At 34.2% G+C, this 72089-nt stretch overlaps 2 protein-coding genes across 2 annotated transcripts; one reads left to right on the plus strand and one right to left on the minus strand.

Moving 5' to 3' along the window:
- Positions 1 to 25525: 25525 nt before the first annotated feature.
- LOC136201121 (large ribosomal subunit protein eL21z/eL21y-like) lies at positions 25526 to 27304 on the plus strand. The gene is made up of 2 exons (XM_065991704.1): positions 25526 to 25819; positions 26852 to 27304. The coding sequence occupies exons 1-2, from the start codon at positions 25583 to 25585 to the stop codon at positions 27107 to 27109; spliced, it is 495 nt and encodes a 164-aa protein (XP_065847776.1). The 5' UTR covers positions 25526 to 25582; the 3' UTR covers positions 27110 to 27304.
- Positions 27305 to 28450: 1146 nt separating this feature from the next.
- Positions 28451 to 37073, minus strand: LOC136200710 (protein ALTERED PHOSPHATE STARVATION RESPONSE 1-like). Its single transcript, XM_065991133.1, has 4 exons — positions 36091 to 37073; positions 34048 to 34217; positions 31728 to 31951; positions 28451 to 29281 (listed from the first exon to the last, which is right to left on the minus strand). The coding sequence occupies exons 1-4, from the start codon at positions 36935 to 36937 to the stop codon at positions 28600 to 28602; spliced, it is 1923 nt and encodes a 640-aa protein (XP_065847205.1). The 5' UTR covers positions 36938 to 37073; the 3' UTR covers positions 28451 to 28599.
- Between the last annotated feature and the right edge of the window lie 35016 nt (positions 37074 to 72089).

The raw sequence follows: 72089 nt of genomic DNA on the forward strand, positions 1-72089 counted from the left end.
GTAGGCTTAGAAGAAGCCGAACCTGGATAAATCTGCTGAGTGAAGTATTTCTTACCTTTAACTCCTTATTTATATTGCTTGCTTTAAATAATCAAAACTGACTAAGTAAAGAGGTCAAATTGAGTTGTGCGCGTTGAACGTCTGAGCTCAGGAATAGACTCTAAGTGTTATCTCCTGACTCAAGCTAAGAAACTGACCTAGTCACCTGTTGACTAAGCCAGTATCTTGCTATTTACTCAGCGCCGCTGTTCAAACCTTTTTCTTGAGAAAAAGAAGTCTGCCCTAATTGAAGGAAAAAGTTTAACCCCTTGGAACTATACTTGCAACCTTACAGGGGACCAACAAAAACAACTTTAAACTTTGTATAAATTATAACGATGAAATAAATGACGGAACCTCTAATTTTTAGGCTTTGAACTGTAGTCAATCCTCCTACGGTCGGGTTAGATCGCTACCTTAACCAAATTAAAACTCTTTCGAGATAGTAACTTGTCTAAGTGTTCAACAAAGTTTCCTTGTAAAGATTTTGAATTAAACTACGTTTTAATGAAAACACCAGCAATCCACTTCGGATCCTTTACCAAAGTGCTGCATAAAAATCTATCGAATAGAACGGACTTTATTAGATGAAATGTAAATTGATACAAGTTTATAGAGAACAAGGAGCATGAAAACATTCGACGACGTGCAAGTGAACGGGTTGTCAATCCTTTCCTTGGGTTTCGTTAGAGTTTGTCAGGCTCAGGGGCGGATTCTCTACTCAATCTTCTCGCTGAATCTTCGGAATAGAGACTGGTCTATCTACTACCAAAATGTAAACTAAATATGAACAATGTCTAAACGCTACTGTGTTTGTTATTATCGAATAAACAATGTGTGTACATCATATTACTTTTTACAGAAATGAAATCTAAATTCTGAATCACTTGACTCGGAATTTCTGCATAAGTTCTATACTAATCTCTTTCTTCTATATATTTTCAACTCTCCATCAACTCTTTATTTATAGACGCTGAAGAGTCGTGGTTGAAGTGTCGTGTCCATTGTGAAGGATCGTATCCGTTGTGAAAGGACGTCTTTATCCACCCGAACGAACGCGTTTCTTGGAATTTAACATGTGTTCATTGTACTTGGCAGAATTTCTGCACTTACCGAGAATGGCAATTCTCGGCCGAGAATGGGGGAGCATTTATTTGGTCTTCGGACGAAGGGAAGGAGCTTCTGAAGAACGCGTGTCGCGACCGAGAATTGTGGATTCTCAGTCGCGACTTTCATAAAATTCTCTACCGAGAATTTGTTTCCTCAACCGAGAATTTGACATTTCTTCTGTTTCTGACCTCGTCTTTGTCCTCGTTTTGGTGTAATTTGATCTTCGTCGTTTTTAACTCCTTTTGTAAGGTTTTTATTCTGTTTTTGAGCTCTTTTCATTCCTATTTGGATTTTACCAAATATTTACGTACCTTGCAAGAAAGAAACATATTCGAGAGTAAAAGCATTCTAAACAGGTATAAATAGCATAAATTCGTAGCAATATTGATGTAATTACTAATGATATTTTAGGTATATTTTGGGCTTAACAATCGTTTTTCACGAATATGGGGTAATGCTTAAATTAGGCTAGAATAATTGGACGAGCAAACTCATGTTGTTCTAACCTAATGGGTAATATGGTTGGGATTGATAGACGACACATATCAGTTACTAATGTGGTTAGTAACCCAACAACCTAGAAGTCACATGCTTGATGTGATTGATTACATGAATCTACCTAATGAATGAAACTAGCTTGTTGAGCAAACTCAAGGTGAAATTTCAGGAATTAGGATTCTAGCTCACTAAGGGATTTGTGAATATCCTTCGGATTAATATAGAGGGTTATTAATTTGGTAAAATATTGGGAGAAATTTAAAAACATAAAAGTCCAACGTATTTAAATTGTAAATGAATTAAACAAATGAATAACATCCGTCACTTTTCTCACTCTCAGGTTATTAACAAATCGTACTCTAAAAACAATCATGTCGAAAACCGATCTAAGAAATATCCTTACCGATAACAAGTTGAATGGTTCAAACTTCGCCGACTGGTTTCGTAACCTCAAAATTGTTTTAAAGTTCAAAAAGATAGGGTATGTACCGGATACATCGATACCCGCTCTTCCGGCCGATGATGCACCCATTGAAGAGATTGATGCCTATCAGAAGCATAAATCCGATGATGAACACATCGGGTGCATCATACTTGCATCGATGACACCAGATCTGCAAAGGCAACATGAGGAGATTGATGCCTATTCTATTGTCATGCACTTAAAAGAGTTGTTCGGGAAACAGACTCGTTGTGAACGTTTTGAGATATCAAAAATGTTGTTTCGCTGCAGGATGCAAGTGGGCACATCTGTTATGACACATTGTGTCAAGATGATTGGCTATATCACCAGACTTTCTAGTAGTGGCTTCGCGATGGATCATGAACTAAGTGTCGACTTACTTCTTACATCCCTCCCAGAAAGTTATTCGCAGTTCATCATGAACTACCAGATGAATGACTTACATACCTCTCTTGAAGAGCTTGCCAATATGCTCAAGACTGTTGAGCCCAACCTGAAGAAAGATAAGGTGGTACCTGCTCTTGTGATTGAGGGATCAAAGAAGAGGAAGGGGAATTTTCCCAATCTGAAATACCCCAAGAAGAACAAGGGAGGCAAGCCAGCCCAGGCCAAAGGAAAGCAAGTCAAGAAGCCCAAAGGGGAATGCCACTTCTGTGGTAAAGATGGGCATTGGAGGAGAAATTGCAAGGAGTACCAGCTTCTCTCAAGAAGGGAAAGGACGGTGCTTCAACTTCTGGTATGTTCTATATTGAAATTAACTCAATTTCACAGTCTGAATCTTGGGTATTGGATACCGGATGTGGATCTCATATTTGTATGAATATGCAGGAACTAAAGCAGACTAAGGAATTGAAGAAAGGAGACATAAACTTGCGAGTTGGAAATGGTGCAAGGGTTGCCGCACTCGCGATTGGAGATTATGATCTACATCTACCATCGGGACTTGTAATAAAATTAAGGAACTGTTTGTATGTTCCAGAGATGTCTCGTAACATTATTTCTATTAGCTGTCTAGTTGATGATGGCTTTCATGTTTCAATTAAGAACAATAATTGCGAATTTTATAGAAACAACGTTTTCTATTTTTCAGGAATATCATTAAATGGGATTTATATTTTGAATGATAAAGTTTCTGCTTTCACAATTGATACCAAAAGACTTAGACTAGATAATTCAACTTACTTGTGGTATTGTCATTTAGGCCATATAAACCAGAGACACATGCTTAAGCTACATCAAGATGGGCTTATAGACTCAATTGATTGTGAATCAATGGGAACATGTGAGTCATGTTTAAAAGGAAAAATGACAAAGACACCCTTTAGCAATAAACACTCTAGGATTAATACATTCAGATGTATACAGTCTTATGTCAGTCCAAGTAAGAGGAGGATTTAGCTTCATAGATGATCATACTAGATATGGTTATATCTATTTGATGAAGCACAAGTCAGAAGCTTTTGAGAAGTTCAAATGCTTTAAGAATGAAGTTGAGAATCAAACAGGAAAGACTATTAAGATACTTCGATCTGATCAAGGTGGAGAATATCTTTCTGAAGAGTTTATGAATTATCTAAATGAATGTGGAATATGCTCACAATGGACGCCTCCTTATACACCACAACACAATGGTGTATCAGAAAGGAGAAATCGCACCTTACTAGATATGGTACGATCCATGATTAGCACCACTTCTCTTCCAAAATCATTTTGGGGCTATGCCTTAGAAACTGCCCTATTTACCTTAAACCGAGTTCCAACCAAATCCGCCAGTTCCAGACCATTCAAACTGTTCGTTGGTAGGAAACCCATCTTCTCCTTCATGAGAATATGGGGATGTTCAGCATATGTCAAACAAATTGTGTAAGATAAATTAGATCCCAAATCTGACAAGTGTTTCTTCATTGGATACCCAAAAGAAACCATGGGATATTACTTTTATCATCCAGATGAATAGAAAGTAATTATATCCAAACACGCAGTATTTCTAGAGAAAGAGTTTCTAGAGGAAACACAAAATGGAAGCGTAATTAAACTTGAGGAAGTTCAAGAGGAATCACATATTGAAAACGCGAAAGAAGTTGAACCCGAACCCGTTTCACTAGATGAAACACAAGTGTCATATCCCACTCGTAGGTCTCAAAGAATTTGTGAACTCCCAGTTAGATATGGTTTTCTAGTGGGAGATAACGAACTGGTTCCCATGTTAGACGATGAACCCGAAACCTACGAAGAAGCTCTTGCTAGTCCAGAATCTAAAGCATGGCTTGAAGCCATGAATTCTGAAATGGACTCCATATATACTAACCAAGTGTGGACTTTGGTTGGTCCACCCGAAGGGATAAAACCCATTAGGTGCAGGTGGATCTTCAAGAAGAAGACGGACATGGATGGCAAGGTCAGTACCTACAAAGCTAGGTTAGTAGCGAAATGATATCGTCAAAAGCAAGGAGTTGACTATGACGAGACTTTCTCTCCAGTAGCCATGTTCAAATCCATCAGAATATTGCTTGCAATTGCCGCTCATTTTGACTATGAGATTTGGCAAATGAATGTGAAAACAGCTTTCCTAAATGGAAACCTGCTTGAGGATGTATACATGATGCAACCTGAAGGTTTCACGTCGAAGGATGCAACCAAGGTTTGCAAACTTCAAAGGTCCATTTATGGACTTAAGCAAGCATCTAGAAGCTGGAACAAGCGTTTTGATGAAACCATAAAACAATTTGGCTTCGAACAAAACTCAGAAGAGGCTTGTGTTTATAAGAAGACAAGTGGGAGCTCAGTCGTTTTCTTAGTACTATATGTTGATGATATACTACTTATGGGAAACGATGTTGCAATGTTGCAATCAGTAAAAGTTTGGTTATCGGGTAATTTCTCCATGAAAGACTTGGGAGAAGCAGCCTATATCTTAGGGATTAAGATCTATCGGGATAGATCAAAGAGACTGCTCGGACTATCCCAGTCTACATATATTGACAAAGTCCTAAAGCGTTTTGACATGCATGAATCGAAAAGAGGTAACTTACCAATGGTCCATGGTGTCAAGTTATCAAATGATCAATGTCCTAAAACGGACAGTGATAAGAATCGCATGGCAGTAATTCCTTACTCTAGTGCGGTTGGTTCGATCATGTATGCCATGCTTTGCACTAGACCTGATGTGGCGTTCGCATTGAGTATGACGAGCCGATATCAAGGGAATCCAGGATTTGATCACTGGATTGCTGTCAAGAACATTCTTAAGTATCTTAGAAGAACTAAAAACATGTTCCTCATATATGGACACGGAGAATTGAAAATTGAAGGATATTCAGATGCTAGTCATCCGACTGATGAAAATGATTATAGATCCCAATCAGGATACCAGTTTATCCTGAATGGAGGTTTAGTTAGTTGGAAGAGTTCCAAGCAAGGAAGTGTTGCTTTCTCGTCGACTGAATCAGAGTACATCGCAGCTGCAGAAGCGGTAAAGGAGGCTGTTTAGATTAGGAAGTTCATAACAGAACTAGGAGTGGTGCTTGACATTGTGAATCCCATTACTCTATACTGTGATAACAATGGAGCCATTGCACAAGTAAAGGAACCACGGTCTCATAATGCATCCAAACATTATCTCAAGTGATATCATCTCATTAGGGAGATCATAGCCAGAAGAGATGTGAGAATAGAAAAGGTGCCTACTGAGGACAACGTTATAGATCCGTTGACCAAGCCATTACCATAAAGAGCTCACGATAAACATCTTAGTTCTTCTGGTATTAGTTTCAGAAACAATTGGCTTTAGTCCAAGTGGGAGAATGTTGGAGTTTAGTGTCCTAAAAACAATAGTTTTAGGATATTAATATTAATGAATAAATTGTTTATTTGATCATTTGTTTAATCAGATATATAGCATTAAAATATAACTATATATAAAGGCACAAATCTTTCATAAAGAAAGTAACCCTAAGTTTATTTAAGTAGTTATAAAGTGTTCATACAAGCATGAAGTGACACTGTACTTTATAATAGACCAATAGACTTAAAGTAAACCCAAGTCAAGTAATATGTTATAGGGGTTGGCATATTACTATTGAGACTTGCATGTAACAGTGTTTTCTATCGAGACAGAAAGTTGATCTAACAAGCTTTAGATATTCAGATATCTAGACAGTTACATGGATCCGATGAAGGAGTTCATTAGGATTGGGACCCGACTTGAGATAACAGAATGGATTGATTTATCTAATGTGTCAACTATTCATCTTATTGGTATTAGTAGGTATAACTAATCCTCAGACTCAAACATTCGTTAATTAGTGATTCTGGAGTCTGATACTTTGATTCTGTGCGAGCACGATCCAACAGGTGAGAGCCTGGGGTGTGTGAGAGTAGGGTTGGGTATCACACAAAGTAATTGCAGAACAGTTAATATCAGATTGAGCATTCATCACTCCCGATAAGTGGGAGATATATCAAAATGGCCGCTTGTGGTGAATTGACTGAAATCCTTCCAAGGTGATACAGTTAAGAGTAGAAATGAACATTTCACTTAACTTATCTTTTCAGAGTGAATTCAACCTGTACAAGTAAAACTGGACTCTTCGTTATATGTAACATTGACACGTTCCATGGTTATAAGGAATTGACCGACAGGATATAGTTGATGAAGGATCGTATTATACTATACCTAATGCAGAAAGGTTAACGTCAGTTATCAACCTGACTTTTTAATTGCTCTGGGGGAATATCATAGGTTCTGCTAGTAACAGTTCGCGACGGTATTCCGTTATATATATGTTGGAATTAATCGTGATGAATAATTTCAAAGGATATATACAGCTAGTGGCAATAAAGAACCTAATAGGTCGCATATGGGACTTGGAATCGGAGGACGAAAATGTAATTAGTGGAGTGGGACATACATGTATGGGCCGAAATTTGTATTAATTTGGGGATAAATTATTTTGATTAATAATTATAATTTGATTATGGTTATGAATTAAATTAAAGGATTATCTGATAATATTAATTAGAAGTTTTTATGTGATTGAAACTCTAATTAATTATCCCTAACATTAATTAATTATTAATTTGATTAATAATAATTATCTAGATATAATTAATTATTATTTAGATAATAGTAAAATGTTTATTTAATTATCTAATTAGGAATCCTATTCCGAATAACATTCCAATTATTTAATTTCCTAACACAACTGGGATTAGGGTTTTGAGAAGTCTATAAATAGACTCCCTAACCCCATAATTTCGACCAACACAGTAAAAGGAGAGAAGGAATCGTTCCGTCGTCGTCTCGACTAATTTACTTTATTTCTTACTCCCTTTTTGATCTCGTATCGATTTCTGTTAGAGGCAATCATTGCGATTGCTATACTTTAAAGGTTGATTACTGATTAGTTTTGTTTTTCTGTATTGAACAAAACGTTCGTTGCTCACGGATTGATAATAAGAAGTTGTGGGCACTTCGTTTGCAACCGTAGATAGTTCTTCACCGAAGGTATTATTTTCTATCCCTCTTTATATGAAATAACAATTAACAGATCTTGGAAAAGGGAAATAGATAAAATAGATAAAATTTTATTATTCCGCTACGCCTAGGCTTGTCTATTTTCCTTCATATTGTATCTCATTTAGGCCCTATAGTGAATTTGGGTCTAAGGAATCAACTATGAGAATTACATTAGAAACACATATGACATTGTTGCCATGTGGTATTCTCATAATAGATCGATCTAGTGCTTACTGTTTTATAAGCCCTATTCCTTTGAATGATATCTAATATCCATGACCGGTGAAACACCATCAACAGTCAAGGCACATACTAGCATTTAGTTCATCATTGTTCCCACGATGATAACCGATTAGTGATATTTTAGAATGATATCTTATTGCCTCATAGTTTCACTTACCCGGGTCCTCAACCCATCGAACATGAGCAGTTCACTAAGCTCAAATACTCTATAAGGTTGATTTGCACAAATGAATCAACAATATAGATTATTACCTTACGACTAAGGGCACTATCGAGATTATAATGTCTCGAGACTAGGGCTTACACCAACAATGAATATCTTATTTACAACAATTCAATATTGCTATCAAGTACAAGAAAGGAATTACTAATAGGTTGGTAGATATGTTATCTCGATTGTCTACACTAATAAGATCCATATTATTGGCAGCAATGCAAATCAAACCTATAATTCCTTGAGAGTATGCAAAGATTATGACACTGAAACTTATTTTGGTTTAGTACATTCTAAAACGTATTAGGAATTATTTCAAGTTAATCAACTGTAGCGCAATGGAATTGTGGTATAATTTATTTCTAATCCCTTATAGTTTGATCTTTGTCCGTTAACCATTTGATTTAATAAAAACGTTTGAATCCGTTTAAGGATATAAACAAACCTAGGTTGTCTTTTTTAGAGACGGCTGAAGAATCCACAAAGCAGTGGATCTCCGTGGTTAGATGCACGAACAACTATTGAACTAGAACCGAGGCTAGCCAAAGAACGGAATCGAAACAAAATGGCGAGATGTGTTTTTACTATATGTTGGCCGAAATTCTCTATAGGGAATAGAGGGACTGGTCGAAATATGTAGTAGGGTTATGAGGGTTTGGGAGTTTAATTTATATATATAGTGTTTTCCTAAACTTAGTTGGTTTAGGGTTAATTGGTTAATTATAAAACTAATCCAATCATAATCTAATCACTTAAATAAATACCAATAGTATTTATTCTTTGCAATTAGTTATAATTAGATTAAATTTAATTACCCCAGTTAAACAAACACCATTAATCAATAATTTGATGTATTAGTTTAATTAATTATTTTTCGAGCATGTTTGGAAAAAAATTTAGACTCCTAACATCGATTATTTCAAATAGAGATAGTCACTTCCTAGGTCATTTATAAAGGTCTTTATAGGAAATGATGGATTCCAGGTTGAAACAATAACATTGGTTTTCATCCACAAACTGATGGAAAAACAGAAGTTGTGAACCAGATTATGGTACTTATTAAGGAGATATGATTCAAAGCATCTGAAAACTTGGGATGGAAGTCTCCTTTATTTGTAGTTTGCTTTTAACCGAGCAATTCATAGCTCCATGCTAAAATCTCCTTTCGAGAAGCTCTTTTGATATGGCATTCACTACAAGTGGAAAACTATTTAGTGCAAAGGAGGAAGAATAACATGTTTAAGCACAAAAATTTCTCTAACGAGTTGCAAAGATTCATCTAGACGTGGAAGCCCAATTGCGGTGATATCAACAGAGATACAAAGCCCATCATGAAAAACATCATGCTCATTGCAACTTTAAAAAAGGTAATTTTAGTATGGTTACGCCTTGATAAATAGAGGTTATAAGGAGAAGGAATGAAACTCAAGCCTATTCGATATAGACCGTTCAAGACTATCAAACAAATTAACGACAATGCGTTTCAACTCGATATATCACTATAAATGCATACGTATTTGGTTATTAATGCTGAGGATTTGAAGCTCTTTGAACCAGCTCAATTGGATGATGATCCTAATAAGGAGAGGACATTCAACTTTCTTTAATTGATGACTTACAGATGGAATACGAAGATCTTTTAGAGGCGCATTGTATCTTAGAACAAACAGTTCGTGAGACAAGAAACAGAAAGTATAAGTCTTTTTTGCATAGGAAAGCAAATGTCAAATTCTCAACAAATCCAAGTGGTACATACGTGCAAAGGCATCTAAATTTCCTTTGAACATGAGCTCAAGAATCCTAAATAAGGTAGCCATGATCTAGGAGAATCGTACAAATTTATCTTGATGATTAAATATATATCATTTAGAACCATTCTAAAAGTTTATCTGAATGGTATATATTAAATATATATTATTAAATTTTGAACCATTTAAAGTTTATGGTTTTTAATTTTTTTTGATGGGAATGGTTTTTAATTATTAGAAAATAGAAAGATAAATGGTTTATATTCGTTTGTTAATTTTAATATTTTATTTTTGCAAAATTTTAGGTATACAAGGAAGAGTGGATGTCCGTAGATGAATGAATGAATTAATTAATCAATTGAATTCAATTTCATTTATTTAAATCTTTTTTAGACGGTCATATGAAGCAGTCTGCTTCTGAAAAGAAGTAGCAACACTTATAATCTGCAACTAGTTTTATCACTTAGAAGTTTTGGATCAACAAAAAAAAAAAAGGGACAATTACAAAACTAGCACCTTTTTGGGGTTAGTTTTCATTTCTAACACACTTTCAAAATCTCACCAAAACTAACACATTTCATTAACTAATTTCCAACCTTACCTTCATCTCTAACCTTTTAATAACGTTGTCTTCCCCCCATTTTTCTCTTTTCGTCCCGCGCTCTCTCTCTCTCTGTCTCTCTCTCTAAAGAACGGGATCAATTTACAGCTAACGATCAACAATCAATCCAACCCACAGTGTGTGCTTCAAGATTTTATACACAATCATGTAAGTTTTTCATGAATTTACAATATTTAAAGCTTCGTCCTATTCATTGTTGATGTATCGGTTTGTTTCTTTGAAACCCAATGTATATCGTTGTTGTCGTCTATTCATGCTATTCCTGTTCGTGCGAAACCCTAAAATGAGTGACATCAATTGTAAGAAGATGCATTTGATTTGGAACTTCAATCTGCGATTTTCTCGACAGTGTCGATTATTGTCGATACTGTCGATATGAATGTCGATATGAATGTCGATATGAATGTCGATACAAGATTCATATCGACATTCAGAGATGTGTGATTTTCCATTCTAAATCATAAAATTCAAACACAAAGCACATAAAACATAAGCATAATTTTTATATTATATATTAAAAAAGGAAAGAAATACATAAAACATTAAAAAACGAAAAAAACAGAGTAATAAACACAAAACACATAAACAAAAAAAAGAAACAAACACAGAACAACTAATATAAGTACGTAAACATTAAAAACAAAACAAAAAAAACACAATTATTGGTACTCAGGACCCATTAACACCTCAGCATAGTCCTTCTTGGACTTCTCCAAGTCCCGCTTGAGGCGCCTTACTGTCCTCCTGAGCCGCCTGTTTTGGGCCATGACTGACTCCAGAAGGTCAGAGGTCTCTTCTGCAGCCCAAGACATGGTTTGTGCCATGCCCCTCATGAACCTGACGATTTCGTCCGTGTCTCCATCACGGAACGAGAGGATGAAAGAAGCCATGAGTTCTTCGAACTCAGGCATAGGATGAGGTGGTGGTGGTGGTGGTGGTGGCGACTGTGGTGATCCCGGTGGTGACGCTGCCATTGTTTTTGGATAAACTTGAGAACTGAAGAGTTTACTAGAATGAATAATAAAGTATGAACAGGTAATGAGTCTATTTATAGATGAAGGAATTGTAATATGCATGGGGAATCTCAACAGACTATAGGGTGATATTCGAATAAGAGTGACATTCGAAGAAGAGTGAAAGTCAAATTAATCATTACCTGCATTTAATGCTCACCAATAGAGTATTCCAGAAAAACGTCTATTCATATTCCGTCGATATACGTCGATATATAAGCCGTATCGACATTCAAACCGACAATACTTTGCAGATACGTGCCGATAGGTGTCGAAATCTATGTTGTATCGGCATATATCGACGTATTTAATGCTTAGCCTGATAGTCAAAGTCATCATTACATGCATTTAAGGCACCGCTTAACAGATCATTCTAGAAAAACGGCTATTCAGATTCCGTCGATATATGCCGATATATGAGCCGTATCGACGTATATGCTCCGATATGTGTCTATATGCAAGTTGCATCGACATATATCGGCATATCTCATAGTTTGAAGTGTGAATACCAATAATATATAATTTTCGTTAACTTTCTTCGTTTAGTTACAATAATATAACATTTAATTTACTTATGTGTTTATGGTAATGCAGAAATATGTCCACCCCGAATATTTGTCTATGTATGGTTTCGTGGGATGGAGAATGGAAAAAAGAGGGGCCAATGGACACTATGATATACGTTGGTGGTCAATCTAAGGTGCTCCATTTTTCAACCCCAACTGATTACCAAACTTTGAGAGATAGAATTCACGCTTCCCTGAATGTTGATGCAACCTGTTTTGACATACAAATGGCAATGCACACAACATACGGTCCAAATAAACTTTTTGGACGATTAGCACAAATTGTGGATGACAGTGATATAGCTGGTTTCGTTGAGTTTTGTAGATGGAATAAACCCGATGTGATGCCATTATATGTGACTATGACTTCTCGAACAAGTGTTGCGGAAGTAAGGCGACCAATGGTTGCTGAAGTGAGGCGTCAAAAAGTTGCGGAAGTAAAACGTCCAATTGGTGCAGAAGTAAGACGACCAACTGTTGGTGAATTCAGTCCACAAAATGTTGCTGAAGCAGAGGCAACCAGAATAAGTTATTGTGTGCCTAACATAGAAATTGAGACTCGTGGTCCGGCAAAACATGTCATGAATCCATATACCCAATCTCCTCTTGGGCTAGACGATATTACATTGGATCACAATTGTGGGTATGATAATGTAGTGCACGGGGATGATCAAGGATATGGTAATGGATGTGATAACGATGACCATGGATACGATAACGACTACAATGGATTTGACAATGATGATCACGTATATGATAACGATCATCGCCAAAGATCCGTTTCAGAACCATCGATTGATAATGTTCAACCAAGTTTGCATGAGATTGATGATGATACAAGAATGAGGAGGAGAACGGATCCATTTCATTTTGTTCCACAAGTACTAGAGGATGTAGACATTCCGATCAAAAGTACAGGATCTTCCGGGGGTGATGGGTTGAAGGCGCATGATATGTTCAAAAGCAAACGAGAACTGCAAGATGCACTTGGGAGATATTCAATTGATAATATGTTCGAATGGAAGGTGCACAGATCAACTAAGTCCTTGTTTGAGGTCCGATGCAAGCATGTTGACACATGCAAGTGGCGGGCTAGAGGTGGAGTCATACTCGGTTCAGATATGTTCATACTTCGGAGAATTGACAGTATGGACAGTCACACCTGTGATAGGGGTGGACAACTATTGCCACATCACAGTCACCCGCGAGCCCTCTCCCACTTTATCAATCTATTGCCGTTATCAGCCCGCCCACTTTTCTTCCAAAACTCGGCCTCTTCCATTGCTCTTGTCATGATACGAAAACGGGGTTCAAGCCATTTGTCCATTGATTCTTTGGATGCATTTGACTCCAGACTATCATAGAACTCTATCCTCATTTCTTCCACGTAGAACACACCGAGTAACCAGTGTTCTCCTTTATAATTGATGGGTATTAGCACATGTTTAACCTCATACCAGGGCCGACTGTGAAACTCTTTCATCCCATTGATTCGTTGCACAAACACATTGGAATGTCCCCATTTGCCGGGTTTGTCATAATTCTTGGTCATATTTGCAAACTCCATAAAGCCAAAGAAATTTGAGTCGATGGCAGTCCAATCCTGACTTTGATGGACGTATTTACCGTTTAATAACCACAAAAATGCATTTACAAGCTGCAACACACATGCACAAATAAGTTCAAACACAACACATACATAGTGAAGAATATAAACCAACAACTTGGAAAGTGACCAATATCTTACTTGACTGTCTATATACTTTCCAGTTATCTCTGCCTCTTCAAACCACGATACAGTCTGACCCCAATCGGTTCCACCTAACGTCCTCAGCTGATCGCGGGGGGGTACTCTTCTTCCAGTCGTCATATGATTCTAGAAGGTGTCATTTTATACGATCGCGACCATCGTGTTGTTCCACGGGGTACTTTGCATCATCATCATCATCAAAGTGATATTCCATCCGAGGATCAGTGAATGGTGACTTAACATCTTTCCCACGTTTCTTTTCTCGCTGGGGTCTACCTTTCACGTCTTCCTCCTTGATGTTTACATCCCTTCCTCTACCTCTCCCTCTTCTTCCTCCTCTTATCCCTCTTCCTCCCACTCCATCCCTTCCTCCTGCATCCCTTACCCCCCCTCCTCTCCCTCTCCATCCTCCTCTTCCACCTCCTCTTCCTCCTACTCCTCTTCCTCCTCTATTACCCTGCCCTTCCTCCTCATGTTTAACCTCGATAGTCAAATCTTCTATTTCTCCTTTGTCTTCACGTATAGGTAAAGACGATTGGACAACTTGGTTAACCAGAAGAGTAAGTTGTTCATGATCGATCTCAGCATCATGGCCGTCATGGCTCTCATCCTGTTAAAACACCAAATAGAGACACAGATTATGTCATTGTGAATTCAGTTAAAAGCACCACCTTAAACGTTAAAAACAAACTTACATCAATCATTATAACAATTTCCCTCTCATGCTGCTTCTTCTCTCTTTCCTCCTGTTCTTTCTTAGCCCTCTCCTCCTGCTGCTTCTTCTCCCTTTCCTCATGTTCTTTCTTAGCCCTCTCCTCTTGATCTTTCTTCTCCCTTTCATCCTGTTCTTTTTTAGCCCTCTCCTCCTGCTCTTTCTTCTCCCTCTCCTCCTGCTCTTTCTTCTCCATCTCCTTCTGCTGCTTCTCCCTTTCATCCTGTTCTTTTTTAGCCCTCTCCTCATGATCTTTCTTCTCCTTCTCCTCCTGCTCTTTCTTCTCCATCTCCTCCTGCTGCTTCTTCTCCCTTTCCATCTGTTCTTTCTTAGCCCTCTCCTCTTGCTCTTTCTTCTCCTTCTCCTCCTGATCTTTATTCTCCTTCTCCTCCTGGACTATCTTCTCCTTATTTTCTCTATTCTCCCTCTCCTCCTGAACAGTTTGGTCATCCAGACCTTGTCCTCCAATCCCCATATCATACATATCAACGTCGCGTTGTGACTTCAGTTCCTGCACATCACGTTCTACAACGGACAATCTATTTACAAGGGTATTCAGTTTCCTATCTTGCTGACCAAAGTGTTCAGTTATCATCTTCTCCTGCTCATCAAACTTGGCATTCATCTTCTTCTCGTGCTCATCAAACATCCTCCTCAGTACTCGTTCAATACCAGAGTGTTTCTTCTTCTGGACAGGTACTCTAGGTGAGACAATGAATGCATTTTCATCATTATCAGTATCAGATTCACTGCCATCCTCTACATCAACATATCCGCCTTCATATGTACCCAATCCCTCCTGTTCCTCCTTTTCCATACCTTCATCCTCTTGCTCCTCTTTCCCCTCTTCTTCCACCTCCTTCCCCTTTGCAACCTCTTGCCCTTTTTCCTCCTCTTGCACCTTTTCCAAATCGGCAAAGACATGGTCATAATTACAATGCAGACCATCCACATGGTTTACTAGATGATCATACCATGAGCTTTCTTTCTCGGTGTCTTCAGCTGTAAGTTTTGTGGCATTTGGTTTTACACCCGACTAAAAATACAATACAAATGTACAAATAAACAAATCAGTCAGATGTATAGCACAATAGTGACACATATAGGCACAATGCTTGGTCAACTTACTTCAAAAATGGTTAGGACTTTAGGCAATTTAGCGATAGCGGTCTTTTTCCATCGTAGCCATCGTGGGATGCGAGTGCCTTTCTTCTCATACCATGTCCGGGTGGCATCCCATACTTCCAACAACCAAGCCTGCAACAAAGGTCCAATTCATTATTTATGCCTATGACCAACATTTCTAGTATATAGAATATACACACATCATACCTGAAATACGTATGCAAAACCATATAGGTTGTATGAGACACGGTTAATCCTTAAATTCTCCCTATAAGCGATCAATTGATCAATTCGGTCTTTTCCACCATCTATTCCATTAACAAGAGACCTGTAGGTCACATCCCAGCCACAAACACCCCACGGGAACTCGTTAAACAATCTTGGAAATTCAGCAAGTTCCAACACCCAACGAAGAACTTTTTTTTCCCGAGTGTTATCCAACACACAGCCAATGGCAAAATACAACATGGCAAATGAAACTGCATCCTGGTCAGACTGATCCTTCCAAACAGTTTGCAGCATAATTGTTTCCACGTCTTTATAGGATGGTGTAGGGATGCCTGGAAAAAACTTATTCCTAAATCTATATGGCTTCTTTATCCCACTGAACCTTTCTAGAAATGCTTCCATGTCCCCAAACCGTAACCCACTTAGGAGTCCAAACTCCCAATCCCCAAATCTTAACTCAACACCTCTAACTCTGAAGCAAAGCTCCCTGGGTTTGAGGTCTTCACGTATGATCTCCCTTGTTAAAACGGTGTGGCATAGGACTCCTACAAATACTGTATTGGTCATTTCCAAGTACTGGCCGAAGCAACTCTTCCTAAATAGATTTAGTTGGTCTGATGTTAACAACCCCTTTATCTGTTCTGCTGCTTGTAGGTTACACCTAACCGTGATGACGCTTTCCGTTCCAAATGCTTTTTTGTATTTATATGTAGGTTTCTTCTTGGCTTTCTTCTTCGACGGAGAGGCATGCTCATCTCTCTTCCTCTTGTCTACACGATCATGCTGAAAAATGTTGTAGACATATCATCAAGGAACATAAAATCAAGCTAATTATAACGTTGACCTAGAATGAGCTAGCGTATGCTAGAATAAGAGAGTTATCGGCAATATAACGTCGATATGAATGTTCTATCGGCAATATAACGTCGATATTAATGTTCTATCGGCAATATAACGTCGATATGAATGTTCTATCGGCATTATAACGACGATATGAAAGTTCTATCGGCAAACTGATCGACGATATGAATATTATAGCGGCAGTATATCGTCGTTATGGATGTTCTATCGGCCATTAGGCTGTCTATGAATATGTGCTATCTATAATTAGGTTGCCGATGAACATACACATCGACGAATTTCAACCAAACCGAATGACTTCCTAACACCAGACGAACCCAGAAAAAACCCTAACACTAGAAGCAGTAAACGAAACGAAACGAAACGAAATGTTCCTTCTCAAACACAACAAATGTACATGCAATAGAAGAGAGAAACGCAAATGTAAAGTCAAGTTATTTACCCTCTTTTTCGTTCTTCCTTCTGAGTTCGATTCGTTGTCTGAGCTTTGTGTTCTCGCCATGTCAACTCCAAGTAACAGAGATTCGCCGGATGAAATGTACAGAATCGGCCAATGAATCGCCGGAAAGTTAGAGAGATGAATAGAGGGGTGTTAGGTTAGAGTGATGGAAGTTCGAATATTGAAGAGCGGGAGCAGAGTGTTAGAGATGAGGGTAAGGTTGGAAATTAGTTAATGAAATGTGTTAGTTTTGGTGAGATTTTGAAAGTGTGTTAGAAATGAAAACTAACCCCCAAAAAGGTGCTAGTTTTGTAATTGTCCCAAAAAAAAAAGATGTTGTGTAGCATTTTACTTCGCCACATTAAATTAATATTTATGGCGATTATTTGTGCCACAAAATTTGTTATTCAGTGGCATTATTATTCTAGCACAAAAACTAATTTTTATGGCGAAATATAATTTGCTACTAAATACTACCTAATTGTCATGATTTTTTTTACCAATTTACCATTTAGTATCCACTAAAAGTGGCAAATTTAATATTCGTCACAAAAAATATTAGAATTCAAATGGTGCTATTTTATTTGTGGAGGATTAAATTAACTATTTCTAAAAAAAACCTTAAAGTTATTTTAGGGTTAATTTAAAAAAAACCATGCGGTTTCACGTTTTTACAAATAGGTATTTCTAATTTTTTTTTCTCCAAAAATAACCTTGTGGTTTCTACCGTAAGTAAAATCGCGGCAAAACTCTCGACTCCGTTAAAATGCAAGAATATTTTTGAATTTTTTTCACTTTTTGATTGGATTTTCTCTCTTTGTTTTTTCTTTCTAGAGTTTTAGAATGCTGGAATTTCAAAAATATGGAATTTAAATTCCAGAAAAGAAGAAGAGAGAGAAAGAGAATATGTTTTAAATATAGATTTTGACTTTTCAAAATAAAAAAAGTGAAAGAAAAACTTTTTTTTCTTGTAAATACCTCTGTATTTAACGGAGTTAAGGTTTTACCATGATTTTGCTAATGACAGAAACCGTATAATTTTTTTGGAAAAAAAATCATATGTACCAATCTGCGAAAATGTGACATGGTTTTTTTTTAATTAACCCATTATTTTATTACCTTATCTTATCTTGGGGAGAAAATCCGCTATCCTCAATTTGGTGTCTCCTTCCATGTTTCTCTCATATAAAAAATTTATTGTTTATTTAAAATAAAATATTATGTGGGTTAGGATGACCCATAAATAAAATTATTGATTTTTTTATGTGAGAGGGACATTGAAGGGAACACCAAATTGGAGACAACAATTATCTCCTCTTATCTTGCATATAAGCTGTTAAATGTTAGATCTAATTTTAAACTCATCTAATATAATAAACTGAAATCCATTTCTATTAAATCCATCAATGCCACCTTTACATGGCTTCCACATGTCATATTTTTACTCGATATAATGTTTCGAAGGAGCATTATTCCTTCATCATGATCCGGTTAAAAATTATTTTGAGCATAATGCTCATTTAATTAGGGTGAAGTCGCACGAACTTCGTCAGATTTTAAAAATGTAAAGAAGTTAGATAAAGTTTATCTGACTTTTTTCCAATTTGTATAACCCAAACATTACATTTGGGGATAGGTTGTGAAGTTAAAAGAAGTTCATTTAGTTTCTCGTTGCGAAGAATTCGGATGAAGTTCATCCGACTTCATACATTACTTATCTGCTTATTTTTCATTGATAAAAACTCTTATTTTTTTATTACTCATCTGCTTATTTTTCATTGATAATTTTTTTTTTATTAATAATGGCTCCACTCTTATTCGTTATAGGCTATCAAACATAATTGAGAGACATGTTACACCCATTATGAAGAAGTTTGACAAATTTTATCTGAATATTTTATACTTTTAAAGTCGGACAAACTTCATTCGACTTCACCCTAATTAAAGGAGTATTATAATTAAAATAATTTTTAAAGGAATAACGCCCCTCTAAAGCATTATACTGATAAAAAAAATTTCATATGTCTATATAATGTTGTCAAATTAGATCAATTTCAGATATTATTAAATATTTAAATACTTTGTATATGTATTTTACATTAATTATCAATGTTGTCATAATTGAACCAGATATCAACTCAGATTTATAGTCAGGTCATGGATCACTTGATTCAATCAAATGATTCAACTTGGTTAGGCCGAATGGCATAATAATATATATATAATTGAAAACTATAAATTAGTTAGATAGAAAGAAAATAGTCACTGAATTATGAAAGTAATGATTTTTTTGGATAAATTGTCTGATTACTTGGTTCAAGACTCGTCAGACACCATTTAGGTGGATCATCTTCTAATTAAAGCTTTATACGTATGCTAGGACTCGAACTCGAAATCTAGCTTAAACGACTTGAGACCCTTAACCACTCAAATCAACTTTAAATGACTATTTTTTTTAATTATTAATTTTTTTTTAAAACAAGGTCAACCCGAGTTACGACTGGGTTTTAGATTAACTTCGACTTTTACCGAATTGTTAAAAATTAATAAATTTAACATTACTTAGACCAAAGACCTAACCTTCCCCCCATACTCAGCTTGGGTGATTGGATTGCTGCAGACATTTCTTACAGTGTCGGTTCTTGATTCAACCGGTCGAAACCACCGGTAAATTACATATCAATTGGCTTAAAAGATAAAGTGGATTACTATACCCAACCCCAATTTCACACTTCCAGCCCCGAAAAAAGATATAACCGCCCTTTAACCAAAAATTGAAAATTCCAAACCCTCCCAAACTCTCTCAAACTCTCCCAAATACATTTTGATCCGAAATCAAAGACAACACGTTTGATGGAGAGCAATTCGTTATCACCGGGAAGAAACGAGAGTGACGCTGTCCCTGAAGTCGAGGTATTTTTTCGATTAAACTTCCATTTAATTCTGTAATTTTTTTTTAAAAAAATTCTGGTTCAAGGCTCGGGCGTGTGAGCATCACGCCTCACCATGTGGTGGGGCGTTTGAACATTACGCCCCACCACATGGTGAGGCGTGATGTTCATACGCCCCACCATGAGGTGAGGTGTAATGTTCAAACGCCCCACCATGTGGTGGGGCGTGATGTTCATACGCCCCACCTCATGGTGAGGCGTGATGCTCACACGCCCCACCACATGGTGGGGCGTGATGCTCACACGTCCAAGCATATTTATTGCTATTTTTTCGGATTTAGACACCGAAACGCTGTAGAAATGTCTCGTGTTGGAATGTAATGTTCATTATTTATCATTTGCAGGAGGATTCGTTTAAAGATTTTGGCAGAAACGACATTGATTACAGTTCGCAGTTTTTTCCCAAACAAACGTTTCAAACATATCATGAAGCTGTTAACTGGGCAAAACAGATGGCGATCGGGATCGGCTTCGAGTTAACCACAGCGTCGCACAAGACAGGGGGCAAGTCAAATGGATATTGGTTAAATGTGCTCGTGGTATTAAGAATTATAAAAGTAAAAGGGATATGGATATGGAGGAAGTAGTACAGAGGGATACAAAAACAAAGTACTGTGGTTGCAAACAGTGGCGGAGCCAAAGCTCAAAGTCCGGAGGGGCTCCATTGCATGAAGATTTTTTTTTCTTAATACCGACTTAAGGCTTTGATTCATAGTAATCAAATCAAAATTTTTAAATTTTTGATAATATAAGGGTAAATTTGATCATAATTTGAAACATTAAGGTACAAAACAACTGAGATTCAATATAAAGTAAGGATAAGGTGCAAAAATACTCTAATGTTTACATCTAAGAACAATTTTACCCGTAACGTATAAAATTATGCAATTTTACACTTAACGTTGGCAGCCAAGAGCAATTTTATCCCTAACGTTGACAAGTTTGGTCAATTGGAGAAATTATTCATCAAATTGTCTTCTCGGTCATGGATTTTGTAACTAAAAAATATAATTAAAAATAATAAAGGAGAATGAGGTTAATAATAATTAAAAATGATACTTAATATTGATATATTTAAAGGAGAATGAGGCTTAAGGTAAAAAATTAAAATGAGATAAAAAGTGAAAAAAGGGAGACTCAAACATAGGACCAATTAGATGTAGAGATTCCTTTAATTATCACTACAACCAATTGTGCAAACTTAATTTTATGTCATATAATCACATTCTACATTATAAGTACTAATTCTATTTTGGAGGCTGCTCGGGACTGAACCACTGTTCGTCAAGGGTGTTCCGGAGACCCTCCCCTACCCCCTAGCTCCGCCCCTGGTTGCAAATTCCAGATAAAGGTTCTAGAAATCGCTGAATTAGGCGGTTGGGTGGTGAATGGGATTGCTGGAGATAGAGGACAACACTGTCATCAGTTGGCTGTATATCGTCAGGACTATAGACAGATGAGCGAACTAAGTTCGGGTTCCAAAAAACTTGTTCGTGAAATGAGTTCAGCTCAAGCTAAGCCTTGTGCTATTTTTGCTGCAATCAAAGAAAAACATCCGGAGGATTGCCCGACACAAAGACATGTCTATAACTACAGGGAGAAAATCAGGACTGAGAGCTTTGAGGGTCGGGATGTAATCGGTCAGTTTTATCGGCTTGCTGTAGATAAGGAATACGTACATTGGACGCAAGCGGAGCCGAGCAGCAATGTTGTGACTCACTTATTTATGGCATATCCTACATCGATCACACTGTTCCGATCTTATTACTTGTTTGTTGGTATGGATTCAACATATAAAACAAACAAGTATAAGATGCCATTCTTTGAGATCATTTTCAAACAAAAACTTCTTGATCGCCTATGCAATCATGAAGGATGAAACTGAGGGAAGTTATATGTGGGTGTTATAAAAATTGAAGCTTTTGCTCCAACCTGATGTGCATCCGACAGCCATTGCTACGGATCGGAAGTTAGGACTGATGAGACCGGTTCATGAGGTATTTCCGTATAGTCATCATTTATTGTGCACATGACATATTAATAAAGATGTGGAGGATAGAGTAGGCAAGTTGAGTGGAATGAAGAGTTTCGGTGAAGTTTTTAAGAATTCCAAATGGAAACGTATAATTGAAGCCCAGGGTCGGCTTGCCTTCTAGGCAGCCAAGGCCACCGTCTAGGGCCCCTAAAACATGAGGGCCTCATATATATTTTAGTTTGATATGGATAGAATTTGGAAAAAAAAAATATCATATTATGTTACAAATTAACCAAAAAAAAAAGAAGTATGAAAAAGTAAAAATCAGATAAAACAAATTAATGGCCACCACATCTTTCTATCCAAATCCAATGTATTCTATCCAAATCCATATATATATATATATATATATATATATATATATATATTACCGTTTATAATAAACTGCAACATCAATAATTTTTTTTAACTCAAAACAATATAGAAAATAGCTATATATACTCATGTAATTTTTCTATTAAATTTATTTACAATTTCTCATCTATTTACAAAAATAAAATTTTAATTCACAACTAATCTCCATTAATTTACATGTCATTTTGGTAATTTATTTTATACTTCGTTTTAATTTTTGGGTTTAATTTGGTATATTGCTTAAAAATTATTTGCCTTCTATTATATCTCAGGAAAGATTAAATGAATTAGCTTTATTATCTATTGAAAATGGAATATGAAAATACATTGAATATAAAAAATTAATTAGTAATTTTGCATCTCAAAAGGCTAGAACAATTTTTAGATAAATATTAAATTTTTATTTTATATGAATATATAGTTTCTTTCAATTCTAAGGTATTTCTACGTCAAAAAGGAGAGTATTGCATATAAATATATGTATATGTATGTCTATAATTTTACTTATATATAAAGGGTCTACATTTCGTATCTCGTCTAGAGCCTCGAATAGTTCCAAGCCGGCCCTGTTGAAGCTCCGACAGTAGCCGAATATGAGGTGGCAGTGGTAGCCATGAAGAATACTACTACCAACTGGCCTCGTGTGATAGAGTACGTGGAGACCACATGGCTAGTGCATAAAGAGAAGTTTTGTCGAGCATGGACGAACAAGGTGTTGCACTTAGGAAACACCACAACCTGTCGAGTGGAGAGTTCATATGCACAGTTGGAACATTGGTTGAATTCATCTACTGGTGCACTTGATACAGTGTGGGCAAGGTGCACAAGGACATTGAGGCTCAGATCGAGACGATCAAGTAAGACATTTATTCTGTTATTTAATTTAATCTTTTAAATTGTAATACATTAGTTTTGTAATCCTTTACTGTATATAATCAGATACTCACTCAAGGACTCGAGAAGAAGAACTGCGTTGGCTCACTGTCAACAACCTTTCAAGTATCTCAACTTACACGTTTCACATTACTGCTTGCGTGTACTGAATGATGAGCTCAAGCGTATGCGCGGATTGAGTATGGATGTGGTAAGTGAATGCGGATGCGTGTTGCCAATGACTTATGGCATTCCGTGTGCATGTGAGCTTAAAACGTATATTGACACAGATGAATCGGTCCGTGCTGACCCCATCCTTTTTGGAGATCTCTTGCGTTTGAAGGGTTGAGTGACATACCAGTTACTGCTCTAGTATATGTTGACGGGATCACCGGTTTTTTCACTCTCTTGTGGAAAAGGTTGAAAAATTAGATCCTTCAATGGTGCGTAGCATATCGATGATGATTCATGATCAGATAAACTCGGAACAAAGTGGCTTCAAAGAACCTGAGGTCAAAGACACTGTTAGGGATAGACCAGCAACGAAACGAAATCCGAGTGCATGGGAATACAGTCAGGCACCACGAGGTCAAGCACGGTCCTCAGGTTCGAGGAGTAGTCGTAGTCGAGGCCGATCCTCATCCTCATCTGTGCATAACAACGAGATGCCAGGTATATTTTATTTTAGTAATATATATGTTGAAGTTAAAGTAAATATTTTTTTTGATGAATTTCATATATTAATATTTTCAGCCGGATTTGATGCGGATATCGCCGGTTACCACCATTTACATCGGGTTCAAGGTCTCATCGTACCATTTATTACTCGATACCATGATGTTGTAACAGATGGTAACTGTGGATTTCGTGTTTTAGCCGATGCCATCATCTATAACCAGGAGGAGTGGAAGCTGATGAGAGTGATTATAGAGAATGAGATGCGGGCAAACCGTGATTTGTATGCGCCAGTGTACGGGAACGGATTCGATGCTGCCCTCACACGTATTAAATGGGTAGGAGTGGGGTGTAGTGAGTCCCACTGGATGGTGGGTCCGGATGACTTATATGCTGCTGCATTTGTTTTGAATGCAGTAATGTTCCTTTTTACTACATCACAGTTAGGATGTTGCACTATACTGCCGATGCGTTCGGACGATGGAAGACCACCAGAGCGAGAGATTGTGATTTGTCATTTGGGGAGTTATCATCACTACATACGTCTTTATTTAAGTCCTGCATTTCCAGTGCCTCCCATTGCCACCCAATGACGTATATTTCATGATCCGAGTGTTCGTCAATTGGACAATCTATACGTTGAAAGGAGAGCGGCTTGGACTAGATTATATTAGTTTTATGTGTTGTAATTAATAATATTTATTCATGAACTTATATTATTGTTACTGATTTTAGTTAAAATTATATGGTATTTTTATGTTTTAAGTACAATTTTGTAGTTACGGATTTAACGGCCTATTTACGGGTTTAATAAGCTATTTTTTTTACCAATCCGTCATGCGGACGTGTGGCTATCACGCCTCACCGCGTGGTCGGGCGTGATAGCCACACACCTCACCGTGTGGTCGGGCGTGATAGCCAAACGCCCGGCCTTGTGGTGAGGTGTTTGGCTATCACGCCCGACCACGCGGTGAGTCGTGATACCACACGCCCGCGTGACGGATTGGCAAAAAAATAGTTTTTTCCTCCCCAAAACTCATGAAAGGGTATTTTCGTCATTTCATGGGGCTATGGGTGGGGATTTGGGGCTGAGTTTAACAACACCCAAGATAAAGGTTATTGAAAAAGGAAAAGAGGAAATTACACCAAAAATCATATTTTAATTTTTATTTACAATTATGAAAATTGTTTTTATGTATTTTATCATTATATGATTTTAAATCTTAAAATATCAAAATATCATAATTTTATTTTTGTTTTTGTCAAATTTTCAGTTATTAAGTTAAAAACATTTTTAAAAAAACTACCAGATATGACATTTAAATAAATTTGTTTAAGGGTCCAAGATAGTTGTAAATAATTTATTAATTCTGACCATGGTGTAATTTACTCAAAGGAAAAACCGTTCCACTATTGTTGATCGGCCCAAGGTCTATCGGCCCAAAAAGAAAGCCTTTATAATACGATTAGGGTTTTGCATTTATATCTTCTTCTTTTACTCTTCGAGAGCTAGCCATCTAAGCAGAGACTAGAGAGTAATTGAAAATGCCGGCTGGACATGGTCTCCGTTCTCGTACCAGAGATCTCTTCGCTAGGGCTTTCAGGAAGAAGGGTTATATCCCCTTGACCACCTACCTGAGAACCTATAAGATCGGCGATTATGTTGATGTTAAAGTTAACGGCGCCATCCACAAGGGTATGCCTCATAAGTTCTACCATGGCCGCACTGGTCGTGTGTGGAATGTCACCAAGCGAGCTGTCGGTGTTGAAATGAACAAAGCGGTAAAACTAAACTTGCTTCAATTTTTTTTCCTGATTAGGATTTTAATACCGGTTGCTTTGTGTTTTTTGCGTAGCTGAAATTGATGAAGTGTTTTGATAAGTCATTGTGTTATCTGTTATTATGAATCGATTTGTTTTGTTTCGGATTTAAGTGTAGTTAGTGGTTAGTTTCTTATTGTTCTTGAGTGTTTAGTGTTTGTTGATTTGTTTGTGAGGTTGTTATGCAGTTTGATTTCTGGTAGATATATATTATGGTTGAAACAATACTAGGTAATATGATTTAGCAATTGATTATTATTTTGGGGTAAATCATTGAAGTTTGAGGTCTATTTCATACAATTATGAAATTTTTGAACATCCCATTTGATTTCAACAAGATAAAAAACTCACTAAGTGTCATGCCGGACATGTATGCCTTTAAACATTCTGAGACACAAAATTTTAAAAGTAACATCCTTGTCTGATATGGTGCTTAGATGACATATAGTTGTCTTGATTCTCTGTCACGTGTACATTTCTGTGAGTTTTCATTCACAAACTGGCCGGAATGATTGTATTGAAATCAAATTTGAAGTTCAATGATTTTATAAAAAAACATGAAGTTTAGTGATCTTTATGAGACATATCCCAAACTTCAGTGATAGTTAGGGTATTTTGCCCTGATTATTGTCCTGTTTGTGTTGCTTATTTTTGTGGAAGTTTAATATTTGTTGGGAGAATTCGCTCTTAGTTTTAGCTTGTGATATTTCTGTATTGAATTAGTTACTCACTGATGCAATTTCCGTGTACATTTGGTGTCACAATTCTTGGTGTTCTGTCATTGGCTCACATTTTTGACATATTCAAGGGAAAACTTGCTCTCTGTTTGTTACAGAACAGATCAAGTTAATGGCTTTGAATGTGAAAATGCTGTGATTTAATTGTATGAATTCCATCTCTTAATCACTTAATGGGTTTAACCTTAAATATGTTATTGTAACATTGTTTCCTATATGCTGCTTGTATGCAATTAACGATGTATTCCAATTACAGGTTCGTAATAAGGTCCTTAAGAAGAGGATTCACGTCCGGATAGAGCATTTGCAGCCATCTAGGTGCTCGGAAGAATTTCGCCTAAGGAAGAAGAAGAATGACGAGCTGAAGGCCGAGGCAAAAGCCAAGGGTGTAGTGATCAGCACAAAGAGGAAGCCAGAAGGTCCTAAACCTGGTTTCATGGTGGAGGGTGCGACTCTTGAAACTGTTACTCCCATCCCATATGATGTTGTTAACGATCTCAAGGGCGGGTATTAGGCATAAACTATTTAGATTTCTTTATTCTGTCTGCTTGTGTTGTGTTTCAATTTTTTTTGTGAGATTGGTTAAATTTTGAAGAAAGCTTGCATCTTCATGTATGCATGTTTTTACTGATTTTGCTAGTTGGATACAATGGATGTTTCTCTGTTCAGATTTATATAGTTTTTATGGGGTTTACAAGGTTCCAATTTATTGATTTTCTTACTCTGCAACAGTTTGTGTTATCAGATTGTATGAGAAATTATACTAAAGGATGTCGTGTGCCGGGCCAGGTTGATGACACGGCATATAATTTAGCGGTCATAAAATTTAGGATCTAGAGCTTATATTTTCGGGTTTAGGAGCCTTGGTGCAATGGTAAAGGGTTCGATTCTTAGGAGTGGCCTCTTGCCAAAAATTGGCAGAGGAAGGCTTGCTCCCAATACACTCTTGTGGTGGGATCCTTCCTCGGACCCTCGCTTAGCGGGGATGCTTAATGGACCGGGCCGTCCCTTATTAGTTAAAAATATACAAAAATTTAAGCTAGACACTATTAATATGTTACATTTTGAGGTTTAATGACATTAAATTATTGATCCGTTACACGGATGATGTGGATGCTGCAATTGCATCCTAAGACTCTTGTTCCACGGAACAAGATGAAGGATTTAATGTGTTAAATTAAAAAGATTATGGCATATAATTTAAGGTCAAGGGTTTATATTAGTATATTATAAGATGTGTGCCGACTCAATAATTTAATAATAAGTTATACTCCTTCCGTTCCACAATACATGTCTTTCTAGAGAACTATTTTTGTTCCACGATACATGATATTTTGCTTCAATTTATGCACATTAATTTACTTTTACCAAATATATCTTTATTTAAATTGACTTTTTGCCTTGGGTATAGATAAAGTTATTAGTGGACCCAATTAATGCAAGGGTAACAAAGTTTTTTATTTAAAATTAATTGTATTTTTTAATTAGTGTGCATTAACCTTAAAAGACATGTATTGTGGAACAGATGGAGTATAATTCAGAGTCTTTTTCGGGTTTAAAGTTGTATATAAATAATTACTTAAGAACGTACAATTTTTAAGTTTGACCATGCTAATATGCTATTGGTTGAAGCGTAACATAATATTAAATTATTACTCAGGATTATGTGGTGCATCGTTATGTAGTAATACCTCTCTACTAAATTATTACTCTGCGTGGATTATATGGTGCAACGTACATGTTGTAAAACCTTTCCTCTACGAGGGTAGACGGAGGGATGCGACATTTTGCATCCGCGGGATCTCAAAATGTTTTATTTTTTCACAAAATTGTATATGAAATATAAATAGATGTTTGACACAAAATAAATAATAAATAATACAAGTGAACATTATTATATTCTGAAATGGAATCAAAGAATACAATAGTTAACTTACTCCAACTAAAGTTTATTCCGTACACTAGAATTTCAGCTCAAAATCTCTAACCGCATAGATGGAATCTCTAGTTTAACTGTCCTGATGACGTGTAAAGTTCCTCGTAAATTTCCACATTATTAACAGAAAATTTCTCGAGAGCTTTAAAAACATGTTCCATACCAAACTCCAGACTACTATTCTGTATCACTTCACTCTGATGTACACCTCCTCCCGAAATAGCAGCCGCCGGAAACATCTTCTTGTCTCGAGCTTCAACGACTCTCCGCATCATTTTCTCTTTTCTTTCCAAGATTCTCATTCTTTTCTCCAATTCCTTATCTTCCGACAACCTTTGTTGCAAGTACACATAATGTCTTTGCACGAGTTGATCTACAACCCCGAACAATCCATTCATCGCGTTTATCACTTCCGCCTCCGAGATTCTGCCTACAGCGTGAGACCACCGGTCGCAGAATGTAAATATTAGCGCCACCGGCCGAGTTTCGTCGGACATTTCTTCGGGTTTGTGGGGGAGACATTTTAGAAGCCAATTATTCAAGGCCTTGACATAGCATCTTTGGGCAGTTATCCAACTAGAGAAGTTGAGATTCCATTTTTGAATCTCAAGCTTTAACTGAATTGCTGATTCCAAATTAGATTCGTTGAACTTTTCATTGGATAAAATAGAATCTAAATTTTTGGCTTCAACAATAGCTTTAGATTGACATTTATGACATTCTTGCATAGCTTTCCACATTTCAAGCTGCCTGTAACAACAACAATATCAATAATTACCCGTTAATTTTCGATATTAATCGGCTCATCACTAAAAAATTCGATGCGATTGTGTTCCACATGCATGATTCGTATTTTGGAATGCTGATTTGGATTATTTTTAATGGAATGTAGAGCAAAATAGCGACCGAACTATTAGTGAGATGTTGTTGATATCGAAAAATCAATCTATAAAATAATCCGAGGAGTTAATTGTGTGCTCCATCGTGTCAAAAATAATCCAAGTCAACAATACACGATAGTATTCGTGTCACTTTGACGTAATTTTGAACACAATTGAAATTATTAACGAGGGGCTAGGTGTTATCGAAAATAAACAACTAGAGGCCCTAGAGACCTTATACATAAAATAATAAAAGTTCAGAGACCTCAAGATACATTTTGCTTTTTGAAAACGAAATAAATTAGAATGTGTTATGAGCTTTGTAATAGAAAATATTTATAACACACCCGATGCACTATGTCATTCGTACAATGGACTAAAAGACCCTAAATTAGTCATAAATTTTTCAAAATCCTCAATCAATAAAACGAATACATTTAGCATAATACATAATTATCTTATCCTCAACCCGACTTGTAATATTATTACCAAATCTAAACATGTAACAATTTCTATACTAATTAGGACTATTCTAAGTTTGTATAAGGGTCTTATCCCGTATCGAAGTATGGAATCATAATCTACGTTACATTCAATACTCCATATTATTTCTAAGTCTCCTACTAAGCATCAATGTTCCTGTATTATACCCGGACACTAAACTCTCTATTTTGCTGACTGAATGTCACCGTAGACATCCGACCTATAATTAACGAATTTAAAATTTTATGGCAGAAGATACTTCCATGTCTATGAATATGTAATTGAATTTTTTTTTGTGTATTTAATGTTGGAAACTAAAGTTTCATACACAAGTTCGATAGAGTTCCCCAGCAACCAATGGTTGCTCAAGCTCACTCCCGTCTCCTCTAGATCCATCCCTAACTATAAGAATATTACTCTTACCGAGATATGGAATCACAATCTATATTATTATTTCCACTCCATATCATTTCCAAGTCTCCTATCGAGCATCAAAGTTCCTTCATTGTCTAGACTCAAACGGGATGTCAGCCGTGACATCCAACCTCCATTTTGAAAATGTACTTTTCCTCTTACAATTGAAAATGCATCACATATTGTGTAACAAGTATGCAAGACTTGATTATGAAAACCAATTAATGTTAAATTGAGTTCTAGTGTAAACAGTAAATTTTAATTCGGAGAAGACCCATTTAAAGAAATTAAATCCTAAAATGAGTTTTTTAAAGGAATTATTTCCAACTCAGTAAGTGTTGGGTAGGGATGGCAACGGGTAGGGTACCCGCGGGTAGTGCCAATCCCAAACCCTTACCCGTTTATATTTTAATTACCCGTATCCGTCCCATTACCCTAACGGGTATATTTTTGCATCCCATACCCTTCCCATTTAATTCGCGGGTACCCACGGGTACCCTTACCCGTTAAGAATCAATAAATAAAATAAAAAACATCATAAATTTAACAAAGTATAAATTTAATAAATCATTTATCTAAAAATTGAATAAATTAAACCTTAATCAATAAGAATAAGTAGCTTAGTGGTATCACTAAATGGTTAAAAAATAAAAGTTGGGGTTTAAAATCTTAAATATTACATCTAAAAAACAATATTTTTCTTAATATATAAAAGAATTATGACGGGTAACGGGTACCGGGTACCCTGGGGGGTATTCCCATACCCGTCCCATTACCCTAATGGGTAATTATTTTGATCCCATACCCTTCCCATACCCTTTTATACAGGGTACGGGTAGTCCCATTAGGATCGGGTAGTATCGGATACCCGCGGATACACTACCCGTTGCCATCCCTAGTGTTGGGGGTATAATTCATTTGGAGGGGCTGTTTTTAACTCTGTAACTAAAAATAACCCATTACAGCGGATCCATTATTGTACTGGTGCCATTACGGTGGGCCCACCATCATAATGTGTCTATTTTTAACTATAAAGTTAAAAACAAGGCCCAATACATCACCAGCTCCCTGAACTTTTCCATAAAAATAGATTGACTCTTTAAACTTTGCAAGTTCAAGGAAGCTAATATACTTTTATCGACACGTTTAGGGAGTTGGTGATACGAAATAATCAAATTCAAGGAGCTGATAAGACACTCGCAAAGTTTATGAAACCAATCTACCTTTATGGACAAGTTCAAGGAACCGGTGATTATTAGGCCTAAAAACAATTCCTTCAAGGAAATTATTTTCTAACCATTATCAGATTGAAAATAATTCTCTTAAAATACCTCTTTCTTGGATGTTTAACCTCATTTGAAAGGCGTATAACGAGTCTCCAACGGAGTAATGAGATAAATTATATTAAAAAAACTTACTTGTGAATAAGTAGAGTGATGAATGGCCACAATTCATGGTTCCTTAGCTTATTGATAGTAATGGAAGTGTTGTGAATGACTTGAATTGCAACTCTGATTTTAATAGATAATGTTCTTATCAATGTTCTTGCTGAATCAACTTTCTTCTTTTCTGCACCTTTCTCATCCATGTTTTCAATCTGCTTGTAGCTTCTTGCAAGCACAATTCTAAGTTTTTCCTCGGACTGCAATACGAATTTAGAGTAATGAATGATATTTCGATTGACATGAAATCGATACATAAATTTTTAAATTAGATTAGAATTGACTTAATAACGCGAGGATTACACAAATATTTAAAATTATATCTTCTGAACATAAAATTAGATAGCCAGCCTTTCAAATTATGAGCCCCAGGGAGAAATAATAAATTGTGGGCAGTGACGGAGCTAGAAATCCATATTTTAAGGAGGGTTAATTTTAGTCCTGCGGTTTGGGGTAATTTTTCAAAGTCGGTCTGAGCAATTTTTTTTTTAAATTCCAGCACGCTAAAACTTTATCGTTCTGGTGTGTCGGTTAAAAAATTAAAAGTACCCAATATGAATGGGGTAACATATTTACCTTTCTATGAATTCAATGCTAATTTCTTAAATATGTTATCATTTTAAAATTTTTATTTTATTTTTAGTTATAAATTTTTCATAATTTTGTTATCAAAATAATAAATTGATTTTTTTATGAAAAAATAAAATAAAAATGAGTTTCAAAGTGTTATCAAAATAAAGAGTCCATTAAAAATAATTCATAATGGTAACATAATTTATAATTATTTAGAAAATAAAGTTTAAATAAATAAATAAATAAATTGAGATTAATGGGATTTGACCTCTAATTTTTACAGAAAGAACAATTTTATTCACCAGTTACCTATCATTTGGATCTAAAAAAAATATAACATTTTTTTTATTATTTAATAATAAAATTAGAGATTAATATTTTTAAATTTAATGAAATATTTAGATTTTTTTTATCTAACTTGTATAAAATACAATATAATTTTTTTTACTTCTATTCGTATGGTTGTGATATGTTATTAACGAGTGATAAAATGACGCAAATGTAAAATATAGATGATACAATTTATGACCAAAAGGACAATTTGATGAATTATTTTATAAATTGACTCAACTTGTCAACACTAGGAACAAATTTGTTCTTAGTTGCCAATACAATAGATAAAATTACAACATTTTAGATGCTAGAAGTAAAATTGCTCATATATTTTTACACTTAGAGTATCTCCAACAACTTCTTAATTTGATTCTTAAGTTAAAATTTGAGAAGAGAGAGTTAAAATTAAAATTAAGCTCCAACAGCTTTTCAGTGGCTCCTCAAATTACTAAGGAGTGAATATAACATTAATTAATAATTTTAATAATAAAATAATAAATAAAGAGCGAATATAAAAAGTATTATTAGAGGTGATATGTCATAATAGCCACTTTTAAATCGATAAGAGTCAATTATTTATATTATTTTTAGAGATTACACTAAAAGTCTCTTGGAGATACTCTTATCCTTAAAAATAATCCGATCTTGAGAAATATTTATCAATCATACCAAAATTCATAATATGTTTCAAACTAGAAGTGGCAAAAGTACACACGACCCGATTGCACGACACAAAATCGACACGCAATTTTAGTGTTTGGGTTTAGCTTAGTAGGTAATGTGTCATTTTTTGGTTGACACGAAACTGACACGCAAATTTTTGGGCTGGGTTAGGGTTGATATGAATCCAAAAACGACACAAATATTTAAAATTATTGCTATATTCTTTCGTACTTTTATATGCCACTTTATTAATAAAGATCATAAAATTATAATTATTACTTACAAATATGATTCGAACTTCCTAAATTGTTATAAACACATTATATGATCCATTAACATGATATTAGGACTTTTCGATTGTTAATGTTAACATACTAATCTAAAAATGACATAAAGTATTTAAAAATAGTACGATATCTTCTCATATTATTAAAATTTATCATTAATATATATACATAACAAAATTATATATAACTCGAAAACACGACACGAAATCAACACTAACCCGAACAAATTAACACGATTGTGACACGAAAGTTTTTGGATTGAGTTTGGATTTACTATTTTTAACGCGAATCCGAAAATGACACGACACGAATAAGACTTAACCATAAAATTAACTGATCTATTTCAAACCATTTTTTTTCAAGAGTGAAGTAGCATTCATGCATTCCAAGAAGAAGTAGTTGAAAAATAAAAGTTATTATTGGAAAAGAGTAAAGCAAACCTTGACTTGATGATAGAGTTTATTCTCCCACATGCATAGTTTCTTGAGAGTTGAAGATAAATTAACTTCAACTTCATCACTTCCAATCTTCTCTTCTTTTGAGTCTATATTTTTACTTGGTATTACCAAAAAAGAAGAACTAACCACTTGCAACATCTTTGAAGAAACACCTACAAACAAATCATGTTCGGCTTGTCAAAACGTATGAAGCAGTGTTTAAAACATCGGTTTCAAAAGTAAAGGATTCAATAATGAATGAATCATTAGGTTCAGTATCCGTATCTAATACTTTTGACTTCTAACATCGGTATTGGAAATAACGGTGTTAATTGTTGTTCTAACTTCCTAAGTTGTACTAACATATAACCTGAACCCGATGATTCATTAATTGGGTTTTTTACTTTCAAAATCGATGTTTCAAATAGCTGTTAGACTTGAATTTATTTTAATAGGATAAAGTTTATCCCTATGATTATTGAAGTAGAATTGATATAGTCTTCACGTACGAAACAATGCAATCTTAAACTTATTGTTTATGAGATGATTCTATTTTAAATCTCATTAACGAAAAATGAGAATTTTTTTCATGTGCAATTCATGTTCTGGCCACCCTCAAATATCTAGCGTTTTGGTCAAATAATAAGACTTGAAATTAATGAAGTTTGAAATTGCACCGTATATTAAACATCAGGCTTAAGATTACTCTTTTATAAGGGTAACATTTTGTCATAACAAAACCAGACATTAAACCAGATTGATAGTAGTGTCATGAGTCGCCTTGTTAACCAAATGACTCGATTGGTCAAACCGAATGACATAATAAATAAATAATATATGTAGTTGATTTAAAATTATAAACCAACTATACATCACTTATACATCAATTATAAATTCAAATTGTTTGTTTTCAAATATAACTTAATAACCTCTATAGATTCATTCCCACCATATTTAAGTCCGATAATAATAATTTCTATATCAAACTATTAGTATTTCAATAAAAATTTTATGTTTAGGTTAAAAAAAGCCAGTGGATTATGAAAACAATGAGACTTCAAATCTAATTTAAAAAGACATAAAAAAACATGATCATTCGAGTTCTGATTGAACCGTCAAATTTCAGGTCATTGGAGATTAACAAACCTAATATGATTCAAACTAGAAACCAAGATTATCAAACCCGGACCAGACCGGCCAGTTCAACCTAGTTCGATTGGAACCAGTCACAATTCTGGACCGAAAGTGATCCGGTGTTTAAATCTTTAAAAATCATTCAGAACCGCTCAAACTGGCCGATTCAACCACGAACATTGGATCTTTGGTCTATAAACTCTAATATTCATAACTACACTACCATTTCACTTATTTTATTATTAACTATTTAAAAATAAATAATAATGTTATAAGTTAAATAATTAAAATATGATTTAGTTTTTTTTATTTAGATAAATATCATTAAAAATTTATTTTATTTTTCAATATTAATAATTTAATTAGTATATTTCTACCAAAAAAAATAATAATTTAATTAGTATTTAAATTTTAAATATATCTAAATAAATTTTAAAAATATAATAAATTTAAATTTAAATTGAATTATAAAAACATATTTATATATTAGTTATTAATAAAATAATCATTATTAATTTTAAAAGTAATTTTTTTCATTTTTATATTTATTTATCATATTAAATTTATTAATTTGATATCATGTTATGTTATTATGTTAGTATACTTTTATGAATATATGAATTCTACATGATTTTTGAATACCAGTTGAGCCTCGATTAGATCCCGATGAAACGTCAAACCCTTAACTCTTCGTCTTTTCTGGTTTGGTCCGGTTTTAACAATCATACTAGAGAACTAATTGATTCACGATTCGATTTGTTAGACCGGCCAATCCAATCCGAATCAGACAACATTTAAATTTATTTTCTTTTAATAATCATAAGAATAAATTTATAGCTTCTACTTTATTAATCAAGCTAGAAATCCGAAATTAAGCAATAAAAACAGAAAAGAATGGAGAAAAAAACCTACTTTGATAGATGGAATTTTTGTCATAAAATCGGAATTTTCCGGTGTCAAGAATCTTTAGAACTTCATTTCCTGAATCTGCAGCTCTCTCAAACTCAGCTTCAATTTCTCTTATAATCTCTATGGAGCTTCGATTCTTATCCTCCGTTTCCTCCGTTTTGATCTGTTTCTTCTCCGTTTTGATCTGTTGCTTCTCCGTTTTCTCCACATTTTTACTCTGTTTCTTCACTTCTTTTTCCGACTTCTCAGAATCTCCCCGGAAACTATCTTCCGGGCGATTTATGTTCGGAGTTTTCTTTTTCAGATCATCAATCTCTTCCTTAACAGGAGGCAAATCGTATCTCTCATACGCATCAAAGAAATTCAAAAACTCCCAATGTGAGCCACTCGGAGGCGGAGGCGACGGAGTTATCCACGTAGAACCACCGTACAGCAACGGCGCAGCCTCAAACAACTCACCATTACCCCCAAAATAATCGTACTTATCATCTCCTCGAGAAGCCGGATTTTGAATTGAGTGAATTAGATCTCCGAACTCTTCAATTTCATCCTCAGAATCCGTCGGAAAATCCAGATGCGCGTCTGAATTCAAATCGTGATTCGGCGAAGGAGGAGAAGTAGAAGAAGACGATAACGACGACTTCAACGGATTTGATTTCGCCGGAAAATCAATTTGATTGAAGAAACGGCTGAGGGAAGGTCCGATGGATTTGAGCGACTGCAAGTAGGCGACGTGAGCGTCGGCGAAGGCGTAGCTCTGGTAAAGAGCTTCGTCGAGAAACTTGCAGCGGTCGTGGCAGAGAGAAACCACCGGGAGGTGGTCGATTCTTGAGGTGGAACAACCCATCATGGAATGGTAAGAAGGAATTCCGGTGACCGGAAAATTAAGAAATTAGGAAGATTGGATTTGAATTAGGAAAGGAGATTTAATTAAAGCATAAATTAGTGAAGAGAAGTAAGGTTTTGTTTTATGGAGTGTGTAAAAGGAAAGAACATTGGCGGGATGTGCATATAACGTCTCTTTTTCTTAGTACATTTATCCATGCTCTTGTTTTTTATTTTTTGGTGGTAAGATATAAAAGTAATTTTATTTGTAATGGTATTAATAGTATAATTAATAGACCTAACATTGAAAAATTATGTTAATTTCAGACATTGTTCATGGAAATTTCTCTACAGTCACGAACATGGGAATCCAGTATGGGGGCACTGGGAGCAATTGCCTCCATTGACATTTGTATTTTTTTTTTAAATCAAGGTATTAGTTTTGAAGTTTTAGAACTTTGCCCCATTCATCGATGGAGGTTTAGGGTTTACTGGTTCTATAATTCAGGATGAAAAATGGTTTTAAATTTAACATTTCTTTTTATTTTTTTTAATTAAGTTTTAAAGCAAAACCACGTCGTTTTATTTAATTAGAACTTCGTCGTTTTGGTTACAACAAAAATAAAAAAAATAAAAAGTAAATATTTAAATGTAAAACTAAATACGTCCTAAAGCAAACCATCGGTCCCTCTTACTCTTTTTAATCTTTTTAGTTCTTCTTCCTCAATTCCTCTTTCTTCTTAAGTCTAAATTGAAATCCCTAATCCTAACTAAGATTAAATCAAAATCGGCAGCCAATCCCTTCGTAGTTGGATCGTTGATCTGGCACTCCATCTCCGATTTTTGCCTCCCTGCTTTGGTACTTTTTTGCTCTTACTTGAATTTTGATTTTATATTTCTACTACTATTTTACTTGAACTTGAGCTTTGATCTCTGGTTTTCTATAATTATTATTTTTTGGATAAAAATTATTTTAGTTGTATTGTTTGGCCCCATGGGGGAGAAATCCTGGATTCGCCCCTGGTCATGAATAGGGTTGTAAATGAGTCGAGCGGTTCATGAGCGGTTCAATGATCGGCTCGATAAAAACTCGGTTCGACTTGTAAACAAGCCGCTTGTGAGCACGATTTACTGGCTCGGTTCGTAAACAAGCTGAGTTTGAGCAAGTCAAAATTCGGCTCGAAAGCTCGATTAGAACATTTATAAATAAATTTTTGTTTTGTAGAAAACTATATAGTTTAGTATTAGTTAAAATATCTAAACTTAATATTATTTCATTTGCTATTAGATAAGTTGGTTCACAAACATAATAAATAAGTAATAGACAACTATTTGTAAGCATTTGATTTATTTATTCACGAACTTTGCTTGTGAGCTTGTTTATATACACAATTAAAGAGCTATTTGCAAGCAAACTTTATAAATATAATTAACGATTTACTTGCAAACAATTAATGACTAGATAATTTTCTTAATGAACAAAGTTCAAAAAGGATTTTGGGCTCGAAGCTTAGTTCGAGCTCGTTTATTTTCTAATGAGCTGAGCTAGACTTGAGCAAGCCAAAGCTAGGCTCGGGCTCAAGCTTGTTAATTTTATAGCGAGCCGAGCTTCAGCAGGCCAAAGCTCGGCTCGGCTCGATTACAACCCTAGTCGTGAATTCTGTTATTTACTTCATTTGTGCAACATATTGTATACATATCTACGCATTTGCAATGTGTGGATCTCATCTTATACGGATTCTTATTGGGTGTTTTGCACGTATTGGAAAATTTAAAAAGAAAAGTTTTTGAGTTTAAAGATATTATGTTTCCAAATCTGCTTTAAAATTGTAAGAACGTAAAATTCTTATTTTATAAACCAACTGATATGCAACTAGTGTAAACACGTGGGAACAAAATATTTGAGTTTCTCAATAATTATGAAATTAGTCTAATTTGTCAAAGTTAGGTTGTCAATTATACTATTTAGGCTAATTAATTTATTAGTCCCTATATTTTGATAAAACACACTGTTTAGTCCCTATATTTTCAAAAACACATGGTAAAGTCCCTAACGTTTTTCTCAGTGAACTGTTTAGTCCCTGCCGTTAGACTCTCATGAAGATTCTGTTAGTCAATTTGGATTTGCGTTCTTCTTTTCCTTTATTTTCATTTCCTTTAAACTCTAATGCATCTGAAATCAATTTTGAATGTTCTTTTTCTTGATTTTCTTCTTAATCGTTCAAATTCGTAAGCATTGTATCGGTTCTTTTTCTTATTCTCCATACAAATAGCTTCTTCTTCTAAATTGGATTTCCTCTTCTGAAGTTTGAAGGTAAATAGTAAAGGGTAATTTCGTCATTTCTGAAGTCATAAACGGTAAAAAAATCTAACAAACAGACGGAAGGACTAAACAGTTCACTGAGAAAAAAGTTAGGGACCTTACCATGTGTTTTTGAAAATACAGGGACTAAACAGTATGTTTTGTCAAAATATAGGGACTAATAAATTAATTACCCTACTATTTATTATGTTAATAATAAAATTGTTCTTGTAAGACAACAATATATGATACGAATTCGTGACGATAGAGTTGATTTTGATCTTAAATCAACGAAAGTTAATCTCAAATATATTATATAGGTGAGAAACCTTGCTCTCAAAGAGAATTTTGTATTTGATTGATAAAAGTTCTTCATTCTTACAAAACTTAGGGTCCAAATACATCCCCTAATTAAATGATAAAAGACCACAAACCCCTTTGTTAGTGTTACAAAATCTATATACAAACTAAGGGTAAATAAGAGAAAGAAAATGGCAAATCTTTAATTAGACCCCAATGGCAAAACATCAATTAATACGTGGCAAAATAGTATTTAGATTGAAGCAGGATTGTGACAGACTTGTCTCTTTGATGGCGAAGGAAGCTCACATGGCATATGGTCTATCTGACACGTTGTGTGGTTAACAAAAATGGGTTGCTCAACACGGTCTTGGTGATGTCCTCGGTGGCCCTTCAAATAGAGTCACAAGGCGTGTTAAAAAAACCACACGCCATGTGAATTTGTGCAAAATTTCTAAGAGCTTCGACAAGCTAGCCACACGACATGCGGCCATGTGACATGCCATGTGGTCCTTCAACCATCACCTCCTTCCTTCAGTACCATCCTTACACGACATGTGGCTTATGTGACACACCGTGTAAGCCCTTTCCTGAGCCTTGACTTGGACTTCTCAAGGAGATGCCCTCATCATTCTCCATTTCTTCAAAAGAGTTGAACCTCGACTCACTTTTAGTAAACTCAAGAGATCCATCCGGCTTGTACGAGCTTGGATCACGTATGTTGAAGGACAGTGATACCTTGCCTAGCCAATTCGGAAGAGCCATATGGTAGGCATTGGCATTGACCCTCTTGGTTACCTTATATGAACCATATTTCCTCGGTCAAAGTTTGCTACTTGGTGCATTAGTGAGCATCTCCTTGCTTAGGTATACCATCACCTCATCCCCGACTTTGAACTGAAGGTCCCTTCAGTGCTCATCAACCTTCACCTTCAACTTCTTATTCCGCTCTTCAAGAGTTTCCTTCACCTCTTGATGTATTTGTTGATATTCATTAGCAAACATGTGAGCGGTCATATTTCATTTGTCTCCTTTTGGAAGGCCTATAATGTCTAGAGTATGATTGGGGGTCTTCATACCATCTCGAAATGCGACTTTTCCGTTCCCGAATGGACGGCTCCATTGTAAGCAAACTCCGCTTGGGCCAATACCAAGTCCCACATCCGTGGTTTATCCTTACATTTGCTCTTTAAGAGGTTTCCTAAAGTATGATTGACCACCTCGGTTTGTCCGTCGGTTTGAGGGTGGATGGTTGTGCTAAACTTCAAGGTAGTATCAAATAGATCCCCCAAGGCACACCAAAAGTGGCTTAGAAACTTTGTATCTCTATCCGAAACAATACTCTTAGGTACACCATGCAACCTCACCACTTCCCGAAAGAATAGTTTAGCAATAGCCGAGACATCATTGGTCTTCCAACATGGTATTGATGTTTCAACATAGTTAAAAGACGACAACCTTTACAAATATTGGTTGTTGTGCTTTCCATTGCAAAAAGTTTGATGATGTGAGTTTCTTTGATAAACTATGAGAGAGATTGGGTCGAGAAAATTGAACTGGGGGATGAGAGAATGAGAAAAAGTCAAACATTGTCGAATCAGAAGTAGAAGATTAGGTTGAAGAGGTAGACATTCTTTTGATGTTTTAAACTGTAAAAGACTGACACCATACCATATAACAATTATATATTTAACATATTCATACACCATGTATTATCATTAATGAATCCCCAATATATACGAAGATATCAACTATATCAAGGAGATAAATCCTTTTCTAATCACGTAACACAACCTTGAATTAACTATTGAAACCAAAGTTCAATAAAACTGCTAATCGAAGATTCGATCTTAATCCAATACGGACTGCTTAGACCAAGCCGAAACACTACTAGTCCAATACGGATTGATAGTCCAAACCAAAATGTTATTCTTCCATTATATAGAAGCTACATTAATAATCTAGAAATAAAATAAATTACTATTAAAAAAATAAAAATAAATAAACTACGATAAATTCTTAACTCGACCTAGGATTATAGAGTGGCAGTTCAATCCTTTATTGTAACCAAGAAAAGTTTAATCCTTAATTAGTGAAATTAGTACACTGTTATTATTATGAAGAATAATTTTCTCTATTAATAAAACATGTATTATCACCGTTACGGTGGTTGATTGACATGAAATCATATGCAAATTAATTATTCTTTTCATATTATGATTTTGTCTTTTGTTTGGATTTAACTTGTATGTACCTTTCTCTCCATAGCAAAAAAAAAATAAAAAATAAAAATAATGGTGATGGGCATGGGCATGCCCACTCACCACGAACAAACATAGAATTGACTGCTTTTGCTAGAGCATGGGCAGCCGAATTCGCTGAAAGCTTAATAAAGGAGATAAAACACAACACTAAATCTCGTAATAAGTGAATACAATCATAAATAATGTCAACTAAATACGAATGACCTTCTAAACCCATTTGAATTGCCTTGACTATGACGAGACAATCTGACTGAATTTGATTTTTCTCACTGGGACGATGCATCTTAATCCAACTTAAAGCTTCTTTGATAGTCATGATCTCGGCTAGCTGATGACTGAGATTTCATTGAAATGCTCCCATCTTAGCTAGAATGCATTTTTCAGAGTAATTACTTGATGATGCCATAGATGGAAAAAAGAACTTTTGATGCAAGAATTGAAAAGAAAAGAAGAAACTTGTCAAAGAACAACACAAAACCAAATTTGTCAGATGACAAGACCTATATCCGTTGAACAACAGTGGAGATGAAAGAACTCCAAATTTCTATTTTAATCAATTTAATTTGAATAGTAAGAATCTCTAATTTAATCGCTTAAACCGGATCTCTGGTTTTTAATTAGAAAAGAGGTTACTCGAAGAGATGTTATGAGTCCAATTACAAAATGAATCATATATATTTGCATATGATTGTGGATTTGACGAAGCCAAAAAGAAAATTTAACTTTCATACTAACCAATAATACCAATCATAATGTTTTAATTTGATAACTTTCCCTTTTACTATAATGATGGGCAATTTTAATTTTCAACTCTTTAGTAATTATATTGATATATGCATGCATATATATTACCTTGGTGAAGTGAAAGCTGTAAAAGCCATATCCATAAAGATAAAGCTAAATCTCACAAGGATAGATGTAATGCATTTTCAATTAAATTATATAGAGAAAATTATAAAAATAAATATTGTGGTTGGTCCGATTTATTAAGATGGTTCTCATGATTTAAAAGTTTACAAACATGGGTCATATGCTTTTTGAAATTTCTAAGAGTTAATTTTTCAATCAAACAATACTTGTAGTTTAATTAATTTGCGAAGTTAGACCTTATATTTTGAGTAATTTGTAAAGTCAGTACTTTTAATTGTTCCAAATCGCTCTTTTTAGAGTAAATAGTCACTACAATAATTTTTGATAGAGCGATTGAGTTTATAAACTGCATAAAATACAAAACCCATATTTGTAAACTTTTAAACCACGGGACAGTCTACCAAACCAAAAGATTTGCTTTTGTAAATTTTCCAATTTTGTAATTCTAAACTGGAAATAATTGAGATACAATTTTATTGTTTTATATGTATATATAGGCATAATACCTTTCCAGCCCCTCGACTTGTCTCACTATTGTAACTGATCCAGAACTTAGACTTGTGATAACTGGCCCCTCTCAACTTGTTTATTTGGAACAAATAACACCTCAAATTGGTAAATATTTGTGATTTAGGGAGTTTTTGTTGCCCTTTAGTTAATGTATCAGTAGATTGGATAGATATAGCAACCGATATTTTAGAAATCTTTTATTTTTTATATAATATTACATTGAATGTTATTTTTGGGTTTAAAGGTTATTTGTTCCAAATAAACAACTTGAGGAGTTATTTGTTCGAATTGAACAACTTAAAGGGTTATCACACGTCTATATTTAGAAGGTCAATTGCAGTATTGGGATAACTTGGGCGCCGGGAAAGTATTGCCTATATATATATACACACTTTTTCCAAAAACATTTTAAATCTTAAACCTATAATCTATAGGTTTAATAATTGAAAAGTTAAGATGAGTTTGATGATGGTGATTTTGAAAGTAAGTTAAAAAGGTAGGAGGTTGAAGTGGAATTCCAACTCAAAGGGAAGTTGTCTGTACATTGAAGTTGCTGTAGTTTTATGTTTTTAAGGAAGTAAATGAACAGAAGATGAGTAAGCATGTTTCCCCATTATAAGCCATGTCTGCCCTAATTCCTAGGAAAAGACATACCTTTTGCTACCTAATGCCTTTAAAATATTTACTTAATCAAATATGGCCCTAGTAACAAACCCACTTTTTAAAGTTTGGATCCTCTCTAGTTTCTCAATTATATGATGTGTTATAAATTTATTGGTCGGATGTATCGATAACGTGGAACAGTTTAGTCCTGGATGGACGGCATCGAGATGGAAGGTTTGTGCAAAGGGTGATTGTGAAGGATGATGATAGAAGTAGAAACGAATTGAAACTCACGTTAGAAATGGAGAAAGAGCGTGTTTTCGATATATGTAGACATGGTTTAAAATCGTGAGATATAAATAATGAGACTTGGATCAAAGCAGTAATATTTATATGGTTTCGGGTGTGTTGGTACACCTCTCAAAACACCTTCTGCATCATGATGTTAACCATTTATTGCTTTAAAACGGACATAAAAACCTAAAAGGTACGAAGTGTTACATTTGGTGAGTTGAAAGAGCTAATATAATGCACAAGATGAGTTGAAGAGACTAACCAATGCCATGTAGGCACATAAAGGGGCACAAAGTGTTAAATTTGTTGAGTTGAGAGGGTTGGTAGGTTAGCCGCTAAGTAGATGGCTAAGTGACAAATGAGACAAGTTCAGGATGCGGCGGGAGTATTAAGCTTTTATATTGATTAATTTATCAATTAATTAATATAATAAGATCTATGAGATTCATGAATAGACATTTTTAAGTTTTTACTGTGCTGTCTAAAACGTTTGTGCATGTTTTATTTCCCAACAACATCTTTGTTGACAGCTGTATAAGTTGACAGCTCAGCTTTGTAATTGTTAATTTGTTTTTTCCCTTTTCTGTACTCTGCTATATAAGCAGTACTTCTCTTCAATAATATTCATTCGGTTTTCTCCTTTTTCATTCTCTCAACTGATTCAATATGGTATCAGAGCGCAAGGTTGAGGAATTCATGCTTTTTCAATGGTAAAGCATTCATATTCCTATCTACGCGCATTACAGACAGAATTCGAAGATGAGAGACTTGAAGATGATTTCTCTGATTCATCAGTAGAATCAACCGAAGAAAATCAAGACGATCACTCTGATTCTTCAGTAGAATCGATCGAAGAAAATCCGACAGCATCGCATCCGAGATTCGAGATGAGTCACAATGATGAGAAGATTCCAGATCCGTTTCGCTCAACGCTACAAACAGAAAATCCTGGTTTGATTCTGGTTCCTACGCTTCTCAACACTAGGAATTACATCTCATGGAGTTATGCGATGATTCGAGCTCTTCGAGCTAAGCGGAAGCTTGATTACATCTTAAAGGAAGATTTCGAACTAAAGGAAGATACGCCGGAGCATATTCGCTGGGAAGAAGAAGACAACCTTGTGTCCTCCTGGATTTGCAATTGTATTTCAAAGGAGTTTGCTGAAGGTTTTCTCTACACTACTTCTGCATATGCTTTGTGGAAGAATATCAAACAACGCTTCGGTGCGAACAATAGAATCCTCTTTTTCCGTCTGAAACAAGAGGTAAACAGTATTGTTCAAGGTTCGATGTCAGTTACTTCTTATTTCACAAAGCAAAGGAAAGTCTGGGATGAAATGGCTACTTTGAGGCATATTCCTTCTTGTAGTTGTAGAGTTCAGAAATTCTGTAATGAAGATCAATTGATGCTGTTCCTTGGTGGCTTAAATAATGAGTTTGAGCATGTTAAGAATCAGATCTTGTTGATCGATCCTTATCCAGAGTTAAATACAGCTTTCTCTATGGTTCTACGTGTTGAGAAACAAACTGACTCAGAGAACACAGTAGAATTTTCTACTCCAACTGTTAACGCAGTTCATAATCGTAATGATTCTCTTAAGAAGAAAACTGCTCTTGCAAAGGCAGATAAGCAATGTTCACATTGCAAGAAAGGAGGTCATGTCAAGGAAGAATGCTTCAAAATTGTTGGCTATCCAGAATGGTTCAAGTCGAACTACAAAGGAAAGAAGCCTCAAGCAGCTTGTGTAGCCTATGAGATTGATTATCCATGTGAAGTGCAAAATGATAAGCTCACTGAAGGCTCTTCTTCAGGAATGTTTGATAAAGGATTCTCTGAGATGATGCAGAGGGAAATGCACAAATATTTCAGCGGCAAAGGCACGGGAGCTACTGGAACTGATTTCTCTGCTTTTGCTAAGGGAGATTGCAGTGGTATTGTACACTTTCATGCTCTCTCAATTAATCCTAATGTTGTTAAAACTAGTGATAATCAAACATGGATTGTTGATTCTGGAGCTAGTGCTCACATGTGCAACAACAAAAATTTGTTTTCTAGCATTCAGAGCCTAAGAATGCCTAGAAAAGTTTATTTGCCAGATGGATCAACATAAGCTGTTACACATTTTGGAGTTGTTGATATCAACTCACAATTACAGCTGAAGAATGTGTTGTACATTCCTACCTTTCAGTATAATTTACTGTTAGTAGGAAAAATAGTTGAAGAAAATCATCTATGTGCTAAATTCCTTGTTGGAAAATGTGTATTGCAGGCCCTGGATTCTGATTTAGTCATAGCTATTGGAGAACAAACAGGTGGATTATATCAACTACAACAATTGGGAGTAGCTAGTAAGAAAGATATTTCTCATAGCTTTATTACTAATGTTGTTTTACAAAATAATGATGAAAATGATATGGTGCTTTGGCACAATAGATTAGGTCATATTTCATCTAGCAAAATAGCTCATATCAAAGATTTGTCATGTAAACAAACTGATCTTGTTTGTGATGCTTGCCATAAAGCTAAACAGCATAGATTTTCTTTTTCTAAGAGTGAAATAAAATCTGTAAAGTCTTTTGAACTCTTACATCTAGATGTCTGGGGTCCCTATAGACAATCATCTATCACAGGAGCTAGATATATGCTGACAATTGTGGATGATTACTCTAGAATTACATGGATCTTTTTGTTTGCTAACAAAGATCAAGTTCCTTCATTAATTCAGAGATTTTTACATCTAGTCAAGACACAGTTTGATGCTGTGGTTTGTACCATACGAACAGATAATGGCACAGAATTTACTGGTCAACAAACTCAACAAATATTGCAGGATTTTGGTGTTGTTCATCAAAGATCTTGCATTAACACACCACAACAGAATGGTGTGGTGGAACGGAAGCATAGATTTTTAGCTGAAACTGCTAGATCCTTGCTTTTTCAGGCAGGTTTGTCAAATAAGTTTTGGGGAGAGGCTATGCTGCATGCAACCTACCTTATCAATCTTATGCCAACTAAAGTCCTAAATTGGCAAAGTCCTTATAGCAAATTTTATGATAAGGATCCTAATTACAAAGATCTCAAGAGTTTTGGTTGTCTTTGTTATATTACAGATACACAAACTCATAAGGATAAATTTGCAGCTCGATCCTATAAGGGTTTATATTTAGGATTCTCACCTGGTCAAAAGGGTAGTAAGGTGTATAACTTGGAAACTCATAAGATTGGAGTTTCTCGTGATGTTAAGTTCTATGAATCCATGTTTCCTGGAGATAATACCAGGAATCAGACAGCAGACGCTTTTATTCCTCCTTCTGAAACCGCTGTCTTACCTTCAGATATCTCTTTTGCACCTATACATTTACCCCCCACTACTTCACCTACCAATACATCCTCAGTCAATGTCTCTGAAAATTCACATGCTCCTTCTTCTCCAACAACAATGCAAACTCTGACACCCACAAATGATACTCCTCCTACTTCTCCTGTTTCTGCAGAACCACCAACACCTGTAATGTCACCTATAAGACACACAACCAGAATTTCTAAACCTCCAGCTTGGATGCAGGATTTTGTTGTCAATCATGTTGACCAATCTTTGATTTGTACTGATGATCATTCAGCCTACTTGACAGAGATCATCAAAGTCAAGGAACCAAACACTTTTGCAGAGGCCAATGCTCATCCTGCATGGCAGGAAGCAATGAAAAAGGAGTTGCAAGCTTTAGAGGATAATGAAACTTGGATTCTAACTGAGTTACCTGAGGGCAAACAGACTGTTACTTCAAGGTGGATTTTCAGAGTTAAATACAATGCTGATGGAAGTGTTGAAAGGTATAAAGCAAGGCTGGTGGCTAGGGGTTTTGATCAGAAATTTGGTGTTGATTATACAGAGATTTTTTCTCCAGTTACAAAGACAGTGACAGTAAGATTGTTCATTGCTGTAGCTGCTGCTAATGGTTGGCCAATAGAGCAAGTGGACGTGAATAATGCTTATCTTCATGGTTATGTAGATGAAGATATATATATATATATATATATATATATATATATGGCTCCACCAGCAGGTTACATAAAGGCACAACCAGGGCAACTCTGTAAATTGACTAAATCCTTATACGGGCTGAAGCAAGCAGGCAGACAATGGTATAAGGCTTTTACCTCTGTTTTGAAGAATTTGGGCTTCACTAAGTCCGTACCTGATTATTGTCTATTTACTAGACAATCAAATGGACATTTTACTGACATTGTCATCTATGTGGATGACATGCTGCTGACAGGTTCTTCACAGCAACAAATAGAAGATATTAAAGCTGCTTTACATCAGGAATTTACCATTAAAGATCTTGGTACTGCCAAGTATTTTCTTGGAGTGGAGTTACATAGGTCTGAAGATGGCATTTTGCTTTCACAAAGCAAATATATTACTGACTTGCTGATTGATACTAGTTTAGAGAACTGTACATCTGTTTCCAGCCCTCTTCCAAGTGGAATACAATTAGATGATCCAGATGCTAATACTGCATCTCCTGCAATTCATGACATTGACAAATACAGGAGGATCATTGGCAGGCTTTTATACTTAGGATTCACTCGTCCTGACTTGGCTTTCATTACACAACAACTTAGCCAATAAATGAATGCTCCTACTGAGATGCATTGGGATGCAGCTATTCATGTGCTTAAGTATCTAAAAGGCACAAAACAGTTAGGCTTGTTTTATTCAGCTCAGAATACTTTTATTTTGTCTGCTTTCTATGATTTAGATTGGGGCAGGTGTCAAACAACAAGATGTTCAGTGACTGGGTATTGTATTTTGCTAGGTAATAGTCTCATTTCATGGAAGTCCAAGAAATAACCTACAGTGAGTAAGTCCTCAGTTGAGGTTGAATATCAAGCCATGGCAACTACAACTTGTGAGTTAAAATGGCTTAGTTACCTGCTACCGGAAATTCAGATTTCTGTCCATCTACCTATTCAACTTCGATGTGACAATCAAGCTGCTATTGCCATAGCTGCTAACCCAGTTTTCCACGAAAAGGTAAAACATATCGACATTGATTGTCATATAGTGCGTGAGCTTTTGCAATAAGGATTTATCTCCACACCCCATGTTTCTTCAAATGAGCAGTTAGCAGACTTGTTAACTAAGAACCTCACTGGCGCTCAAATGCATACAGCTTTATCCAAGTTAGGTTTGATGATATATGCTCACCCAACTTGAGGGGCGGGTGTTGACAGCTGTATAAGTTGACAGCTCAGCTTTGTAATTGTTAATTTGTTTTTTCCCTTGTACTCTGCTATATAAGCAGTACTTCTCTTCAATAATATTCATTCGGTTTTCTCCTTTTTCATTCTCTCAACTGATTCAATAATCTTTATAATGAGTATTATCGGTGATGACATATATTTTAATATTTTATGTGTGTAAGAGCCAAATTATTTATATTATCTTTAGAAAGAGGACTACAAACCTCGTGGAGATGCTCCTAGAGCATTGTTTGACCTCTGACCTATAAAGAATATTTGTGTTTACACAATGATCTATTATTTGGTAATATTTACCCCCATGACATATAAAAATCAGTTAAATGTGAACATATTTAAACAAACTTTTATAGTTTTTGCACAGTTAGAGAAAGAACGAAAATACTAAATGTACAATTTGGGATGAGTCGCAAATGATGTCACTCTCTTTAAGCTGTTCACGATACTGTCTCAAGAATGTGCAAGAAGAATATCGATCAATCACCTACAGGATAAAATAGCTCAATCACTCTGTAAATTGATTTTGATATGCACAATTGAGAATTGTTGAATAGCCACTCTCGTGGAGAAGAAAATTTGTTCAAGAGATTTTCTAAATTGAAAAAAAGGTGTAGAAAACCTTTTCAAAATGGAAGAAGAAAAGAACATAAAGAGAAATTTTAATTAATGGGGAGGCATTTTGGAAAAAAATCAGGTCTGTTAAGATCTATTAAAAAAAAACTCAGGTATTTTGGAGAAAGAACAACTTTTATCACATTTGTGACGAAACCACCGTCTTTTCTCTCTCTACAGACATAATCTCTTCTTTCTCTCTCTATAAACCACTGTCTTTTCTTTCTCAATACTTGGCGGTGATGCCACTTTCGTCAATTTGGGATGGCGAAGAAGACGTTGAGAGTCTAAAGAAGAAAGTGAATTGAAATAAGGGTATTCTTGTCCAAAGTGGATGAAAGTGTCTAATTTGATGAGATGGAAGCAAAGTGGGTCAAATATGTTAATGGACCCCTTCAAATAGGCTAGATTAGTAATTAGCCCTATTTGAATTTTATTTCCCACATATGTACAATCAAAAGGTTAAATTCGCTTCTGTGATAGTTATTTTCAAATTAGCTCACATTTTTATTGATTTTGATAGATTTTTTTTTATTATTAAAGGCTGGTTAATGAGAAAGTGCAAAAAACAGACATCCCAGCTATACTGGCACCTCTAAAAATCACACCAAACCCGAACCCATATTATTAAAGAAAAAGAGAAAAGATACAAATATCCAGATACAAAAGCTCAAAACAAAACCAAGTCAAGAGAAGCGATAAGAACCACGCCTCTCAAGATCATGCAAAAAAACCGAGCAACAAAAATCTGGCAAAATATCCCACCAATGTAAACTATCCAACATACGACCAAACGAGGCAAGAGAATCAACAATCGCATTTCCTTCACGATAAATGTGAGAAATGACAAATTGCATTGAATCTAATTTTGATAAACACTCAACCCAACTTCGACGAACCACCCAAGGAACAATAGACGACCTACTACGCAACAGCTGAACCACATAAGCTGAATCACTCTCTAACCAAAGATGACGCCAACCCTTATCAAAAGCCGTATGAATTGCATAAATGGCAGCCTTCAACTCGGCTAAAAAAGCAAAAGAAACATCAAAGGGGAAAGCAAAAGAACCAAAGAACGTACCATTTGAGGATTGGTAAATACCACCACAACCCGCAGCACCCGGACTTTTCAAAACAGAAGCATCAGTATTAACCTTAATCCAACCAACCGGAGGACGCTGCCAAACCACATGAATAATACGAGGCCCTCTAGGAAATCTTCTATCAACCCTCAATTCCTTAAGAATTTGTAATTCCACAGACGAATTCCAAGTAAAACCACGGCCCTGAATTGCCGCTTCACGAATAGCGCTCCAAACACGCCTAAGAGTCAAGGAAATACCCGGTTTTTCATCTTTAAAAATTTGATTGTTCCTTGTCAACCAAAGAGATCAAAGTTCAACAATTTGAGAACTAAACCTCTGCTTAACAGCTTCCAAAATCAGAGTTTGGAAATCACCGTCCAAAACCAAACTCCTCCCAAACAAAGCAGAAACTCCTCGCCAAACCTCTTGCGAAAAAACACACGTTAGCAAAAGATGATCCGTCATCTCCTCATGAGAAAGACACAACGGACATCGAGAAACAATCAAGCAACCACGCCTCTTCAACTTCTCATGAGTAGGAAGATAACCCAAAAAACCCTCCAAGCAATAAATGAATACGCAGGAGGAATAAACCGACGCCTTAGAAAATCACACCAATCGAATTTCAACCTAGGAGGCCGCATCCAATCATAAAACAATTTTACCGTAAAAATACCACTAGTCGCCGGCTCCCAAATACACAAATCCTCCATTTCAGAACTTCTACAGACCCGCTTGATACCCTCTTCCACCTCAACATGCATAATTGGCAAACCAACCCAATCATTATTGATCAAAAAATCATCCACCAGATCGAAGCCACGCCTTTGCTGCAAGGCCGATAAACCCAATTGTAAAGCAACAGTTGGAGGGGGGTAAATGTTACCAAATCATATGTCAAGATGCGAACACTGACATTTTTTTATAAGTCATGAGCCAAATATCGTCGTAATCCTAAAAATTATCATTATAATCATATATAGAAAGCAACAACGCAACTTGTTAAAATAGAATAAAAAATCGACAATAATAGCATATACTTTTTTTTTTCAATCAGTCTCTAAACAATAATAGCATAACAAAGGGGATTCCAAAATTATTTCACAATGATCTCTTGATTTTTTTTTATCTTATACAATGATCTCTTGATAACAATATTCGTTCTCTGTCAATTTCTCCAAAGTTTGATCTTTATTTAGATTTTTTCTATCTAGTCGAGAATTAATTAAATTTTATATTTATTAAAATTAGGTTTATAAAAAAAAAAGTAGTATGAAAATTGAGCTCTCTAAATAGTAGGATCGCACCTAGATATATTAATATATGTAAACGAGTTTTAAAACTGTGATGACATATTTAACCTAACATCAAATTAGTGTTGGAATGAGATTTGTTGCTGGTTCGGCTCTTCAACTAGCATCAAACTATATGCATGATTTTTTAGCGTCAAATTTGATATGGCATCGTCAAATTTGATGTAACATTAAATAATATTTATTATTATTATTATTATTTTATTTATTTTTATGTATATAAATAATGTAATTTTTTTATAGATAAAATATTTTTATTAGAAGGGAGGAAATAAATGAGTTGGATCAATTCTATTGTAGCTATATCAAAACAGAGAAAGAAAATGAAAAAAAAATACCGTTTAAGTTAAAAAAAATAAAAAAAAATCGGTTGGAGATTTTATGAGGTCGAATAAATGAGACGTTTCCACAAAATTTCTAAATTTTTCAAAAAAAAAATGTGTTGTGTTTTTATGTTTTAGGGATAATGAATAAATTTAATCATAACGTTTTGAGAGAAGTGCATGTTTATCTTTAATATATGGAATTGTACAATTTGAACTCTAAAGTTTCCGAGTAAGTTCAATTTTAACTCTACGTTATCAAAAATTAGAAAAAACTGGAGTAAATTGGTTTTTAATTGTCATTTCGGATCTTTCAAATATCTATTTAGTTTGTTACTAATAAAATTACAAAAATTCTATTAAAATGTTAAAAACTAAATTTGCTTAATTACAAATTTTTTTTATCAGTCTGTCTAAAATATTTATTATGTTATCAATATAGTTACAAAAAACCAAAAAAAAAATTGTACGTAACAACTTTAATTTATCGACAAACTTGTTTGAAAGTTCGATGTGATAGTTAAATAACAGTCAAATTAGTCTTTTCAAACTTTTGATAATGTTGAGCTAAAATTGACTTTGCTTGAAAAAATAAGTGAGCTTCTATATACCGCAACTTTTTTTTCATCCACTGCACCCTTTTGACATTTATGCCCTTCTCATTTTACTTGTTTCAAAAACTCAATTATTTTTCCTCTCTTTCTCTCCGAAGCCTAAAAACCCGAATTTGACGAAAATGGACCCGAGTATTTCCGAAGACCATGATTTCGAACACGAAGTAATCTTACGATATAAATTTAAATTAAAAATTCGTTTTTTAAATTTTGAATTTTTTTTAAGGAATAAGCCTAAACGGATGCGCCACCCGTTCCACCATCAGGTGGAACGAGCGCGGAACCCAGTTCCACCTTACGGTGGAACGGGTGCGCCACTCGTTCCACCTGATGGTGGAACGGGGTGCGCCATGTGGAAAGTATGGCCGACGTCGTTGCCACCACGGGCGGAACGAACAGTTCGTCCGTTCTGCCCGTGTCGGAGTTCCGTTTAGGCAAAAAAAAAAAAAAAACGGGTCCTGCCTCCGATTTCGGACATATTTTTTTTTAAAAAAAAACTTATTGGAAAATTCATTAAACCTTTTCCCCTTCCTTCCTTTGGCGACATGTCGTTTTAGGTCGGGTTTTATGAAAAGCTTCAAAAGCTAGAGATGATTTGAGAGTTTTTGGTTATTGGTTTGAAATTGTGAGGAGGGCATAAATGTCAAAAGGATGCGGTGGAAAGTATAACCTTTGCGGTATATAGCAATACCCAAAAATAATGGTTAAATTTATACCAATTCATAAGTTAGAGTTAAATCTGTACTTCGCTTTAAATATTACGATTAAATTTTACCCTTATTTCTATTTTTTTTTGGAGGACCTACGGGCCGGCTGCCACCACCTACCTTGGGTCTTGGGTCAAAGTAAGTGTGGCGTATGGCTAAGGCCCGCTTTAACCCATGTTATAGGACAATGATAACAATTCATTTTTTTAATGAAACTTTATTAATGAGCCGTAGTACGGTAAAAGTTCAACATAGAAAGCAAAATAAAGTTCAGAATTACATCAAAAATTGTCATACTAGCACTTTGAGAAGTCGATCTTGTCAAAACATGAGTCAAGTTATTTGCTTGTCGTTTGAGAAAATGGATTGAGAAACCGTTGTTATTGTTGAGTAAAGATCTGCACTAGTCAATTAAATCGTCAAACTCAATAGTCTGTGTCTATCAAATAAATAGAATCACAGGTCAGTTTAGAGTCCGTTTCAAAGACGATAATTGGTATACCCTTATCTGCTAGCGCATCGCTTGTAACAAGACAAAGGCCTCTCCTTCCAGAATGTCCATAAGTCCTTCCATTATAGATGTTCGCGCTACAATAAACTGCCATTGCGAGTCTCGTCAATCCGACATTAGCAAACTGGCCCATGTCCGTGCAGCACGACAGCGTATCATGAGGAGGCCGATGCCACACCGAGGAATGAATTCAATTGTCGTTCTTAATTACTCATATTTTACCTTAATTTTTGTGAAATTTAGACTAATGAAGGTTTATTACGTATTTGAAAAAAAATTAAAACATCACGAAACTTTTAATTTTATAATTTTTTATTGATTGGATCTTTCTCCTTTGAATTTAATATGACAATTCACTAATCAATTATAATAGCCAGGGCCGGCCCTGATCCTAGACCGGGAGTGCGTTAGTCAAGGGTTGGAGGAGCCCAAAAAAGTTTTCTAGGTCTCTATATATATTGTTTAATTTTTTTTTTATTCATCTAATATATTTTTTATTTTCTAAAATCATATTTTGAGGGCTTTCACTCTCTAAAAATTCACTCTCTATCATAACCAAACAACACGGGTAAATTATACCCATGACCACTGAACTTTATCCATTTTAACATTGTGACCACTAGACTTCAATTCTTAATGACATGACCATTAAACCTTACATTTTTTTTAACATACTAACTCCTCAAAATGAAAATATTCAAGAATTAAAGTTGTTCAAAATGATATTTATCATGAAACTACATTTTTATTTTCAAAATCACCTTTTTTGAAGTTTTCTCTCTCTAAAAATTCAATATCTCTCCTAACAAAACAACACCTAAATGACATCAAAACGAATATTTTCAAGAATTAAAATTCTTTAGAATATCATTAACTCTTGAGACCGTCAACGGTCGTTTTGAGGTGTTGAGTGACTACCGATATTAAAAAGTGTAAGGTTGAGTGGCTATACCGTTAAAAATTGAAATCCAGTGACCCAAATAGTAAAAAGTGTAAAGTTCAATAGCCATGGGTGCAATTTACCCTTTTTTAAGTAGTGTTCACTGGATATTTATAAATTCAGAAGACCTAGTGAAATGACGATAATACCAGTTCCGTTCCTATGATGGGCTTTGTATTCGAAATTTGGGCCAATCTGCATTTATTGGGCTTTATCCGTATACCTATTCTAGTTGCAACTTGAGTTGGATACAAAGTTAGGCTTTTTTTTTTTTACATTAATATCATAATTGATTACAAAATTATAACTAAATCATATCATTAAAACTTATTTTTTTTTAATTTTAAAATGTCATTTTTTTTTTATATATATCAAATAAAATATACTTTTACACCTATTTTAAAAAATTTAAATCTAAATTTATAAATTCCAAATTCTTGATAATGTATTCTAAACCCCTAATTTATAAACTTTGATCTTTAAAAATAATGATTTTAGTAGTTTAACATAATTCCAAATTATGACTCGACATAGTTATAAATAGTTTTCAAAAGTGAATTTCTATACAAATTTCACATATATTTTCTTTAGGTAATTGCAAATATTAATTTGGAATTATGATTTTCACTACAATCTTGAGGTGGTGAGGCTGCTATTTGATAAGGACAGTGTTTGCTTGGCCAATCGGATTTTGGTTAAGTCGATTAAAAGTTTGTGGAGGTCGTTTACGAGGATCCAAATTCGTCATGTTTTCAGGGAGCGAAACCGAGTGGTGGACGGTCTTGCGAAGGATGGTTATACGCGGGAGCTGGGTGTAACTGTGTTTTCCTTTCCTCCATTGTTTATTTTGCAGCTGCTATTGGATGGATACTGTTGGAGCTAGCTTTCCTATGCTTGTCCCTGACTAAGGGCTTTTGTATTGGTTTTTTTTTTTTCCTACCAAAAAAATAATGTTGTTATTTGAATTATAGGATAAATTACATCCATGGTCACTGAACTTTACTTATTTTAATATTGTGACCACTGAACTTTAATTCTTAACAATATGACCACTAAACTTTGTACTTTTTTAACATCGGTGGCCACTTAATGCCTCAAAACGACCATTGACGGCCTCAAAAAAAATCGAAGAGTTAATGATATTCTAAGGACTTTTAATTCTCAAAAAATTTCGTTTTGAGGTCATTTAGGTGTTGTTTGGATATGGAGAGTGAATTTTTAGAGAGAGAAAGCTCCAAATAGGTGATTTTGGAAAATAAAAAATGTGGTTTCATGGTAAATGTTGTTCTGAATAACTTTAATTTCTTGATTATTTTTATTTTGAGGTCGTTTATGGTCATTTTGAGGAGTTAGTTAAAATTGAGTGGCAACCGGTATTAAAAAGTTTAAAGTTCAATTACCATATCGTTAAGAATTGAAGTTCAATGTCCACGATATTAAAATGGATAAAATTCAGTGACTTCATATATAATTTACCCTTGAATCATTAAATATGTACATAATTTGTATTCAAAACTGGTTTCGAAAGCAAAATAATGGAATGATTGAATCATGAGAGTAATGTGTTATTTGATAAAACTGAAAATTAAGTACTGAAAAAAAAAGTACTGAATTTTAAGTGCTGAATATTATAAGTGCTGAAAGTATTGAATGATGTAACTTTTATAAAAATATTAGTTGATAATGTTTAACTTAATTAAGTTAAATATTTTGACTTATCAAAATAAGTGGTTTTTAACTTAATTAACTAATTTAAGTGGTGGAGAAATAACCATTATCAAACGCACTTAAATTAAATAAGTACTTAACATTTTAATTTAAGTGATTAAGTTGGTTATCAAACAAGTTTCAGTATTATTATGATCGAGAAAATTACATCAACTATTTAATCAATTAATGTTGATATTAGATGTAGGATACTAAAACTGTCAGATTATACGGGCATTTAGTTCACGATAGGTAAGGAGACGAGTGGTGGACGAAATCGGATCAAAAGAGCAACACACCAAAGTAAAGAGAAGACTCTTTGCTGAAAAACAGATCCACACGCCGTGTGGATTTTAAAATTCAACATCAAAGACTCAGCACCAAACACACACTGTGTGTATTTTCGAAATGAATCTCACATGCTGTGTGGGCTCTTTAAAAAGCATTGCATATCAGATTTGACCATCGCTCCAACTTTCTCCTTATTACAAGTTTGTCATTCCTTATTTACAACTCATGTCATCATCCTATTTACATGGTTGTCACCTCTTTACCCTTATCCCATTTTACCCTTAACCTTATCTTTTTAATTATTTATGTAAATTGGGTTTTTATATAATTTATTCTTTAGAGTTTTGAGATGATATAAATTTATGCCTAATTTTTTATCAATCAAACTTATATTTCTCTTTGAGAGCTTATGTTAGGTTTCATCCATTCTACAATGGAGATTTCATGATTCATATGAATTTAGCTTCTTAAAAGAATTCTTAACCATGGGGCGCTGGAAGTGAGAACCGTCGGAACTGCAGTACCGGGTTCACAGGAGCAGATGCCGCTGCCCCGCGGCACTTACATTGATGAATTCCGCCCAGCAGCAAGAAACTGCAGCAGCTGCAACGATGACGGAATAGCACACAACAGCGATGTCGTGACTATGATGGAAAGATCGCATAGAACAATGGAGCTGGGAGACACCAGCAACCCGCCGTTAGAAGCAGAAGAGCAACCCCCACACAACGCCGTAATGCACGAGTCACCAGCCACGCACCAACGTCGACCTCTAACACATCGACGGTCTGATCAGTTCCAACAGGAGGTGACAGTTCGACCAAGGAACGATCCTAACGTCCACATCAGTTCCGAACTCGGACTCCCGTCGGACAGTTCAGTGCCTCAGCCTCGGAACCGGCAACGCAGTGATAAGTGGAAACGCCTGGTTACCGGATGGTTTAAATGCAACGTAGATGCGGCTCTATTCACAGAAGATGCGACATTTGGCGTGGGAGCAGTTCTACGCAACAATTCAGGATCATTCATAGCCGGCTTCAGTGCACACATGACCGGGTTAGTTACAGTTAGAGTTGTGGAGGCATTAGCTGGTGTCGTTTGATAAAACTGAAAATTAAGTGCTGAAAAAATAAGTACTGAATTTTAAGTGTTAAATATTATAAGTGCTGAAATTATTAAATGATATAAGTGTTTGATAAATATTAAAAATAAGTGCTGAATATTAAAATATTAGTTGATAATGTTGAACTTAAAATTTTAAGTTAAATATTTTGACTTAACAAAATAAGTGATATGTAGCTTAATTGAAAAATTTAAGTGGTTAATAAAAAACCATTATCAAACACACTTAAACTAAATAAGTGTTTAATCAATTAATTTAAGTGATGGATTGGATACTAAGTCTTGGCTATCAAAGTGTCATTTTTGAGTCAAACGCAAAGGTAGTCATAGATAGCATTATGTCAGGAAGCAGAAGCAGGGATATTACTGAATACTGCAACATTATAGCCGATGTGAGATTCCTGCTTCGAATTCACACTAGATTTTTAGTACTTTTTATTCTAAGGTTAGCGAACGCAGTGGCCCATCTTATAGTACGAAATGCTCGTTCCTACGCTAATTCTTTCATTCATTATTTTTCTCCTGTATTTATTAAAAGCGATCTCAATCGAGATGCTTCACAAAGTTCTCAATAAAAGTTGATTATTTCCGCCTCAAAAAAAAAAAAAGAATTATTTTCAACCGAATTTTTAAGGTAACATCCAATTGCTCGACTATTTTTTCTTTTTAAGGAATTATTTTACTATTGAAAAATAAAAAGGAAATTAATCATAAAAAGTCAATTAAACTGATATTATTACGTGCATACCCACTCTTTATAATGTTTAAAGATTTCATAAGATTGTAAAATTCAATGCTAAGGGGCCACTTTCTGCCCTCTTTGGTCTCTCTTTTTGTTTGTGACTGAGAAATCAAACCATTTCTTAGCTAAATAAGGTTGTCAATGGCGGTGCAAGAATATATTTTATCCACTTCTTAATGACATGAGTACAAGTTGGGAATTAAAAGAAAGCATAATGTAATACAATACGACCATGTTACCAGGGCCGGTCCTGATAATTTAGGGGCCCTAGGCAAAACAAGTAGTAAGGGTCCCTTTAATATAAAATTTACTAATTGATTTTGTGTTAAGGTGTAAAAATACCCTTAACGTTTTAGATCAGGAGCAATTTTACTCCTAATGACTAAAATGGTGCAATTTTACCCCTAACGTTGGAAGCTCAGAGCAATTTTACCCCTAACATTGATAAATTGAGTTAATTTGATAAATATTTCATCAAACTGTTTTCTCGATCATGAATCTTGTCATCTACACTTCACACATGCGTCATTTTATCAATAACAAATCACAAACTTATATTGGGATGTAAAAAAAAATATATATTGTCTTTTGTACGAATTGGACAAAAAAAATTCAAAAAATTCACCAAATTTTTAAATATTAATCTCCAGTTCTATTATTAAATTATAAAACACATGAAATCTTTTTTTTTAGAATGAATTGATATGCAATTGGTGCAAAATGAGAGACAAAAATATCTGTGTTTTATAATTGTGTCTGAAATTGACCTAAATTATCAACGTTAGGGGTAAATTTGCTATTGACTACCAACGTTAGGGGTAAATTTGCACCATTTTAGACGTTAGGGGTAAAATTGCTCCTCACCCAAAACGTTATGAGTAATTTTGCACCTTAACCCATTGATTTTTATTCATATCATTGTATAAATTAATTTTTAATTTTCAAATTTAATCAAAGGTAATAAAATGAAACTTTTTTTTAATTTTTAAATTTAATCAAATTAAAAATAGTTATTCATTGTCTTCTTACTCTTGACTACCCATAACATTTATATATTAAAAATACATCAAAAAAATAGCAAAGATGAGAATTGAACCCATGCCTCTCTAGTGGGAAGACAATGCATTACCATTATGCTAGTTTGAATTTATGTATGATATTTAAAACATATGCAATTTATTTACAAAGTTAAATTTTTTTTGGGCCCCCTTCCGACCTTGGGCCCTAGGCCGACGCACCCTGGGCCTAGGCCCAGGACCGGCCCTGCATGTTACTCTGTTATTTTCTATCTGCATGTTCATGTCGAATATAAAGGTCAAAAATCTTAAAAAAATAGACAGACAGGCTAAAAAAGGTTAACAATGACAAAATATATGAACTTTATAATATGTTTTTCAAAATAAAAGAACTAAACATTGTGTTACATAAAAATGAAAGGACTGGTAAATTATTTACCCATGATTTTATTAAGATAAAATAAACATTTGTGACCTTACTGAAACATTATCGAAAGGTATATGTCTGTATGTGCTAATTACCCACATATACAATAGGGATATAAAATACAATATATTCAGCTTAATGACCTGTTTGTCAAAATGCGACGTTTGACTAAAAGATCTGAACTACAGTAAAACCTCTATATAAGAATACTCTATATAGGAATAACCTCTATTTTGTTATAAAAAAAACTCGGTTCCAACTTGGGCCAGTTATAAATAGGAATAACCTCCCAAACGTTATTTGTTATACACTTTTTAAGTCTCACTTTTAGAAACTATGCCTCTATATAGTAATAATTATATATATATATATATATATATATATATATATATATATATATATATATATAATTCAAACCAAATTATAAAATATAAAAAAAAAACTATTGAAATTATTTATGAGTTGGAAATACAAACTACAACTTGAAATTATAAATATTTAGTATTCTCATTGATGTTTACATTTTTCCCATAAAACTCGTCCAATTATCTATATATTGAAAACCTAAACTCTAAATTGAAATTCTCAATATTTAATTTGTTCTACTAATATCTATTGTTATACATTATATATAAGCCATGCATGCCTATGATAAAAATTTAAAATTTTATGTGTTGAGAAATCTTATTATATCAAACTCTATTTAGTAATAACCTCCTAATTGTTATACAAATAGTCCGGTCCTAAGTGTATTCCTATATAGAGGTTTTACTGTAGTAAACTCTCTGAAAATGATGGTTTATAATATCTGGTTTTGAGAGTTAAAATGAACAGAATTCCTCGTTCAAAATTGAGAAGGAATAATTATGCTATATTAGTAGGGTCAATTTTGAATACATATAAACGAGTTTTAAAATCATGATGTATAAGAAATGAGACTTGAGTCAAAGCTAATTATTCTATATTTTGACTAAACTGTTAAAATAGGTATCATAACTCAATCTCCACGAATTATGTATTAATTTGAGAAAGAACCAATCAGAAGCTGATGAGCATGTAATGACCAATGTTTTCAATGAATAACATTGAGGTGAAAGATTTAGACCCATTTGGTTTACCTATTGTTTACTGTTTGTTGTTACAGTTTGTTGTTTACTGTTGAAAAATGTTTTTTTTTTCTTCAAAAAACAGAGATTCTCTGTTTTATAAAAAGCTACTTTTCAACTGTAAAATGTAAACATGAGATGTTTAATTAAACACTTAAAACTCTCATTTTAAAGTAGGCTTAATACATAAATAACCCCCTAAACTTGTCCAAATGTTGCAACTGCCCCCTCCAACTTTCAATTGTAACAACTTACCCCTTAAACTTGTCCAATTGTAAAACACAACCCCAAATTGCTGACATGGACTGCAATTGAAGAAACACGTGAAATGCAAAATCTGCAACGCTCGTGGAGTATGATAATCAAATCTTTAGCGTGATACGAATCCGGAGAAACTTTTTTATGGTTGCTTCAAATACGGGGTAAAAAAATTCCCAATTTGGGGTTATGTTTTACAATTGGACAAGTTTAAGGGGTAAGTTGTTACAATTGAAAGTTGAGGGGGGCAGTTGCAACATTTGGACAAGTTCAGAGGGTTATTTATGTATTAGGCTTTTAAAGTAAAAAGGCAAACATGAGTAGAAAAATGAGTAACCAAATTGAATCTCATATCGAAAATTAACAAAAGTGAGGACGTTATATTAATAAGATGGATTTTTTAGTCCATGTAATAAGTCCTAAGAAATAAGACTTTAGGTGAAAGTAAATAATATTAAAGCTTCATTTGTTTGTCGAAAAATTATATGTTGGAACATATTGTGCAAGAGCAAATTATGTTTTGGAAAATAAAATATTTTTCGCTTTTCGGCTATAACACCGGAAAACGGGAAAAGTGGTGCGTCTATTATTTTCAAAATGATAAAAAGGAATAAAGTAGAGTCTCAAAAGTTTTGGAAAATATTTTACTTATTTTGCTCCATAATATTTTTCAGTAAACAAACATGAAATTATATAATATTAGACTAACTTCGTAAATTCAGCCTCTCTATTTGATAAGAGAATATATCGATTGGGTGATGGTGAATATATTTTTTATTCAAATTAACGGGTCTTTGTGTATTCCGTTTTCTCATTCTATTTTCTTTTTTAAAAATGAGAATTTTATCTATTTGATTAGTGAACTGTTGTTTGTATTTTATACATGAAAAGTAGTTTTTTCAATAAAAAACAGCCAACAACAAATTGTAACGGCAAATATCAAACATCAGCTAAACTAAATATATTCTATATATTAAAATTCAAAAAGTGATTACATATATATTTATTAAATGCTTAACTTTTAAACCGAATTGAATGATTGAACTATATTCTAAGAATAGTCATTATTGAGGAATGATTAATTTGTTTTAAATTGTTCTAAAAACATGCTTCAATTATTATATATCATGTTTATAACTAACAAAAATCATGTGCAACTTTGCATTTTTTTAATAAGAGGATAAACTTTTATTAAGAAATAAGAACATCTTTGAATAAAACTTTATAGCTAAATTACACGCATGGTCACTAGACTTTATTCGTTTTTTTGATATGACCACTGAACTTTAAAACGTATCATAAAAACCACTAAACTTTACATTAAATTATATCTATAACCATTATTACCAACTTTGACTTTTCTTTTTAACTTGTAATCTTTTCTCCTCCCTCTTCTTTTATCTCTTTTTCTGCAAATTACCTCAAAACTCTTTCTTTTTCCCATTTTTCTCTTCCTCTCAAAACTTCCATCAATGAAAAAAGCACAAATAAGTAGATATCATTGATTAATGGCCTAATATCCCAACTCTTCAAGTTGTTCAAAAATTACAACTGACCTATGTATTTCAAACGTTATAACTAACCATTCAACTTGCTTATTTGAAACAAATAACCCTTCGAATGTCATGTAACAGCGCATGATTGGGAGTGCGTGTAGGAAGTTAGTTGTAACGTTTTGAAATTCCAATCACACGTTGACACGTGACATTTGAGGGGTTATTTGTATCAAATAAGAAAGTCGAGTGGGTTAGTTGTAACTTTTTGAAGTTTAGATGGTCTGTTACGGTATTTGGACAACTTGAGAGATAAGGCTATGAATGAGTCGAGCCGCTCAGCTCGACTGTGTTCGGCTCGATTTATAAACGAGTCGAACTTGAGCACGATGAAGCTCGGCTCGAAAGCTCGCGAGCAGGTTCACTTATAGGTTCATAAACAAGCTCATGAGCAAGCTCAATTATAATATTTATAAACATGCTCGTGAGCAAACTTGGTTCGATTATTTCTGTAATAATCATATTTCTATATAGGGAAAAATCTAAAATAAGATACTTTTATGTAAACTTTAGTTTTGTAGATTTCAAAACTATATATTTTTGTGTTAAAGAAATTAATATAGTTAATAAAAATAATTAATAAGTTGTTCACTGGCGAAATTCATGAACTGAATCAATATATTGCTCGCGAGCAAAACTCCTGAACAATCACATTAACAAGCTTCTGAATAGCTCACAAATAAAATATTGAATTCCGGCTCGACCTTAAACTCGTCAAATTTCTGATGAGCTGAACCTTAACAAACCAAAGCTCGATTCGGTTCGGTTCGGCTCGGTTACAACGTATTGAGAGAGAGGTTGAGGATGTATGATGTATCTTCATTAATTAAACCTCAAACATAAAAGAAACTTCAATTTAAACAATTTTCTATAATTAACAATTATACCGAACAAAAAATGAACTCTTTTGCATCCCTCCCCATAGCCACCACAGGCGCCGACTTAGGCTTGCCGGAGACATTAATACTGGAATAATAATGATGACGGTGTTGATCGGAGTTAGCCGGAGGAGGATGGTAATACAGGCGAGCAGTCTGAGGGCAATGAGAATGAAATCTTGCTACCATTCTTACCCCTGTATCCAACATCAACATGTATTTCCCCATTTTTTTATCTTTTCCACGAAATTTTTTTGGATTTATTTTCTCTCCGATTCTCGGCAGAGAAAAGGAGAGAGAAAGAATGGAGAAAACAAGATTTGGTAGAAGAGAATTGATTGATTGTTTTATATTGTTTTTCTGGTTCATGTTTATTTGTATTTTTGGTGTTTTCTATGTTTATTTGTGGGAAGAAATTGAGGGAGAAACTGATTCATTATGAATATGAAAAACAACAATATTAATCTATTTTTTAATTAAAGGCTGACATCCCAATTAGGTTGTGATTCTCACGTAAAGATATTAAAAGTATATACGATTTGATTACATGATACGAAATTTTAGTGTTTGAGTTTAGTTTAATAGGTAATGGTTAATTTTATGGTTGATACGAACTTTACACTTAAATTGTTGGATTAGGTTAGGGTTGGGTAAATCACATACATGATGTATAATCTTTGTCCTATTTCACATTTTGGTGTACAACTTTCAATTTTGCACATAAAAATATACAACCTTTTGGTGATTTCCCACTAAAGTGCACAACTGGTAATTGTGACCGGTCAACTCGTAGTCAACGAGCCATATCAGCAATTGACCTCCATAATAGTCAAAATTGTTGACGTGAGTTGATTGGCCAACTATTAACTTTTATGGAGGTCAAATTGTTGACGTGACATGTTAACTTCGCATTAACTAGTCACAATTACCGGTTATACACTTTAGTGGGAGGTCATCAAGAGGTTGTACACTTTTGTGTGCAATTGAATGTTATACACCAAAGTGTGAAATATGACAAAGGTTGTATACCACGTATGTAATTTATCCAGTTAGGGTTTATATACTAACCCGAAAACGACACGAAATGACACAAATATTTAAAATTATTGTTATATTTTCTCATACTTTTATATGTCACTTTATTAATAAAAATTATAATTATTACTTACAAATATGATTATAACCTCTTAAATTGTTATAAACACATTAGATAACCTCATAGCATGATACTAGCGGATTTTTGGATGGTTAGTGTTAACTGACTAATTTAAAAATGACATAAAGTATTTAAAAATAGTACTATAGTTCCTTCTATTTTTAAAAGTTATCATTAATATATATAAATAACAAAATCATGTAATCAGAAAATACGACACGAAATCGACACTAATTCAAACAGGTTAACATAATTGTGACATAAAATTTTTGGGTTGGGTGGTGTACTATTTTTAACACAAACTCAAAAATGATATGACACGAATACGACTCAAACACGATAACTGATAGGTATATCCCCACGCGACTGCCAAAGCCAGAGTCCAATAATAATAATCTATTACTATATTTAAAGCCATTTATATTTAATCTTACCTGGCATCTCCTTAAATTTTCATATGATTTATATTATTTAGAATAAAGTCTAAAAAAACTCTCGTATTTTCACGTTTTTGTTAAATAAGTATTTGTGAATTTTTTTTTCAAACAACGACTTAAGGTTTTTAGTTTTGGTAAAAACAATGATTTTTTTACACTATAAAATGACCGTTAACGATCTCAAAGGGAAAAATTTCAAGAATTAAAGTTGTTTAGTATTTCAAAATAAGCTAGGGCACAGACTCTAAATCCACTATTAGAATTGCTTCTGACGTACCTCTTATAAACACTGTTAAAAAACAAGGCTGTCTGGATCGCTTAGGCACTCGAAATCGAAAACCCAACACGATTTTCTCCGATTAGTTCCTCTAGGCGTTTTTCTTATCCCTGGATGATTTTTAGCCGTCTGGGCTTTGTCTAGGCCGCCTCGATGCTGCCTAGACCGCCTAGGCGCCGAGTCAGAGACTATGAAAAAAATATTTTTTTTATTATGAATTTGTTTTTTTGATATTATAATTCACTTTTGAACTTTTGAGTTGTTTGAATGATATTGTTGTTGAAATGTTGATGTTTGCACATTTTTAAAGATATATGTTACAAATATACGTATTTTTTTATATTAAATAATTTTATATTATTATTTTTCGATAGTATAATACACATTTTAATTGAATTTATATAACAATTTGTTTATTAACAAATAACAAATACAAAAACAAAAACAAAAAGACATAAATCTGATTAATCTCCGACTAATCTCCGATTAACCTTTAAAGGCTTTATCCGTCCGACTAGAGCTTAGCGTCTTTTACAACCTTGGTTATAAATATAATGCAATATAACAATCAATGTCACATACACATATTTATTGCAATTTTCATTTAATTACTTTGTGCTCACTTTTATAAACTTTGTTAATTTGAGCATCAGAATGAGTTTGTCAGTCATTCGCTAACCATGTTTTTTTTTTTTAATGTTATCTTAAGTATAGAAAGGATTCCTTAGCCGGATTTTTAAGGAAAAATCCAATTACTTTGTCTATTTTTTTTAGAAATTACTTTACTGTTGAAAAGTAAAAATGAAAAATAAAAGGATAAAGATTAAATTTGATTCTAACATTTTCTATAAAGTACAAATTTAATCTTAACATTTTTAAACAATATCAACTTTAGTCTTATGTAATTGAAAATTTGAATAGACTGATTTGACAGTTATTTAATTATTATATCGCATCTTCCAAACAAGTTTATCGATAAAATAAAGAGATAAATGTTAAATTTGACTTAACATTTTCTGTGAAGTGCAAATTTAGCTCTAATGTATGAAATGCTTCAAATTTAAACTTAATATTTCTAAGCAAACTCAATTTTAGTCTCATCTAATGGAAAATTCGAACGGACTTATTTGACTATCATGTCGAACCTTCAAACAAGATTGTCGATAAAGTAGTTTCATACATTTTTTTATTGATATTTGTAATTATATTAGTAACATATTAAACATACTCATTTTGACAAAAATAATAATAATTATATTTAACTTCTACGTAACAAAGTTAATTGTTAGCATTTTAATATGTGATTTGTAATTGTGTTAGTGATACACCACATATTTCAGACATAATTAATATTTGAAAGATCTGAAAGTTAAAAGTATTTTAAAATTTTCGATAACATATAACTAAAATTAATCTAGCTTAGATACATCAAGGTAAATTTGAATTATTTCGTACGCTATAGTAAAATCTGCAATTTTTTTAAAAGAAATTAATCACACCAAATTTGCTCTTTATCTCAAAAATAAAATAAAAAATAAAAAATCATAAAAAGTCAATTAAACTAATATATTAAGATTTCCACTAGACATAAGATTGTAAAATTGAATGCTAAGGGGCCACTTCCTACCTCTTTGGTCTCTCGTTTTATTCTTGACAGAGAAATAAATAGATTTCTTAGCGTGCAAGAATATATTTTATCCACTTCTTCATGACATGCATGACTACAAATGTCAATATTATTGAAATAATAGCTTCTTGTAACTTGTAAACATTTTATTTTGTTAGATATGATTAAAACGTATATTAATTTTGGTAGACTATTATTTAAATTAAATATATAAATTTTATAACTCACTATTTATTTTGATAGGATTCCAATATAGAGTGCACGAGTTTAGAGCTCATTGTGTTAATTTTAGAGAGCGGCTAATTATTGAGATTGTATTTATGTCTACCAAGAAAATCGCTTTTAAAATAAGTGGATTGCTTTGAATATTTTTGCCTTTGTCATATTTTCAATCAAAAACTGAAATTCTCTCTGTAATTTCTTCCAAAATCACAAACCCGAACAACAATCATGGCTGACGGACACGATAAAGGAAAAGGACTAATGATCCCTCCGATAAGTTTTTTTTGCTTAGTTTGAATCAAAAACATGAGTTCTATCTCCGAATTTGGAGACAGAACTCGTTGAAGATTGTCTGGGCTGGAGAACATCCTGCCTGCCCTTAAGGCAGGTGTGAGTTTCACCCGCTTGCCTTAAGGACAATTGGGTGATTCACCCGCCCGCCCCTATAAAACTAAATTATAATTTATTAAACTCTATACCCTAAATGTTATATTTTAAATCTATAGTCTTTAATTTATAATTAGTACTTTTAATATATTTTAAGGATTAGAATTTATAAATTAGAAGTTTAGAATATATTTTCTAGGGTTTATGATTTATGAATTAGAGTCTAGAATTTTTAAATTATGGTATAAAATCACATAGATAGAGAATAATGACATATTAAGAATTAAGTTTAGTGATATGACTTAATTGTAATTTTGTACTTAATTATGATATTAATGTATTTGACCCTTCTAATTAACCCCGAGAGTCATATAAATTTCGATAATATTTTAATAAGATCAAAAATATTTATTTTGTTTTAATAAATTAATTTATTTTTATTTTTATTCTAATGACGTCATTTTATGGAAATTATAACTAAAATATATTTAAGATTCAAGAGCCCATAGATTAGAATTAGAAGGATAAAGTATTAAAATAAACTCAAAATTTTTGGAAAAATATTAATTTAGACTCTACATACAAAATAGCATCAATATGGGATTAACATTTATAAAAGAGTATCAATATGGGATTAACATTTATTCTAAGGTAGAGATTCAAAACATCTTAAGGCTTATATTTAATCCGCCTAGATCTAACAGTGAATGACTAAATTTACGTGGCTAGCATGGAGCAGGGAGACATTTCATTTGCTATTATCTGCCACCACCTTTGGAAGTGGAGAAACGATGAGATCTTTGGTGAGAAGACTATTTTTATTCAGAACTTACCCGAGTTCTTCTCTAAAAAGCTCCTTACCATTACGGGGAGCTTCAAAGGGGACCCCCTTGTCAATTCTACCCAGAATAAAGAGGTTCAACTCGTTGGGTGGTGTAGGCCGAAGGATGGGGTGGTTAAGTTGAACACGGATGGCTCCTGTCTCAACAATGGAAAGATCGCGGTTGGAGGCGTGCTCAGGGACGCGGGAGGTGCCTGGTTGTCTGGATTCACCCATAACCTGGGTTTGGGCTCATCCTTTTCAGCGGAACTTTGGGGTATTCTTTCTGGAGTCAAGCTTGCCAGAAATCTGGGTATTAAAAGGCTTACTGTGGAGTCTGATAATATGGAGGCTATTAGTATGATCTCTAATAATCATGTTTTTTTGTCTTAGTAGCCAGAACCTTATCAAAGCAATAAGAAGTCTTGGCTCCTCCTTTGAGTCCTTAGAGTTCAGCCACATCTACAGAGAACAAAATCGAATTGCGGATCGCTTGGCGGCGGCTGGGCACGAGGGGATGTTAGGTGTTTCCACCCTTTCTGATCCTCCTATCTATCTTTCTTCTCTCCTTTTAGAGGACAGAGTTGGGGTTAGCTTTCCTAGGCTGATCCCAGGTTAGCTTTTGTCTCGGTGTTGGTTTGTTTTCTTTCCCGTTTCTACCAAAAAAAAAAAGAAGGATAAAGTATTAAAATAAACTCAAATTTTTTGGGAAAATATTAATTTAGACTCTACATACAAAATAGCATCAATATGGGATTAACATTTATAAAAGAGTATCAATATGGGATTAACATTTATTCTAAGGTAGAGATTCAAAACATTTTAAGGCTTATATTTAATCCGCCTAGATCTAACGGTGAATGACTAAATTTACGTGGTCATCAGGGTCCATGTAAACGCAACTGTTAGACTTTGATAATAAAACATGACACGCCATTCATATTACTCCGTTAAGTTCTAATTTCTCTATCTACATATAATTGGAAGAACTCCGTTGAATAATATTAATAACATGTCACGTGATGTCTAATTAGTATTTTTTTTTATAAACATTAAATTTACATTTATGCTTTTTACATGTAGAACCTAAATTGATACTATATATATATATTGGTTTGAGAAACAACCAAATGCAAGTTAGATTGAAAATCCTTTTGTGGCCACTTGAATATATTAATTGGGTTGTGTTGAATAATTTTTTTATTCAAACTAAATTGTTGAAATTCAAAAAGTGAATATATATATTTATTAAATACTTAGCTTTTAAACTGAATTGAATGATTGAACTATATTCTAAGAACATTCATGATTGAGGAATGCTTAATTTGTTTTAAATTGCTCTAAAAATGCTTCAATTATTGTATATATCATGTTTATAACTAACAAAACCCATGTGCTATACTTAGCACTTTTTTAAGGGGAGGAACCAGGTATAAAATATAATCTATTTTATCAATTTAAATTTTGATAACGGAACATCACACATCATTTATATTATTTTATTAAATTTTAATTTTTGTCTTCACATACAGTTAGTAGAAATGGCAACGGGTAGGGTATCCGCGGGTAGTGTCAATCTCAAACCCTTATCCGTTTATTTTTTAATTACCCGTACCATTCCCATTACCCTAACGGATATATGTTTTGCATCTCATACCCGTCTCATTTAATTCACGAGTACCCGCGGATACCCTTGCCCGTTAAGAATCAATAAATAAAACAAAAACTATTACAAATTTAACAAAGTATAAATTTAATAAATAATCCGTCTAAAAATTAAACAAATTGAACCTTAATCAATAAAAATAAAATAGCTCGGTGGTATCACTTAATGGTCGAAGAACAAAAGGTTGGTATTCAATCTCACATCTTACATCTAAAACACAATAATATTTTTTAGTATATTAAAAAAATTATGACGGGTAACGGGTACCGGGTACCCTGGGAGGTCTTCCCATACCCGTCCCATTACCCTAACTGGTAATGGTTTTAATCTCATACCCGTCTCATACCCTTTTATACATGGTACGGGTAGTCCCATTAGGACCGGGTAGTGTAGGATACCCGCGGGTAGAGTACCCATTGCCATCATGTCACATTCCGTTATGGAGAATTGATACTCTTTTGCAAACGTTAAATTTATATTGGGGTTATTTTATACGTAAAACCTAAACTGATATTCCCTAAAAACTTTAAGACTTACTTTGATACTTTGTCCATATAATTTTAATTAATGTTAACAAAAAAAAAGAACAGGAAAAGAAATATAAAAATTAGAATCGAAAAGGATTTACAAGTTTTATAATTGAGTAAGTAATAACTTTATTTTTAATTTATTTTTGAATTATGTAATAACATTTTAGGATGTGTTGAATACATCTTCCACATTTAACTTTTTTTTTTTTACGACCGAATGATCAATTGATTACATTTTACATAAATTCAGATGGTTAACTGAACATTTTATGTAAATTCAGAAGGCTATCAAGACACTTTGAAAATTCAAGGACCAATTAAACTTTTTGGATAAATTCACACCAAAATGATGTATTAAGCCGCCAAAATACAGAGAAGCAATTGCATGTGTCACATGCATGTTCATGTGCATGTGCATGGATTTTGTCTGTATGTATC

The sequence above is a fragment of the Euphorbia lathyris genome, chromosome 7 (genome assembly GCF_963576675.1).
Source record: "Euphorbia lathyris chromosome 7, ddEupLath1.1, whole genome shotgun sequence".
In the NCBI taxonomy this organism is placed as follows: Eukaryota; Viridiplantae; Streptophyta; class Magnoliopsida; order Malpighiales; family Euphorbiaceae; genus Euphorbia; species Euphorbia lathyris.

Coding starts and splice junctions, on each gene's coding strand:
- LOC136201121 (XM_065991704.1), top strand. CDS start 25,583: ATGCCGGCTGGACATGGTCTCCGTTCTCGTACCAGAGATCTCTTCGCT. Junction 25,820..26,851: donor GTGTTGAAATGAACAAAGCG/GTAAAACTAAAC, acceptor TTCCAATTACAG/GTTCGTAATAAGGTCCTTAA.
- LOC136200710 (XM_065991133.1), bottom strand. CDS start 36,937: ATGATGGGTTGTTCCACCTCAAGAATCGACCACCTCCCGGTGGTTTCT. Junction 31,952..34,047: donor AACTCTATCATCAAGTCAAG/GTTTGCTTTACT, acceptor TTCGTATTGCAG/TCCGAGGAAAAACTTAGAAT. Junction 29,282..31,727: donor ATCACTCTACTTATTCACAA/GTAAGTTTTTTT, acceptor TTGTTGTTACAG/GCAGCTTGAAATGTGGAAAG.